General features: G+C 42.8%; 1 protein-coding gene across 1 annotated transcript; it reads right to left on the bottom strand.

Moving 5' to 3' along the window:
• Positions 1-38,280: 38,280 nt before the first annotated feature.
• Positions 38,281-69,071, bottom strand: EGLN3 (egl-9 family hypoxia inducible factor 3). Its single transcript, XM_049612914.1, has 5 exons — positions 68,385-69,071; positions 46,879-46,998; positions 44,920-45,056; positions 42,872-42,945; positions 38,281-41,419 (listed from the first exon to the last, which is right to left on the bottom strand). Exons 1-5 carry the CDS (start codon positions 68,739-68,741, stop codon positions 41,388-41,390), a joined length of 720 nt encoding a protein of 239 aa, XP_049468871.1. The 5' UTR covers positions 68,742-69,071; the 3' UTR covers positions 38,281-41,387.
• Positions 69,072-72,089: the final 3,018 nt, after the last annotated feature.

Here is a 72,089-nt window from a genome sequence, read left to right as displayed (position 1 = left end):
CCTTTCTGGCCCTGGAGCAAAACTGGCAGGAAGTGGGCCCAGGGACTTCATCCATCCAGGCGCGAACGTTATAGTAAGAAGTGGGAGAGGCTGAGCAGTTAGTCTGGAGGTTTTTGTAAAACACAAACCTTGGAGGACAAGACACACCTTCTGGGTCTTTCTCCACTTGTTTGAACGAGGTTGGAAACTGAACCCAGGCCGTCTGATTCCTAAGCCTAAATTCTTTTTTTTTTTTAAGTTTATTTATTTTGTGTGTATGTGTGAGAGAGAGATAGAGTGCAAACAGGGAAGGGGCAGAGAGAGAGAGAGAGAGGGAGAATCCCAGGCAGGCTCCACACTGTCAGCACAGAGCCCATGTGGGGCTCCAACCCACAAACTATGAGATCATGACCTGAGCTGAAATCAGGAGTCAGGCTGAGCCACCCAGGTGCCCCCTAAACCTAAATTCTAAGCCATCAAACCACACAAGGTTGCGTTTACTTAACAATCTAGACCTATTGTGTTGTTACATACACATGGAGCTCTACCAGGCATTAAGGCACTGCCTGATGGTGGTGGGGAGCTGGTGGTGGGGAGCTGGCGGTGGGGAGAAGGAAAGAAATGAAATGGGCCATTATCATCTAAAGACTAACATGCAGGAGCACATAAAAGTTAGGGCACATAATCCTGTCTTGGGGTCAGGGACGCTCCCTGTCAAGGGGCTGCAGGCAGATGAGAATGGGGCACTGACACCTGTGAGGAAGAGGGGACAGCAGAGTTGCAGGGAAGAGAGCACTCTGGGCCATCTATTCAGGATCCACAAGCAGCTGTAGGGGGCTGGAGTGAAGAGGGAAGAGAGCACTGCTGCAGCTCCAAGGCTGGGGGGGAGGGGGGGGTGGAGGGGGAGGGGAGCCAGAGCATGAGGGTTTGGGGCAGGGAGGACCACTGAAGAATGTTTAATAGAGTACCTTCAACAGATTTGTGCCTGAACGTGGCTTCTGTGAGACGAATGGACTGGAGGAAGATGAAAGGGGGATGCAGAAAAACCAATCAGGAGGCTACTGTCATCATCTAGTGAGAGATGAAGGAGTGAGGACTCTTCCCAGTTTCATATCCTCAATGCCTAGGTCACCAGGTCACTTAAATGCTAGATGAGCAGACACAGTGTATGAACAGATTGAAAGAGGAATCCCCGAGGAAAGGAAGGAGAAAAGGAATAAACACCAAAGCAACCACCAGGGGTCAAGAGGAAAAGGGAGGGGACAGTGAATCTAAAAACTGATTATAATAGTAATAAATTTGATAAGGTTTAGGAAAATAGGTCTTTTTCACAAAGTTTAGAAACTAGTAGCACCAAGCATGAATGGGATAAAGAGACATGATAATTGATAGTGTTGAAGTGGCACAGTTGTGTAACAAGAAAATATTTCTCTCACATATTTACTGAAAATGTGTCAGTAAGAACAAAGCTGGATCACTGGCAATGATGGAAATAGACTTTTTTTTTTCTTAATAGTTATCAGAGCTGAGACTAGCTGGCCTGTGTGCCTGAGGCACATTACCCGCCCCCTTAAGCTTCATTTGCCTATCAAATGCTGGCTCCCTTAAGGACTCATCTAGAATGTCTCAGCTCTGCAGGCTTTTGTTTGGAGTATTTCTGAAGCTACTTTCTAAAGGCCAATAATGTATTCATTCCACTCATGTTCAGAAACTTTGAAAGTGGTGGACTAAATCACAAGAAAGTTTCAGAAATAACACTTTGGGGGTGGGAAGAGATAGAGAAGTAAGGATGGGAAGCGTGAAGGAGATCCCAGGGGCACTGAGTAAGAAAGGGACCACCGCAAAGACATTTCATCTGGGATGGAGAAAGAGCACAAGATCCAGGTAATGGGCTCTAGGCACAGAGAATTTAAGGGTCAGTCTTGCTCCCTCATTTTTACTGAGGGGGAAATGAGAGCCCAAAAATCTCAACTTGTTATTCCTTCATGTAAAACTCTTCAAAGGGAATCCAGTGCGTCAGGGATCAGGTATAAAAGCTTTAACCTGGATGAAACCCCTGGTGCTTTCTTTGCCCACCCTGCCCCCCATGATTGGCTTCTTACTTCCGTTGCCTTATCCAATGATGAAACCAAAGCCAAGGCACTCTTGCTTTGGTGGGGAGGGAGGTGGCTTTGGGGACTGGACTAGTTTTGGATTACCATGTAGTTAATTACCACCATTTAGCAGCTTCAAACACCACACATTTATTGTCTCACAATTTCTGTGTATCAGGAGTAGCCTGAGGACAGCTTAGCTGGATCCTCTGCTTAGGATCTCCCAAGACTATATTCAAAGATGTCAGCCAAGATGAGGTCTCTTGTGGAGGCTCGACTGGGGAAGTACACGCTTCTTCATGCTCATGGTTGTTGAAAGTATTCAGTTCCTTGTGGCCATAGGATCCTTGCTAGTTTGCTTATTCAAAGCCAGTGACAGACACCCCAGCAAGATGGATGCTACTATTTTATATAATCATGTAAACATGATCATACACTTTCTATTGCCTTTGCCATATTCCATTGGTCAAAATCAAGTCACATGTGCTGCCCATGCTAAAGAGGAAGGGATTATACAAGGGAGTTAATCTTAGGAGGTGGGCATCACAGGGCCGGTTTGTGTCTGTCTACCCACAGGGCCTATGGTCTGCAGCCTACCTGCCACAATAAAGCTCTGCAAACTCTTCCCACAGCAAAGAAGTCTTCCCACATACTTGTGCTCAGTGCAGTCTTCCTCTCTTATGATGTTTGTAGACGCTCTGGTAACTGTTTTGCCCATCTCAAGCCTTGAATATAAGCATACTTCAGAATATAAGTGGTCTCCGAGATTTAATCTTTATATGTTAGATACCCCTACTTATGAAGCTATACTCTAGTTAACGTTTCCTTGATCACAAATAAACTTGTGTCAAGGGGCAACTTTTGCAAACACAATAATCCCCCCTTATCCTCAGTCAACGATAGTCCAGAAGCAAATGAACTGCCTCCTGACATATCACCAGAAGGTCAATAGTAGCCTAACACTAAGTCACAAAGCCTACACCATTCACCTCCCTTCTTTCATCATGTAGGAATTTCATCACCTCACAAGAAGGGTCAATACATTGAAAGGAGGTATTTTGAGGTAGAGATCACATTCACATTACTTTTATTACAGATTGTTATTATTCCATATTATTATTAGTTTAACTTATAGATTATGCACAATAAAAGACTATCACAGGTATGCGTGTACAGGAAAACACATACCATATTTAGGGTTTGGTACTATCTATGGTTTCTGGCATTCACTAAGGGTCTTGTAATTAAACCCCCATGGACAAGGGGAGAGCTACTGTACTACCTAGAAGGCTCTATACTATATAGGAAGGGAGACAGTTCATGGAGATACCACTGATTTGGTCAAATTGTAGGTCAGTTGGCGAGGGGAAGCGCAAAGGCAGGACTTTTACTCTAGTTTGCAAGCTTATTTACACTTTCTTTGGGGATATAACCCTTTCAACTATCACCTAACTTCCTAATGCGGAGACACATATGAAAGCCCTTGCATTATGAGGGTTAACAAGGAGGAATGAGAGCTAGGTCTACACAAATTCTGTTGAGCTATCTCATGTGCAAAATCGGTGGGGAGAAAACTCCTTGACTTAACCTTCCATGTTTGGTGTTTCATACATTCAGTATTCTACCCAAATGCTTCATTTGTTGTTTCCTTCCAGGCATGTGCCCAATCAAACATCTATTACATCTATCAGTGCTAATTTGTTCAGTCCCATTGCTACTTTACAAACCAATAGATGAATAAGGTTTGTAGCAATGTATGATGTCAACAGCGGCTAGTTGACGTTTCTTTAATTTCCTGGGAATCAAGCAAACTGGAAACTCAAATTCTCATGTGTCAAAAGTGTTCTTTAGTTTCAGGTAGGGCTTGGTACACACAAACACTTTCAGTTCTCTTCCCATGCCAGAGTCCTAGCAGAATAAAAAATTAAAGACATTTTTTTATATGTTGTTACGGTATACAAAACAAAACAAAAAAGTCCTGCTCATATGAATGTTACAACCTAGGAGAGACCTAAGACAAATAAATACTGAGCAGTCTCCACTGTTAAGTATTATGATAGGCTGAAAAATCCGACCCCCCAAACTATCCATATTCTAGTCTCTAGAACCTGTGAATATTATCTCATATGGCAAAAAAAAAAAAAAAAAAAAAAAAAAAAAAGACTGCAGATGTAATTAAATGAGGATCTTAGATCAGAGATTATCCTGGTTTTTCCAAGTGAGTTTTAATGCAATTGCACATATCCTTGTGAGAGGGAGATCTGACACTGGTACACAAACAGAAGGCTACCTGACCTTCGAAGAAGCAGAGATTGGAGTAACATGGCCACAAGCCAAGCATTGTGGACAGCCAGCAGAAGCTGCAAGAGGCCAGGAATGACTTCTTCCTAGAGCCCCAGGAGGGAGCACAACACTGCCAACACCTTGATTTCAGTCTGAAGAAACTGATTTTGGACCCCTGCACTCCAGAACGGTGAGAATAAATTTCCACTGTTTTATACTACTCAGTTTGTGATTTGTTACAGCTGCCACAGGGAAACTAATACAACTGCCATGAAAAAAATTATGCAGGAAGGTTAGAGGGAAGCGGCAGCTCTTTTGGATAGGACAGCCAGGGAGAGTCTGGGGACGGGACAGCCCGGGGCTAACACTAAGAAGACCAAGCAACACGGTTTCTTGGGCAAGAGGAGGTCATGGCTCTCCTGATAAGCACCACCTTAGTGGAAAGGTGACCCCTGTTTGGAGTGAGTTCAGGAAAGAATGGGAGGTAATGAACTGAGGACAGAAACACAACACTTTTGAATAGTTTTGCTGTGGGGCTACTGGTTGGCTTAGTCGGTAAAGCTTCTGACTCCAGCTGAGGTCATGACCTCACGGTTGGTGAGCTCGAGCCCCACATCAGGCTCTCTGCTGTGAGCACAGAGCCTGCTTCGGATCCTCTGTCCTCTTCTTTCTCCACCCTTCCCCAGCTCCTTCTCGGTCTCAAAATTTAAAAAATTTAAAAATTAAAAGAAAAAAGAAACCTTTAAAAAATATATGGTTTTGCTGTAAAAGGAAGGGAAAAAAGGGACAGTAACTATAAGGAAGCATGGGGCCAAAGGCCCATTTATACACCATGTTTAATACAATGATCCTAAAAGAAAGATCCACTTAAACTGACATTTATCAGAGGCTCTATGATTTGCTCATAGTCATATAGCAGGAAAATGAGCAAACCCTACAAAGAATTGTTTTTTAATTGAACCCTTAGTTACAAAATTCTGTAACACAGAAGGTAAAAATGGCTTAGACGTGGATAAAGGGGAGGTGCACCTGGGCAGACCAGCGTGTCCCCTGAGCCACCACACTCAACATAGAGCTTCCCGGCACCAGCTCTGCCGCTCCAAGTCCCAGTGGAAACCTGGGACGATCCAAACGTGTTCAGTGAATCCACGTCCAAGGAATGAATGGAAAAAATCAGACTTCTCATCCTCGTGTATTACATGAGCAACTCCAAAGATTCTTAGAGAACACTGTTGTCAACAATAAAAAGAAAATATTTTGATTATGAATGTTAACGGACTAGGCAGAATACACAAGCGGGAGATCTGTAGCATATGTTCTACCGTCAAAGAAGAGTGAAGATTCTCCGAGGACCACCAGGAAAGCTAGACTGAAGAGAAATGTAAGAATAATAACTTGACACGGTCAGTCCCAAGCAGCCAGTAGGTGTTTTGATCACATGGTGCATGAATTCAGCTGGGTTTGCCAGCGTTCTGCGGTCAACTTTAAAATGCTCCAGGAAGGGGTTGCTCCTTGGGGCTCTTGCAGTCCCTGCTTCCCAGAGACATTGGGAGGATTAAATGAGATAAGTATGTATCAACCTCTGGCCATCACACACGTAGGATCCCCCTCCCCTTGCTCTTCATCAGCCAAGAGCCACAGGCTCTCAGATCTCTCTGTGACCTCATTTCCACCCACTCTTCGTCCTGCTGATTATGTTCTAGCCACACTGACTTTCTTTCTTTCCCTTGAACACACTCTCATTTTTCTCACCTGAGGGCTTCTGCTCCAGTTACAAAGTTCTTCCTCCAGATCTTAGCATGAGGGATTCTCTCTCTTTATTCAGGTCTGAACTCAAAAATCTCCCAAGGACACATTCCACAACCACAGTATGAAACCCCCTCCCAGGAGTTCATCCTAAAGCACAGCACCGATTTCATTTTCTTCCTAACACTCTTTTTCTGGGATGACCTTATGGATCTATGTCCTATCTCTCCCCACTGATGGCAAAGACCTAGTCAGTCCTATTTCTTGCTTCTCACCCAGCACCTGGAACAGTACCTGGCACAGAGTAGTGGCAGTCAATCCACATCTGATGGAGTGTATCATTATCTACAAATGGAGTATGTACACACAGCTACTTTATATACAGATAATTTCTGTATGTGTTTGTAGATCTATATATAGGAGAGAGAGAGAGAGAGAGAGAGAGAGAGACAGAATGAAAATGAATTGGGGAGAACAGAGGAAGCATCAAATCAGATGGCAATGGTTTAAACCCAGCTTTGCAACTCAAGCTGTGTGATTGCAGGTAAGATACCTAGGCTGTCTGTCTTGTTTCCCTGGCTGTCAAGGCAAAGTGATCATGATCTCCCTGAGATCATGAGCATCAAAGGAAGTGCTCCAAGTCGAGCACGTAATATAATGCTCAATACACTATAGTAAGCTCTTAGTAACTGTTCACATGTATTTCCTGTCAAAATTGTTATCAGATGGCACCTACCGTAATACCCCACCTACTCGTAGAAAGCTATCATGACTACTCTAGCAAAATCTTTAAAAGTCAACCTATTCCAGGATACTCACTAGCAAAGATGAACAGTCATCAGGGCCCAGAAGTTTATCAAAGTTAAAGGTTATATCTAGTCTCATGCCAAAGATTATTTGGAATTATTTCTAATCTGGATTATAAAAGGAGGAGTAAAAAAAAAGACTCATTCAAAATATCGTGAAAACTTCCCCTGGAGAGCTATTTAATAGAAAAAGATCAGTGAACCCCAAGTTCCAGTGGCCTAACTGCCCACTTGGCTCTACTGTTCAGCGAGTTGCACAAAGTCAAGATTCTTTGTACAGCAGGGCTGTGGGTCAAGTCCCAGCCACTGATTTTCCCAAGTCAGAGAAAATACAAGTTACCAAGAAAGGAGATGAAACAGCCATTTTAGGAGAACTGAAACTGATTTCCAGTCCTCGGCACCTGGACACCCAGATGCAGACCAGACATGAAGAAAACACCCTGCTGGAAATGAATCAGAGGGCTAGGATATGTGGAGCTTCTCACAAATACAAAAGCCAGACAGAGCCGTGCCACTGAAGTGTTTACATGGAGCCAAACACAAACCTCTAAAGACAGATGAGTCTAAGTCTGTGAAGCTGCTTTCTCTACCTATTAAGTGTCTTTTGAAGTCTGGCTTTGAAATTAGGAAAACCTGCAGGAAAATGGAAAATTTCAGCAGCAGCTCATGTCCTTATAGACATGTGGATTCCCTCCATGCTGTGGTTCCTGCCCAGCACTCTATTAGATAGAAGGTGCCTCACAAACATCTCGTGGAATCTTGGGGCCTCAGAAGGAGCCAAGGCCTGGCAAAATGGTATGACTTGGCTCAAGGCAGAACCATAGGTACAAATCGGCTTCCTGTTTGTCGATGCAGCGGGAAGTTCACTTTAGTAACTAGCAATTAGGATGTGAACCATTCATGATCCACTGAACTAGGGGATGAAACACAAAAAAACCATCCAGTTCTTTGGCCTAAGTTTCTTGGCGTGTCTACACCGTCATTTGTAACAGGATAACTCAGCCCAAACTCAGGTGTGAAAACGCAGCACAAAATTCTATTTTCTTTAAATCCTTCTGAATCCTACTTAGCTGTTCTTCAGGCTCAATAAGTATCGGGGTTTCCTTCCCCTTATTCCCACCACATGATTGCACCAAGTTCTTGGGAGTTTTATACACCACCAAAGCTTTCCCAATGCCCTTCTACTAATCACTCCACTCTGGTTATCACCAAAGCAGGAGCTTGTCTGCCAAGACTAAAAACCCTCATGCCTGGGACCCAGGCTCCCTAAGCTGTGCATCTCCCTGGGGCAATGCCACAAAGCACTGCTCCTGGCCTTGCTGTTCACCCATCTACCCGCCAACTGTCTACTGTCTCCTGGCCTCTGGGACACCTCACCTCCCCAGCAGTCCCTCTTCTCCCCTCACCTCTGGGGTCCCCAGCATCATCTTTTCAAGAGGCGTGGCATGTTAAGAAAACGAGAGGCAGAGGCATGGACTTCAAGCGGCTTCGGCTTTTTGGTCTTGCAAAAATCCCTCAGGCAGAAAATACTAGGGGGTGTATCTACCTAATTAAAATTCAGGAGAGGAAAAAAATATTCAGCAAACAAAATCCAAGAGAGCATCTCAAAACATTACTCTGCTTCACCATCATAGGCCATGCTGACGCTGGCTCCCTGGTGTTAGCATATTAAAAAAATGTTTTTGTTTTTTTTTTAAGTTATGGGAAAGAGCTTTAGCTTTAGACACCCAAGACGGCTCGGCTTAAAGTATGCATGCTTTGACCGTGTGCGCACACACACGATTTTAGAATATTTGTATATGTACAAAATCTTGGAAGATCTGTCTCACGGCTCTTTAGAACAGTTTCCAAAATAATGGCAGTATAAAATTACGTTGAAAATACTGTCTATTAGAATAAACTCTGCACTGTGACTTTAAGTCTCACTCAGGGGCAGTTAGTTGCGCTCATCAGGAATATGCATCCCAGTTGCTGTCGGCTGAACATTTCATCAAAAATGTCTATCCCCAAAGTAGCTACTACAAGCTTTTCAGTTATTCCTTTCTTGTCAATATCAGACATTTTGCTAACACAATGGGTGTTCAAACTGGGTTCTCATTAGCGAACATAATAGTATGTGCAGTGGCTAAACTATTTTAGAGACATACCCAATCCTTAAAATGAACAGTGTTTAAGAATCTGGAACCGTGCTGTCCAATATGGTAGGCGCATGTGGCTATTGAGCAACTGAAATGTAGGTAGTTCCAATGTTAACATAATATTTTGGATACACTTAGTTACACAAAATTTATTATTCACATATTTTTTTAAGTATGGTTCGCATTATATTTCCATTGGATGCCACTGGTCTTCAAGGTCGTTTATTTTAAAGATGGTGTGCGCAGTTTGATCCTTAATTGATACTGGGTGCTGCCAGAGGTTTAGTAGATTCTAGGCCCCCCAGTAAAACTGACATAATTGGCTCAATCCTGATGCTGGACTAGGGATTCATTTAATTTAGGTATCAAGCGCCATTATAGGTACTGAGGCAGATAGAACAGAGCAAAATAATCAAAATATCAACTTTTGACACAGATGATAGATGAGGCGCTTTTGTTTCAATTTACTAAGAAGCGACCATCTGACACAATTTGATCAGAAAACTTGCTTTCATTATAACCTGTTGGTCAACTTGCAGAGGAATAACTGAATCTCTCCTGTTCCAGAACACTGCCATTAGACTGGAGATTCTGGCCCTGGGCCCAGCTCTTTGCAGGGTCCTCGTCTGGACTCTTCCAAAGACCCCGCACCCACACACACATACACAAGGCAGCCATATGTGCCAGAGCCCTGCAGCCTGGTGGGTAGTGCCACTGTAAGCTGATGGATGGGAGCAGTGATGTAATGTAGGGGCCAGAAAACGGAGGTGACCAAGCTAGATTACAGCCTGGTACAGACCATTGCCCTGGTGACTGATCGGCATGGCTGCAGAATTGTAAGTGGGCTGTGTCTTTTTACACTAAGCCAAACTATTCTCAGTGGGCTGGGTCTTGAAGGCCATATATCAGTCTTCCCCATCGTACTAAAATAAAGGTGCAGCAATTCCAGGAAATTGTATTTATATTACATATATTAGCTAGAAGATTTATAGTCATCTTTAGTGATACATAAATTATATTTATAATGCACATCTATTCTGTATCCTGTGGAAGATTCTTATACTAATGACCTCCAATGAATCACACCTCCTAGTGTTTATACCCTTGCCAGTCCCTTCCCACCTCGACTCTGGCCTTGGCCGTGTGACTTGATTTGGTCAACGTAACATCAGCAAATGTGACACAAGCAGGGGGTAGGTAAAGTTCGTGCACTCTTCAGTTTGTTGTCTTGCAACCCCAAGGCCACCATGCTGTGAAGTAGCCCAGATTTTTGGAAAGACAGACATAGATTGTCTCAAGTGCCTACCTCCCAGCTCACCCACCAGCTGAATGCAGCTGCATGAGTGTTAAACATTGTTGTTTAAATGTTTAAGGCCACTAGGTTTGGGGGGGTGTTGTTATGCATCAACAGATATCGGATACAATCCCCAAATTAGGTAAAGATACGTTCCCACACTCAGGGGCTTCTCTGTACCCCGATAACCTTGGCGTAGCATAGGTTAGTTTAAGCATTTATCAACAAAAATATTGTTGATGAAAATCTCTATTTGAATATAAAATGGGTTGATAATCTGCTTTATGTAAAGATTTTCCTCTGTTAAGATTAAAAATGTGATTCTAAGTGTAAAACATTCGATTTGTAGATTAGTTCTCATTACTACTGGATGAGGTAGCCATGAGCTGAGTTTAGAGCCTATGTGAATTGATACACCAATATATGAAATTTGTCAAATCCTAATTACTTTTAAAATTTGGTTACTTCTAAGAGACAAAAATCCTTACTTCATGAAAATCTTAAAGTCATTTAAGTCAACTTAATATTTTAGCATAAAACAGAAGATCTACATTTTAGTTAGGGAAGCAAGGCCTCCATGCACAAAACTGTAAGAAACCCTTAAGAGAGTATGAATAAATGCAAAATTAATGCACACAGTCAGTAAGTACTCAGAGTTTAGAAAAAGAAAAGATTCATCTGGAATGGAATCTCATAGAAAAGTCTTAGAGAAAAGAAGCTCCCAGTTAAATACGGCAAACTGAACACATTCATTCCTTTCTGATATTGCCTCAAATGGCACAAAATAATAAGGACAAAGAAGAGAAAAGGTAACAGCAACAAAAGTTTTGAACAAATAGTATCTGACTTAGCAGACTAGATAGTTAAAATGTGACCTGGAAATGAAAGGAACTCAGAAGCAAGCCAATTCTCTTTGTAGGACCACTGCCCTCAAAAATATACTCAGCAAAGTGGAGGCACGAAGTATCTCTCAAAGTGCGGTGTAGCATACAGAGTTGAAGGCAGGAATGCTTCGCAAGCTGAATGTTAACTGCAGCAGCCTGACCCCACCCTCAGTACTGACCACATGCGACTGTCCCTCCCTAATCCTGTAAGGTCTGAAGCACTGAACTCAGGTACACTAAGCACAGCTGAGGTAAGAGGTGGCATTATGACAACAAGTGTATTACATGAAAATCTTCTGTCAAATCAGATACCTCAAGTTCCCTTTTTCCACATCTCTAAGATCACTAGCAGCTAAATGCGTATTCTAAAGGCAAGAGATTAACCGTATCCTCCAGGGAAAAATGGCCACTCAATAGAAAAGACCTAAGAAAAAGAGTACAACCTGCAAATAAAGCTTCTGACAGATCTGAAGGACTTTACTCTTAGATAGGAAGAGAAAGCCCAAGAAACAGCAGATACTTCAGGATGACTTCTATCTGAAAGAAAGATAGTGACTCAATCAAGCAAGAAGAGACTGGGAAGAACAAGAGACCATGCAAGGAGCTAGGGGGGGGGGGGGGGAGTCTATAGTTGTACAGTTAAAATCCTCAGACAACCTCAGAAAACATTTCACATTCATTGAACTATTAAAAGATGCTGTAAAAAAAAAATCCAGAACCCTCAAAGAAAATGAAAATTATGTGATAGGAGAAATTTGTAAGTCCAACAGGAGCTTTGGAAGCCAAAGTGGACACAATGTCCCAGCAAACAGAACAAAATTAAATGAGATGAAAAGTGAGAAAAGTAGAACTTGAAATTAGTGTCAGAAGTCAGTCATCCAAATAAAAGGTATGGAAAGGGGGAGGCAATGATGAAAGGAATAAGAAAATGTTCAATAAAGAAGGAGTTTTCAAACAGTAAATGTACACCAAGTTTCAACAGAATGGATGAAAAAAGATACAATGTGAGATTTTAGAAAAACTTTGGACAAAATCACCTTGAAAAGCTTCTAGGGATGGAAAGATCAAAACAGACAATTAGAAATTAAAATGGCAGCTATTTAACATGCAAGTGAAAATAACAGGGAGTGATGCCTTTAAAATTCTGCGGAAGGAGGACTTCCAGCCTCAAATACCCAGATCAGAAATAAATTAACAAACAAACAAACAAACAAACAAATTTGGAGGGCTGAAGACAACTTTTTTCAGACAAGTGAGTTCTTCAAAAGTCAACCTAACCTCCCTTGTAATTTTTCTCAGGAAGTTACTAGAGTCTGTGCTTCAGCAAAACAAGGGAGCAAGCCAAAAAAGAAGTGTAGAATCCTGGAAGCAAAGGATCCAGCTCAGGGGAGAAGCACAGGGAATCCTCAGGTCAGAGGTAGAAGGAGATTGAGCATCCAAGGCTGTTCTCTGTGCCGCGGTCCCCAAGAGCAACCAGTCCAGGTCAGAGTCAAAGCACCACACCTTTCAGAAAGTCTGTCTCTAAGACAATAATGATCACTTCAGTATGTTCAGACACTTTGAGTGCAGAGTTATCCTTCTGGAGGATTGTTTAGAGGTTCATAGAAAAATAAAAGTAGCATATTAACCTTAAGGGAAAGCAGTTATACAAGCGTGAAAATGCAATCACAGAATACTGCACAGCTTGTCTCAAAAAACATTTCCATAGGCTTAATAATTAAAACATTGAACATTAGGCTAATCAAAAGGCATGGTATAAATTTATTCAGAGGATGGGGGAAGGGGTATAATGGCGACAGTTGGTAGTGGGGAAGGAGGAGGATATAAATCTTCAGGGTTTTTTTTAATTTTTTAATGTTTATTTTTGAGAGAGACAGTGAGAGAGTGCAGGGGAGGAGCAGAGAGAAAGGGAGACACAGAATCCAAAGCAGACTCCAGACTCTGTACTGTCAACACAGAACCCAATGTGGGGTTCGAACTCATGAACCCTGAGATCATGGCCTGAGCCCCAGTCGTATGCTCAACCAACTAAGCCCCTATATCTTCAGTTTTTGAAGTACGAAGGCAACAATATTCCAAACTTAAATCAGATAGGAAATGGCAGTATAAACATGCCATCTGGAAATATGAAAGTAAATATCCAAAGGAACAGCTTTAAAAGTCAAAAGAAAAAATGATTACCTGTTGTAATTGTGAATGGGGAAGGAGGATTCTTTGACCAAAAGCCACATCTATATAATCAATTAAATATTAGTTCTGTTTTAAAACAAAAAACAAAAAACCTAAGGGAAGCTGAGCAAGCTAGGATCTGGAGAGGGGGAAGGAAGACAGTTCTGCTCAACTCTGCTATGTTTCAAGTAACATGATGGACCACAGAGCTTACAACCCAGTGGGAGAGATGTAGCCCAGCTAGGAATGATGCTTTTGAAAAACCACAGAGAGATCCATTGTTTATAGCCTTAACAACATAGTTGTATTTCAGAAGACTGATAAGAGGAAGGGGGGGGGGGGGCGGAAATCAAGCAACTCTGAAAGAAAGAACAGCATGAGAAAAGGAATGGCTTAGCAATGCACATGGCAATTAGCCAGACCCTGAGGATTTCAGCCTGGCTGGAGGACTATGGAGTTGGGGGCTAACATTACACAGGGGGAGCCAGATTCTGCTTTGAGGAGTTTGCCAGCTCCAGGCCTTTCAGCCAACATCCAATCTGTGGCTCCTGTGGATGTTGCTATCTTGGAGCCATGCACTAACCAGAAACTTAATCATGAAGCCTCTGACTATTATAGACACCCCATCTGAACTTCCAAGACCCTTACTTTTTTCTGTGGTCTCTCTGCCCCCCAAATCTGGAATTAAGTCTAAGACCACCAAAAGATGGTAAGACCATCCAGCAGGATGAATTCTAGAGCCCTAGCAAGTTTAGATAATTGTATCGTATTAGTGTCAATTTTCTGGTTTTGATCATTGTACTATGGCTATATATGAGAATTCCTGGTTTTTAGAAAATACACACTGAAGCGTTTAGAAATAAAAGGGAATCATGGTGCTAGCCTTAATCAATTCAGAAAAAAATATGTGCATGTTTGTATATATACACATTTCTATGCATACACACGTGCGCACACACACACACACACACACACATCTATCTGTGTATATAGAAAAGGATATAGCAAATGTAGTAGAATGTTAACATATGGGGGATCTGGGTAAAAGATATCCAGAAATTTTTTGTTTTCTTCCAACTTTTCTGTAAGTTTTAAATAATGTAAAAATTATATTAAGAGGAAACAATGCTTCAATATCACAACAAAAGTATATAGTAGTGATTCCCAAAGTCCTTCCTAGAAGAGGCATATAATCATTTAGTCAGATAACCATTATTGGGAAGAAGTCAAGGACCCAGATCTTTAAAGGGCTGCTGTGCACAGGGTCCCTAATACCCAGAAAACTAAAGCACCTTTCTGATCTCCTGTTACAGCAGAGATATTTGGCATTAGGTAATAAATGGATTTCAGACCCAATCCTACTTATGTCACAATGGGTCTACTGAATCCATAGACCTACCTAGTGGTGATTACTGCAATTCTTAAATATGTAAATGGAATAGACATACTAATCCATGAAGCTCTCACAATAGACATTGATTTGTTCCTTAAACAGTAGAGTAAAAGAATTGTAATCAGAAAGGTCAAATGAGAGCCCCTGAAGGTATCCCTAGCTTTAGAAAAACTAATAAATTAAAAACCAAGATTGCTTCCCAGAGAAAATTAGATTAGGGCCACTCTTAGACTTAAATGATGCAGTGGTGATGATCCACATTCCCATTTTTATTCTAGTTTACCAGTATGCCCCCTATAAAAACCTGATGAATTATGGTGGATAGCAGCACACTACCACAAATCTAACCAAGCAGTAGCCCCAATTGCAGTTATTATGCCAGATGTGGTCAGCTTTTCCAGGTAAGATTAACACAGCCTACAGAACGTGGCATGCAGGTATTGATCTGGCTAATGCGGTCTTTCTCCTACCTATCAAGAGGAAAGGTCAGAATCTCATTGTATTCCCATATGATGGACAACAATGTATATTCATAGTCTTGTCCTAGATTATTAATTCTCCTGCTTTCACATCATATTCCCAAAGCAACCTAAAATATCTGGACATTCTGTAGAACATCACATTGATCTGGCGTATTGATGACATCATGTTAGCCATTCTTGATGAGCTACAAGTATCAAGGATTCTTGATGTCTTTGTAAGATATATGAGGTTTATGGGGTGAGATGTAAATCCTACCAACATTCAGAGTCTTGTTACCTCCAAAGTTTTGAGGTCTAATGCTCCAGAGCATTCTAGGATTCCACCCCCAAAGTAAAGGACAATATATTATATCTTGTGTCTCCTACATACAATGCTTGATAGCCCATTGGATTTTTGTGGGCAGTATGATCCATACTTGAGAATACTGCTCTCTTTTATCAAATGATTCTGAAGGCTTACAGTTTTGACTGGGGCCCAGAGTAGATCCAAACTACAATATAAGAACTCTGACACTTGGGTCATACTTTTGGGCAAATTTAATGTATTAGAGGTAGACAAAATTATCTTGGGGAGTCTAGGCAATCTCCAAGTAGAGAACACAGCACAGATCATTAGCATTCTATATGTACAAGGAGCAAAGGGAATCATGTACTATTTGAAAAATAGCTCCTGGCATGCTAGAGACGGAGCATCTCATCAGGGGACATCGAGTGACCATGTACCATGAATGCCCATCATGGCCCACATAGTCTCAGAAGCAATCCACCATACAATTAAAGTGAGACATCTGGGATCAGTCTCAAAGCAGGCCCAAAGGTCACAAAGAATCTGCAAAAATAGCCCAGATTTCCATGACACCTACCAGTCATGAACAGATACTTTCCCTTGGCTTATACCTGAGGACCTTATGGTGGCAGTTCCCTATGATCAGCTAACAAAACAAGGAAAACATGACTTTGATCCTTGGGCTCAGACCCTTCAGGGATGAGAGTTTGGGTCATCCCATCAAACAAGACATCTAAGCTAGCAAAAGTGATAGCTGAGGGTATGAACAATCTAGAACAAATGATTAAAAAAGAGAGATGATGAGTATTAGTTGTGACTTCAGGACTAGCTGACCAATGGAGCTGTACTATTTAGTGGTCCTAGAAACTGTGACCAACCAGAATCCTGGAGAATCTTCATTTTAGTGAAATGAATTAATGTGAGAAGCAGTGAATCTGAGTAGGGTGGGCTGTAGTTGATGCTGTCAGTGTCCCACACAAATCATTTTTACGGGGTTGTATACCCATTCTCTCAGCTGCTAGGAGTATGGCCTGATAATAGCTCATAGGCATGCCATTTATGCAAACTTGTCCTCAGCCCAAGGAAACTATCTTTCTCAGAAGGAGTGAGGAGTTGGGAATTGTATCCTATCAACATTGGCAAGGAATAACAGGGTGTTGGGTACAAAAGACAACGCCATTTACCCTCCAGACCTTCCCTCTCCCACCCCAGTGAGGGGTTACACTTTATCTGAAAGTATATTTCTTCCTCTGCCTCTTTCCCTTCCTTATCCCATGGGCCTCCTTTGCTCTTTCCTTTTTATGAAATATATGCACCTAAATCCTTGTTTCATGACCTCACACATCTGTGATACTGATATGACTCTTATTTGAAAATCTGTGGACTGACGGAACTTTTGCTACCAATTTTTACTAAGCTATACGTTACTTAAGAAGCTAGCTGTTAAAATAATGTTCCTTCAGTATTTCTCCCAGTGCTAATGCATATTTTTAATGAGCTTAAAAAAAAAGAACAAAGGTAGGGTTGAGCTCAAACAGCATACCAGGACGTTTATGAAAGTCATATTCGGTGTTATACGTTTGTGAGGTAATGGTGAAGAAGGGATTGGAGAACAGGAGGGGAAAGGTCTCCTGCTCCCCTAGATCATCGCTGTGCTCTCCGTCACTCCTGCCTGGAAGCTCCAGTGAGTGTGTTTATCTCCTTTTTTCCAGTGTTTCTAACACTATGACAAAAGCATCATTTTAGAGAGACTAATTTGGCAGTGGACCAGAATGGATTGGAGCTGGCTAGGCAACCCAGAGAGAACCTGTTACAGAGAGAAGAGTGTAGATATAAAATGGCAGAGGCCTGTGTTTTCATAGTGGCCACAGAAATGGAAAGGAAGGAGTGGAAATTAGATTTATTTTAACCCAAGTGTCCTCAGCCCCAACCACCCTGTGGACTCAACATTGAGGCAACATTAATACCCCAGATTCCCTGGATCATTATCCCCACCTGCTGGTGTCAACCTCATCTTCCCCATTCATTCGTGGTCTAGCCAAAGGGAGCCTTGTACTGCTCATGTCCTTCTGCCTCAGCCTCCCCCTGGATGTTCGCTGGAAGACAGTGAAGACTATCTGTCTCCCAACCCCAATTTGTTCTTTTCATGAAGACTTACAGCATAATGAGCACTGACCAAGAGTTTCTTTAGATAATATTGATTCATATCCCACCATCATGTATCATTGATTATTTCATATGGATATACATTGCCTCATCAATTAGATGGTACATTTCTTCGGGGAACATACTTTTTCTGTATAATCAATGGTGTGTTGTGTGTATGATGGTATAAGGCATATTGTTCACACACAAAGTAGACGATACTGCGGTGGAGCCCTTCCCTAAAGAATAGGTGAAAACCTCACAAGGGAAGGCAACTTGTATGTGTGTGCATGTGACCTTCCTCATGACTCTGTAACATACACTACCCATTCAGACTGGATGTTACCATATGTGGGAGACAAAGGAGCAAAAATTGTACAAAAGGCAACCACCCCCCGCCCCACCCCACACGGTGCTTGGGGCTCAGCCTTTTTGGTCTTAGCCCCCTGAGCCCATGCCGGCACAAATAAAGCTGATTTCTGGAAAGAAAAGCCTTGGTGTCCCTACTCTGTGTGTGCGACTCACGGCTACAGTACAAGTGAGTAACCTGGGCAAGGTTTCCAAGCCACTGCCTAAAGAGAAGAAAAACTTTCATTCTATATATGATAGTAGAAATGACTGTAAGTGAAAGGACCATCTATTAATGTGATATGATTATGTTATTAATCGGGGCTGTAGTACACTAGCAGCTAAGACCTTTGAGAGAGTTAAAGTAGAAATTAAAAATGGCTGAGACAGGTGGTCAGAGAAATATAATGGCTCTTGGGCCTGTAGGAAGGGATTACACACAGTCAGTAGGTACTTACAACTCAACATGCCACTAGTCCATCAAGAGAAGGGCAGCCACGGCAAAGAGAAAAGGAAGAGTGGCAGAGGCCAATATTGGCAGTACCTCCTCCCAAGCCCTCTGACACCAGGGAAAGGTACCCCAATCATGTTTAAAACAAAACAAAACGCAGTTTGCTACATGCACACACAAGCCGTATGAGGGAAGCTAATGGAAATACACTATTTTGCTCAATGGCTGCTTGGCTCGGGGGGGACACCACTTTACTAAACAGCAACAATACTTTAGATCTGATCACTGTAACCCTGTGATCTATAGTAAGAAATGTGTGTGTTCGCCCTTCTTCCTGTTCCTGGCACTGAGCTCCCAAAACCCTTGGAATTTCCTGTGATGAGAGCAATAAAGGTAGCTTGTGTTACATTAATGAAGCAACTCAGGGAAAGCACCTATGGAAGGGGGCTGGTCGCCAGTGGAGCCAACAAGCAGTTAAGAGTTAGAATTTTCACTCCCACTGCATCACCACCCCCTCCATCTCCTAGAAGGGGAGAGGCTGAAGATTGACCAATGGCAGAAGATTTAATCAACTATGCCTGAGTAATGAAGCCTCCATGAGAACCCAAAGGAGAGGATTTGGAGAGGATTTGCCCTGTACATCTCTCCCATCAGGCTGTTCCTGAGTTATACCCTTTTATAATAAACTGGCGATTTAATAAGTAAAATGATTCTCTGAATTCTAGGAGCTGTTCCAGCCAATCAATCAAACCCAAGGAAGCGATTGTTGCAACCCCTAACTCAACTGTTCAGAAGCCCAAGTGACAACATGGATTAATTGGTGACTGAAGTTGGGGCTTAGTGGGGACAGTCTTGTAGGACTGAGCCCTCAAACTGTGTGATCTGACACTATCTCCGGTAGTGTCAGAATTGAGTGCAATTCTAAGACACCCAACTGGTGTCAGAATAGCTCGGTGGTGTGTTAAGAAAACACAAACACATTAGAATTGGTGGCAGAACCATAGCTGGCAATCAGAGATGGAACCAGAATGAGAATGACTCAGTTATGCAACTGCTATTACGCAACTGCTTTCTGAAAGCTAATTCGGCCAGGTACTTCCCTTCCCCAAAGGCGTATACAGAACCAAATGAAATCAAACATGCTCATTAGGAGCTACAAACGCAGTTTGTGAGGAGTTCCTTGAAATTCATAGCATAGTGTAATGGGAAATTAAGACCAAGGATAAAAATGGAGTAGTATTTAATTTTGTCTTGAATAGCTAAGATTTTGGCAGGTAAAAAGACAGGCGAGTCAAGATTTTTCCTCCTATACTATAATTGTTTTTCAGATATACTCTAGTTCCGAGGTAAAAAGACAAACCCATCGCCACGATTGGATCAGCAGTTCAAAAACAAAACACAAATCCAGCTGACAGTGGACCAAGGAGGTCATCCTTGTGCAAAAAAAAAAAAAAAAAAAACAAAAAAAAACAAAAAAAAAACCCCAAACCAAACCAAAATAAAACAAAACAAAAAACAATGCCCACGTAGGAATAAAAGTTCAGAGCTGTGAAAGAGAAAGTCTGCCAGTAAAATCAACTCCTTTTCCTGGTTCAATACCAAACCCTGCACTGAGCAACCTTGAAAGTCCTTCGATTCAAGGGGAAGGCATTCAAGGCAGGAGGTTCGGCACGGGTAGTTAAATGCAGAGGTTGTGCTTCCTTGATTTTGTAGCCTTAGAAAACAGGGCCCTTCCATTACTGCTAATAATGGAGTCCGAGAAGCAGACAAGAATGCTTCGCTTTTGAAGCTAAATCCCCACAGGAGAGCTGCTTTGCTCTGTGTAGGTAGAAAGAGACAAAGAGTTGCAAGAAAACAGTCACATCCTCAGCACTTTTATCTCCTTGCTGCCTAGCTACTTTCATAGGTTAGAGTGTGGAGAGGGAAATTCTTACAGAAGCCCGAGAATAAGCAGGCGCCTCTCTCTCCTGAGCTTCAGGAACACAACCTGCGCAGAGGCACCCCATGAGACAGCGGGCTGCCCTTGACCAATAAGGTTTGGGAAAATGTTCTTACCTCTTCTTGTCTCTTCATGTAGAATCTTTTTTTTCCATTGGTTCTTTGGGCTTCCTCCTCAGGTTCCAAGAGGAAGAGAAAGATTGCTGTATTATTTCAAGCCAAAGATATAGTATGGTTTAAAAATAAGCAAGGGCGAGAAGCTTAAATAGCGTCCGTTTCCACCACCTTCTCACTTCAGTATCTCAACGTGGTAATGCCCGTTTCTGCTAACGACAAGCCAGTGAGTGCTTGCTCAGTCCATCATGGGCTCCTCTGGCTCCTATAAACAGCTTTCAAATCTTAAGCCCGAATTTGACTTTCAGGTATTCTGAGAGAACAGTAAGAAAGGGAAGAAAAGGGAAATAGGAAAATATTTCCCTGAGCAGAGGGGAGAAAAATCCACTAACTACAGAGCAGTATTTAAAAGAGACACAGACGGGGTGTCTGGGTGGGTGGCTCAGTTGGTTAAGCACCAACTTCGGCTCAGGTCATGATATCACAGTTTGTGGGTTCGAGCCCCACATTGAGCTCTGTGCTGACAGTGCAGAGCCTGGAGCTGTTTCAGATTCTGCATCTCCCTCTCTCTCTGCCCCTCCCCTGCGCATGCTCTGTCTCTCTCTCAAAAACAAATAAGCATTAAAAATACATAAAAATTTTAAAAAAGAAATAAAAGAGAGAGAAACAGAGACAGACCGAAACCCAAACTACATGTATCTAGAGATTTTGTGGGGAATTTGATTTTCGGATCTAGTAGACTAAAAAGTTTAAAAACTTAACATGAACAAAGAGGATTTAATAGAGATATGTATGTATACTACTAACTTTGTATTCTGAAAACAGACATTCTCAAATACTTCTGGAACAAAATTTGTTTGGGTAGTAGATTACTGAAAGCCTTTTAAGACTTCTAATATGCAATAAAACCGGAAATAAGCGAAAACAAAATATGCACTTATCAACCACGAGAAAATTTTAACAAAATTCTTGGTTAAGAACAAAAAAATAAGCCCTGAAGTTACAGACTGTTCAGAAATCATGAAACTATTAACTATTAGCATTTAATTGTTACTTGTGTGTCACTTTTTCTTAACACTACTTTATACTTAATCCTCATCACTCTATGAGGTAGATGCCTTTATCTCCATGTTTCAGGTGAGGAAACAAACACACAGAGCTCAAATAGCTTGCCCCAGGTCACAGAGGTATTTAGTGGGAGACTCAGAATTTGAACCCAGACATCCTAGTTCTAAGGCCCACATCTCTAACCACTAGACTGTAAAATTTCATAAAACCCCACAGGAATGGCCCAAGTCAAAGAGGAAAATTCATGGCCTCAAGAGCTTTTTATTTTTTAAAAAACAGATTGCATAACACAAGATTCCAGTATGATGGCACTCTTAGCAAATGAGCCTATTTCCTCCTTCTGCCCTAAATGCATAGGGAAACAAAGAACCAAAACCAAAGTAGAAATGGTGTTGCCCTGAAGATTGACCTGGTCTGAGTTACTGTGTTGAGGTGAGACCCACAGATCTGCGAACATTACATAGACTCAAGCTAAGGATTGAGAAGAATCGTGACTTTGACTAACAATGCCATCAACATTACAGGATCTATACATATGGAGTCAGAATTGTTTCTGTGTATACAAAGTCAAAATTGAGTTCTGTGATGACAATTGTAATGCTTTTGATTACAGTAACTTGCTAAATTGCTATAAATGGGGACCTTTCGGGATGAAGTGGTTAGGAGCCCAGGCTGTGGCATCAGACCTTGGCTTGAGGCTATGGCTTGGCCACCTGCTAGTTTGAGGACCTTGGTAAAGTTACTGAACCTAATTTTCCTCTTATATAAAGTGGGAAAAACAATAGCTACCACCACCACCCCATCTCCTGAAGTTGTTGTAAGAACTAATTATAAAGCACTCAGTAAGGTACCTGGCACAGAATAGCTTCATTCTCTCACTTTATATATGTTCTAGACACATGCAACACTGGAAAATAAAGTGCTACCAGAAGACCAAAAATTCAAGAATATCCACCCTTCAAAAGTCAGAGTAGACAAATAAATTGTCAAAGGAAACCGTAAGACTTCAGAGCCTCTGTAATAACAGGCTAGGGTATTTGGACAAGCCCTCTTGATAACAAAACAAACAAACACAAACCTAAAATCTCTGGGCAAAATGTTAAAAACAAACAAAAAAACAAAAAAAACCCCACACATGTTTCTTAAAAGAAAGAGGTGCTAACAACACAGTTAGAAATAACCAGAACAAAGGGAACTCCAGAGATGAATGAACACAGAAGCCACTTTTGTCCTGAAGAAAGCTTTGCTCTCATTAGACTTGAACTTGCATTGTTAAAGAATTTGGGTCACAAAAGGGCCATATGTCAAAGCTAAGACTCACACAAAATGGAATGTCTAATGGGAGACTGTCACCTCAATAAGCTAGGACCCAAACAGAAGGAAGAACCAGAGGAATCCAGGCCTTCTGTGAGATCTTATAACTGAGATAGACCCAGAACTCAAGGCTTGAAGTAGGATTAGAGTGGTCCTGGACTGCAATCACCCTCAGGTGCCAAGCAGAAGCCAACTCAAACGCTCTCTGGAAGACAGTAGCTTTGGTCTAGTTCTCCACCGGTTCCTAGAGATAGTTCCGAGTACAATAGTCTGGAATTGATGATGAGGATGTAGGCTAAAAACAAGTTATCTTCAGGGAGAAAAGCAGAATCAGTCATGTATGCATGCATGTGTGCACATGCACGCGTACACACACACACACACACACACACACACACACACACCCTGGGACACAAACCCACACAAGATTTGGCCTGACTATAAGAATTCTGATTATGTTTAACGAAACATGTAAGCTATGCATCTGCAGGGAACAGGAAATTTTTATCCAGTGATCTTGCAAATGAGAAAGAGAATCAAGTAGAACTTCTGGATTTAAAAAATGTGAGGGGCACCTGGGTGGCTCAGTCGGTTAAGCGGCCGACTTCGGCTCAGGTCATGATCTCTCAGTCAGTGAGTTCAAGCCCCGCGTCGGGCTCTGTGCTGACAGCTCAGAGCCTGGAGCCTGTTTCAGATTCTGTGTCTCCCTCTCTCTGACCCTCCCCCCGTTCATGCTCTGTCTCTCTGTCTCAAAAATAAATAAACGTTAAAAAAAAAAAATTTAAAAAAAATGTGATAACCAAAGTGAAGAATTCAGTGGATGAGTCAACAGAAGATCATGAATAGGGTTAAAAATCAAAACAAGTTATCCAGATTGTAGCCCAGGGAGACAAACAGGAAAACCAGGAAGAAGTAAAAGGTACAGATGTTAAAGTCAAGGGTATTCAGGGTCCCCAAAGAAAAGAGTAGCACAGGGACCACATTCGAAGTAAAAGGTACAGATGTTAAAGTCAAGGGTATTCAGGGCCCCCAAAGAAAAGAGTAGCACAGAGACCACATTCGAAGAGATATGGCTGAGAATTTTCCTTCACCAATCCAGACTCAAGAAGCTCAGTGAATTCTAATTGTGATAAATAAAAATCAGTCCATACCTAGATACAGCATAACCTTCTAAATACCAGAGACAAGGAGGATACTCTGATATCAAATCTGAGAAAAAACAACAGATTTTCTTAAAAAGAGTGTTGGACTGACAGCAACAAGACATAAAACAGAATAATCTTTTAGTATGTTGAAGATCATGATCAACCTAAAATTCAGAGTGAAAATATTTCTAGAACCAAGGTGAAATAAAGACATTTTCAGAAAACAAAAAGCTTATCACCCAAACAAAGGAAAATCTAACAAATGCCCATTGGGTAGCAGCAAATATGATCCAAAATTGATGATCAGAGAAGTGAAAAGGATTTGTGAAGTCATGTAAAAAAACCTTGAACACATAAACTAGGTCTCGTGGGTTCTAACTATAGAAAGGTCATTACTTTTCTGAAAGGAGGGTACAGTTACCAATTAACTTTAGACTTGTTATGTTGATACCACAACTTGATAGGTTGTGATTTTTAGGATAAGATGTAAAAGGAATAGAAAAAGTGTATAATGCCTAAACTAGTAGAGGAAAAATGGAATTTTAAAAAAATTAACAGATGCAGGAAACAGTTCCACAACACAGGAGAACAAAGCACAAAGTAAAGTTAGATTTAAGCCAGATGAAAAAGTGATCACACTTTATTTAATTGAAACATACAGAAGAATGAGGAAAATCTCTATCAGCTTAAAAATATATATCCTGAAAATCGGGGTGCCTGAGTGGCTCAGTCGGCTGAGCATCCAACTTTGGCTTAGGTCATGATCTCACAGCTTGTGAATTCAAGCCCCACGTCAGGCTCTGTGCTGATAGCTCAGAGCCTGGAGCCTGCTTTGGATTCTGTGTCTCCCTCTCTCTCTGCCCCTCCCCCACTTGTGCCACGTCTCTCTCTGTCCCTCAAAAATAAACATTAAAAAAATTATATATATATATATGTATATATACACATATACATATATACATATATACATATACGTGTATACACACACACACATATATATATAGTCACCTTATACATGAAAAAAAGCAAGAGGCAAAAAAATTACCTATCACCTTTTGTGGAAGAAAGAATAGAAATGAGCATGCTTATTTTTGAAAAACAAAGCATAAATGAGAAATAAAATCAGTGTCCTATGGGAGTACAGGGGGTTGGTATCTACAAAGTAGAAGGGATAGAGAAAGGAACGAGACTTGTAAGTATACCTTTTCATATAGTTTTGACTTTTGAACCATGTTAATATTTTATGCATTCAAAAAATAAATTTAAACATGAATGGGGAAAACATGAAAGTTGAATGCAAATAGAAACAAAAGAACCCAACCATCTATCACATTGGCCATATTCATAATTATACACCTAATTACACAGAAGGAAAAATACTAATCCAAACAATTTCTGAGCACAGTACTCTGACAATACACCCTCAATGGAATACAGTCTAGTCTAAGGACAAAAAGAAAGCTGCGAAGAAATTTTTTAAGTGACTTAGTTTGTTGTTGATGAAGCCATTTTGAAATATTCTGAATGAATCACAGGACTGAACAAATATATTGTTGGGAACCCAGGTTCTCATTGTGGGAGAAGACAGGTACAAGTATCAAAGGTGGACAGAAGAAAAAAAAAATCCTGTAGTATTAGGTAGAATTAGAAACCTCATTAGTATAGGGTCACCTGGGTGGCTTAGTAAGTTAAACGTCCAACTCTTGATTTCGGCTCAGGTCAGGATCTCGAGGTTTGTGAGATGGATCCCCCATCGGGCTCCATGTTGACAGCATGGAGCCTGTTTGGGATTCCTTCTCTCCCTCTCTCTGTGCCCCTCCCAACTTCATTCTCTCTCTCTCTCTCTCTCTCTCTCTCTCTCTCTCTCTAATAAATAAATGAAACATTTAAAAAAAAACAAACTGCATTAGTATAACTTGAGATTTCTTAGCTTTCCACAAAAGCAGCTGGAATCAACCTCATCTCTGTACCCAAAGTGCCTCTAGCATCCAGACCTCGGTTGAACATTATGACATCTTGGAGAAAAGAAGGATTTCAGGGCTGAGACAGGGTGAGTTAAAAGAGAAGCTCTGAAGATCTTGACCAGAGAGTAAAGAAGTGCTCTCACACCTGGTGGGTAATGTCACAGAATGGGCCCCCCTGATACTGGGAGCTTGAAAGAGCTCAAGATGGCCAGACCATGGGTAATTTAACTTCAAAATGAGTAATGACAGGAATTGATCACAATACTGAATCAACAACTCATCCACAAATCCACTCTGATCCTGAACCCTTTTTTTTGGTGGGGGGAGGACAGAGAGACAGGATGCATATGCACATGGGGGTGGGGCAGGGGAAGAGGGAGAGAATCTCAAGCAGACTCACCCAGGGTGGATCCCCACATGGGGCTCCAGCTCATGACCTCAGCTAAAATCAAGAATCGGGTGCTTTACCAACTGGGCCACCCAGGCACCTCCTAAAACTTTATTTTAAAAGGGATGGGGCAAGAGAAGAGAGAAAGGGAAAGCTTTTCTTTAGAATGCCAACAACCAGGTGGAGAAGGAAAGATAGAAATTGAAAACCATTGTTTTGCAACAGTAAAAATCACCAACGGAAGATGAAATATGGGGTAAGAGATTGCTGGGGACCACAATGTAGAGAAACCCGACAGACACCTACCTTAACCAAGGGATCAAACATATTATAACGGGATAAACTATACTATTTGCCCCTAACACACTCACTGATGAGAACACAGCATCATCTGTGTAGTATTCCTGCCAGAAATATTTACCCAGACCTAAAGAGAGAAGGAGTCAGACAAATACAAATAGAGCAATATCCTGCAAAACCACCACGCTGGATTCTTGAAAAAAGAGATCGACAACAGACAGACACACAGACACGGAGATGGAAAAACAAAACAAAACAAAAAAAGTCTGGGTCTCTGTTCTACATTAGCGAAAACTAAATGGAGTTCAAGACCCTTCGTTGGATCCTTAGTGGAGGAAAGTTTTTAAAAGACCTCGTTGGGACAATTGAGGATATCTAAATATGAACTATTAGATGATAATGTTGTATCAATGTTAAAATTCCAAAGTGGATCATTATATTGTGGTAGGAGAAGGTCCATGGTTCTTCAGAAATAAAGGCTCAGCTCTCAAGTTCAAAAAATACTTAAGTGTATGTACTTATGAATTTGCATACACAAAAATTCATACACACAAATTCATTTGCGTACACACAAATTCATACACACAAATTCATTTGCATACACACAAATTCATACACACAAATTCATTTGCATACACACAAATTCACACACAGAATTTAGCAGAGTACCAATGATTGGTGAATCTAATTGGTAGTTTTCCTTGCAAATTTTCTGTAGATTTGAAATTTTTCAAAATCAAAAGTTGGGGAAAAGTTAACTGAAATATACATTTAAAGCACATATGATTATATTAGATGTACACAAGGAAAATATCCAACTGTATGCAGTATATAAGAGAGCCATATTCAACATGAAGATTATTTTTAATGTTCATTTATTTTTTTTGAGAGATACAGAGCGTGAGTGGTGGAGGGGGCAGAGAGAGAGGGAGACACAGAATCCAAAGCAGGCTTCAGGCTCTGAGCTGTCAGCCCGGAGCCCTACGTGGGGCTCGAACTCACGGACTGCGAGACCATGACCTGAGCTGAAGTCAGACGCTCAACTGACCGAGCACACAGGCACCCCTGAAAATGAAAATTTTTTAAAAAGGTAGTTCTGGTGGCTCTATAAACACCAGACAAGATAAATTGTAAGCAAAAAGCATTACCAGAAAAATTAATCTCAATGATTTTTCAAAAAGTTCAATTCACAAATATATTTAAAAATTCCAAAACTGTATGTCTAATAAAATGGCTTCAATATATAAAGCCACAGCAACACAGTACAAGGAGAAATAGAAAAATCTACATTCTTAACGAGAGGTCTTAACCTAAATCTCAGTTGTTGATGGACCAAGCAGCCAAAGCAGAACTCAAATGAGTGGAAATACCCACATACACAAGAATCTAAAGTTTAGCATCCATAAACACCTTCTGTAATACTAGGAGATATTCTCTCACTAAAGAAAAAAATAAATCCAGAAAGAAGACCTCGAATATAGAAAGCAAGGGTAATCAAAGCAATTAAAAACCAAAATAAAAAAGCTCTAAAACTTCTTCTTTACAGAAAAAAAAAAAACCCTAGAACTATTGTCTTTATATATATATATATATATATATATATAATTTTACATATATATGTATATATGTGTGTATGTATATATGTGTGTATATATATATGTGTGTATATATATATATATTTTTTTTTTTTTTATTTGATGGGGGGAGGGGCAGAGAGAGAGGGAGACAGAATCTGAAGCAAGCCTCAGGCTCTGAGCTGTCAGCACAGAACCTAATACGGGGCTCAAACTCATGATTGGTGAGATCATGACCTGGGCCAAAGTCGAACACTTAACCAACTGAGCCACCCAGGTACCCCCAAGATTATCTTAATAGGATAAGTGGATGAAATTAAGAAGGAACTAAAAGCATGGAGACATGGTTATTTTGTACAAAAGGAAGCTATAGATTCTGATTAAGTCTGGAAGATAGAAAAATATTTAGATGCATATCAAAAATGTAAGATTAACTACTAGAAAAATACAGTGTATTGTTCCTAAATGACCTGAGTAAAAAAACAAACAAACAACAACAAAAAAAACCAGGAACAGGAACAAAAGCAAACAAATAAGAAGTTAATCAAAGACAGGAAAAGTAACAAATCAAGAAAATAAGAAGCATGGTAAAATATGGTATGTCAATCCAAACATGTCTGTGACTCCAACAGATGGCTTGTAGGAGGAGAAACAAAGCTAGGAGCTATTTACAAGAGATACCCCTAAAATAAAATGGCACCACAAAGTTGAAAATAAGGAGATCAAAAAAGTACATACCAGAAAAATACCAAGAGGAGCACAATAATAATGTCAGACAATACAGTTTGAGGCAGACATCACTAACAGAAGACAAAGAGGTGTATTTTTATTTTTAAAACATTATAATCCACAAAGATCATAATAGTCACACACAGATGTGCATTATCCCCAGAATTTCAAAATACAGAATGCAAAAAAGCCTCATAAAAATATAAAAAAGGAAAATTTATAACCACAGTAGGTCTAACACCCTTAGAATCCATTCCTATGCAATTTCTCCAAGTTTCTCCTGATTAGAAAAATCTTAATATTTGTGTAGTGTCTAGGTTACTTTTTCTCAGGTCTCAGTATATCTCCATCCCTAGAGCATGCTAAGAATTGACCCTAGTGATACAGCCAATGGTAACAAGGATGGCTGTGGTGGGTCTTGAGAATGACATCCCATTTCAAGACATCTGCCCTGGTTGAGGTGAGCACGTAGGTTTCAAGCAAAGGAAGGCACCTCTCTTCAGATTTTGGCAGACAAGATACTTCCACTGATGAGGGAAGCTTGGGGTGACTTGGGCTTCAAGATCGTTAGTTTTCTCAGTCTAACCAGACATTTCTATTCCAAGTTTTGGGATCCCATTCTTTCCTATTAATGCCCTAAACTTTAATGAAAGAAACTTGCCACACTGTGAATTTAGCACTCACAACTCTACAGTCCACACAATTAAATTTTGTACCTGATTTTTAGCAGTATCAGCCCCGTGACTACAAGAAGTAATCATTCTTGCAGGGCTCTAATAGAAGGTCTCTGACTTCCTATAGTCACATCGTGATTTGAGCTGAGAGCTAACGAGCCTGAACTTGTCCTTTCCTCTCTGTAAATATTCTAGTATATTCAGGGCAATCCACCTCCACAGTTCTGTTCTTTAGTCCTCATTACTGCTCTAACAGTCAAGTCCAGCACTTGCTTGAGATCTCAAGGCATTTGCATCCAGGGACATTGCATGACAATTAACCACAAGTGATAGCTTGATTAATTGGGATTCCATGGCATGCCAGATATTACCAGCATCCCATTTTCCATTAGCAAGGAGCGGAGCACTGCACTTAAGCCTAGACAAATCCCCAAATGCCATTTGTGTGTGTGTGTGTGTGTGTGTGTGTGTGTGTGTGTGGTATTTATCTTCTGGGACCACTTCCAGTGCCAATTCTATCACTCAGGGTCCAGGCAAGAGACAGAAACTACATAGGAATTTGATCAGGGAAGATTAATACGAGGAAATATCTACAAGAATATATACTAATAGAGAACAGGGCAGAGGGAGAGCAGCCAACGAAGGAACAAACTTGGAAGGGCAGCCCCTTCCCCATAGTGGGATTCAGATCTCCTAGAGGACAAGTCTCCAGCCTACTAGATAGTCAAGAAGCACTCTAGATGCCTAGGGCCGGACCTGGTCCAAAGTGGGTGAGCTGAGGCGGATCCACTGTGAGGCCTCCTGCTGGGTGCCCGCAAGCAAATCAGTCAGGCTGGGCACTGGCAACACAACTTGCTGGAGGGTAAGCGCCACTCTGTGTCCTACACATTCCAATGACAACCAAACGGGAGTTCACTTCAAACGGGAAGGTGCCCCTGCTTCCTGCCATGTCCCTCCAGCACCCTCTACTGGCAAAGGCTGGCATTGCGCCGGACGGCAAAGGAGAAAGGTTTACAGTGTGGCTCCGCTATCAAGGCAGTGAAGGGCCCATTTGGAGCTGAGAGGCAGTAAATTGGTAACTAACGTATTCACTCGCTATTGCACCCCCTTTTCCTTCACCCAGCCCATTAGCTGTCTGGGGCTCTTTACCTGGCTCAGTACCCTAAACCCTTATTCCCAATGGGGTTAGCCCTGGGTAATACTGCCTAGGGAGTGCCACTTGAGCACTTTGCTAACCTTGATTATGGACACAGTAGTCCCAGGACAGGACGGAACCCAAGGGAAGCCCTAGACATCTGCCATCCATATTTCTCTACATCCTCCTTGGGCAAGGAAACGTTCCCTTGATAGTTTCATCAATCACTCCGGTCTTACACGTGGGTTGTGTTGTTTTTCATTTTTGTCCATTTGCCTGGTAGTGACTCCTGCAGCTATGAGTGTCCAGGTGGCTCTGTCAATATCCACACTCAATAGACATATCACTGTGCCTCCTGGAGGAAGCATTTGTCCTTTGGGCACTAAAACCTCTAAGCTAGCCAAGCCCGGATTCACAGGGACAGGAAACACTTCGTAAGTGAGTTATGCTATAATCATCAGAGGGAATGGAGACAAGGTTTCAGAGGAGAAAGCTGAAGCACATAGAGGTTAGATACCTCACAGAGGTTGCACGGTTACAAACAGCTAATCTGGAATTCAAAATCATGCCTGACTCCAAAGTCCACATTGTTTCCAATCTACCATGTGGCCTCTCGACTATCTGCCAGGCAGCTGTGAAGTATTAATGATAAACACAACATCGGGCCCCAAACCTCCAGTGCTGTCTGAGCCTCTAAGAGAATCGCCTCCATCTCACAGACGCACAACGCCTCGAGCTGTGCTTACCTGCTTCCAGCTCTCCCTGCCTGTTTGTGCTGTGCATCACCCAAAACCCAGCATCGTTCACCCAAGAATGTTGAAACCAAGGGTCCTACCTTTGTGGGTAGAGTTTTCTTCCCTTATGTCAGAGCTGCTGCACTTTTTCCAAGCTCGAAAACATTACAGCAGCACTAGCTCATGGGTCCAGACCTTCGGCAGTTGTCCTACCACACTTTTTACCCTGCGCGCGGTGGACAGGTAGTCTGGCTCAAGGGCGGCCATAGTAGTTTTGCGGCGGGGCGGGGGGGAAACACAACTGACCATGAGTGGTGGAAATTTTAAGCTGCTGAGGGAGGAACAGCTGACCTTTAAGAATGCCTCCAAGCATGAGCGTGGCTGTTAGGAAAAGGAGCAGCAGCTGCAAAGGAACGAAGGCGCCCTTACAGGTGATTAACCACCACTAATGCCTCTCCTTCGAGATGGTGGGCGTGGCTGCCCCAGCCTCAAGATATATGTTTTATGATGAGCTCTCCCTTCATGGCACCCTAATGGGAACACGTGGCTCAGATTTGGGGAAAATATTAACTAAAACCTACATTAATACAGAGTCTAATAGAGTCCTTTTTTTTTTTTTTAAAGAAGCAGCTGGCCATAACCTAATAGGGAAAGAAATGATCATGATGTAGCTGTTCTCCTTGCAAATGAAACTTCATAATAATATAACTTTCATGCATATAGGTCACCCCCAAGACCAGGCTCCACTGTGGGTTTTAGAAACATGATCTAATTTGTGTAGCTCTAAGTGCTCAGTCAGGGTCAGGCATTATTCATCCACGTATCACATTTTACCACTGAGTCAGGTGAGGGATGAGGTAGAGCCCACCTTGGGAAATGGTGAGAAATGAGGAAAAGTATCTTCAGCTCTGTACCAGCAGGGCACCACCCTCCACCCCCCTACCCTCCTTCCTCCACGTTCCTGGAGCCTGGCCTCCCTCTGCTCTGCTCTCCACTAACCGAAACCTATTTCCTGTGTCTCATGCTCTCAGACCTCAGATGTCAAGCAGTGAATCTGATTCACAAATCAGTGCTCATGTGAAGAGACAAACAGGCAGTGTACCATCATTTAAGTAGATTTTTAGTAAAATCTAGCTTTCACCTCTTAAGGGACAAGTAACAGCAATCACTTTGCTTCTGCTTTTTAAAAAGATGAAAAGAGTGAGTGTGACCCTGTGCGATTTGGAAGGGCCTGCACTGCCCACATCCCCTTTCTGAAGAAACAGCCTTGTAGGGAACTATGTGATTCTACCCCATGCCCTCCATCCACAGCACTGGCAAATGCCTGACCATAGGGTGGTCAGTCTAGACTTCTGGTCTGGCCCCAAAAGATGAACTTTGCAACTCGTGTTTTTTTCTTCAGAATTGGAAAACCGAAAGCAGCTGGAATGGCACATAGCCAGGGTATCATGGTCCAGAAGAGACTCTCCAGCCAAGAGAAGGAGGAGCAGGAGAGAGACGGTGAGGGGTGTGGCTGCCTTGAGAGTTTCCTTAGTCCCTGGCTACTTTCTAGGCTTCCAGAGCTAGTCCAATGAGACTTCCACTCCTCTTAGCCTGTTCTTGGATGTCCATGACACTTGCTCTTGAATTTCAACACCAATGAGACTGCTACCTAGAGGGTGAACAATTGTCCACCAGTTAACAGCAGAATATAGAGCAAAATCCTGGCCTCCAAACCTGAACTGATGTATCTGTCCCCAAAAGTAGGAGTGATCATGAAAACACCCAACAGTTGTACGGCAGAGGCCCCACTCATCAGAATGGTCTGCCCTGTCAGATACCAGCTCATGTGCCCCGGCCTCTAGCTTCAGTCAGGATGGTCGTGGCAGTTGGAAGAAAGCCATCAGAAATGCCTTCACACCCCTTCTTCCCTGATATGACGCTGCAAGAGCTTACCATAAGTTATCTTCACATGTTTCCCACCCAGACTTGGTGCCTCCGGCCTCCCTGCGATTCCCATGGTGCCTGAAAGGGGTGGGGTGGGCCCTTCTGAAAGGAAAAGTCACCCTGGTCTGGCACACGTTCCAAATCCTTAGGTGGAACCAATCCTTGGTTGGTCTGTATCCACACGAGTTAGAATGAGTCAGGGCGTGGCCATCAGAGCAGGGGGAAAATCTCTCTGAAGCTCTTGGGGGAGATTTTATAGGTCCCTGTGGAGAAAGACACACAGCATTGGCGGCCATGGTAAAAAGCACAGGCATGCTGCCTCTGTATACAGGCAGAGGACCACTCACTCCTTCACACAACTCCCGTTGAGCCCTTGGGCACTACCAGTCCTGCCCACTTTTACACAGACTCAGATGGAATTTGTAAAACATAGGTACCCCGTGCAGATTTTTAAGCTAATATCTAAATTTTTCATTTTGAGTTTAAACAGTTACAAACAAGTGTCACAATGCAAATATTGACATTAAAAAAAAAAAAAACCTGTTCCATTATTCTCTTAAATGTAAAAATAGAAATGGCTAGTGAGATAGAATATGACTTGAGGGTGAGACAGGAGGGTGAGAAATCCTCTTTAAGCAGCTGAGATCATCAGTATCCAGGCAAAGCTGTAGGGCAAGAATGCTCTAAGCAGAGGAAACAAGTGCAAAGGCCCTGAGGCGGGAACAGACCTGACTTATTTGAAGAACAGGAGAATGTTAGTGTTGCAGAAACACAGAAAACAAAGAGTAGTAAGACATAGGCCATAAGAGAGAGGGGTAGGCAGGGGCTGGATCGTGCAGAACTCTGGAGGCCATTTGTGTTTACTTCTTTTTGCCCCTCCACACTCTCCACCCCTATGTCCCTGCCTGGGCCACAGGAGCCTGACCCGTGCCTCTGTCAGTAGGCTTTGTTGACTGCTGACTTCCAGATGTGCTTAGCCAAGGGTGTGCTCCAGCAGGTCTGAAGAGGAAAAAGCAGGATTGGGGGGCTTATTCCCCTGGCTCCCTTCTTGCAGAGTCTCACGAGCCAGCTGGGTTCCTCCAGTGAAGATCCCAGCCCCTGTCAGGGAGCCTCTCTACCCTGTCTCTGGTTCTGGTCACCACTTTCTTTCCCCGCCTCCCCACACCCCTTCATGCCTGGGGTGATCCCACTTGCTGTTATAGCAAAGGAAACTCTTCTGGTTTCCCTAACACCCTCTCCACCTTGGTAAAAAGTCCCTCCATTCAACTCTTCTCCAATTATCCTAACTTGTGTGGGTCATCTATTTCCTCCCGGACCCCGCTTGGCACGCCATGATAAAGTGCTTACATTTTATTAGCAGTATTCTTAAATCCTTTGGTAATCGTCTTCCATCCTGTGAAATTATAAAGTCGTATCACAGATCTTTTTTATTCTAGCTTTCATTTCCAGTGCTTCTATGGCGTTACAGGAAATGCAGTGACTCTATACGTGATGCATGACAGAGCTACGCGACACTTGAGAGACAACTGGTCCATTGAGAACAAAATGCAGTTGGAGGCCATGAAGTTCAAGTCTTGAGCGGCATTCCCATGCACAACCCTCTCTGGGGAATGCAGCCACAGTAACTGCAAAGTCCACTCCCCTCTCCAGGTTAAAAACTTCCTCTTCACCCTCGTGTTGTTATGTGGAAGACTTTCAGCCATAACCATATTTAGTCCTATTTGGGGAGGGGTGGGGAGTGGCGGGCCAAAAGCTAAAAAGAAAAATAAAGTCTGTGTATATGCTTCCATAGCTGAGATCGGTTTACTCCTAGCATACTTGCTTGGGAAAGCCTCCATCAGAGGCCGCGTGACCAACAAACCAGGACGAAAACCTTCCCTTTCAACCGGGTGGACCCTGCCTGCTTTCATTCATCTCAATCCAAGGACCATCATGTCAAGTCAGGGCTTCGTTACGCTGTGGGACCCATAAGTGGCTGCAAGGCCACTGCGGACGGAAGACGGTCCACGCTAATCACGGCAAGTCACAGCTGTCTTTTTTTGTTGTTTAAAGCATGTTTCCTTCATCAAGATAACATAAATGTACTGACAAAGGGAAACGTACAGACAGCCCAGAGAGGAAGCAGAAGGTAAGAGTGGATGGCCCAGTTAAAAACAGGAACATGTGCAGAGGAGACAGTTTCCCTCCCCTTGCAGGCTGAGCCAGGTCCCCAGCACCCTGAGCGGCTGCTCCAGGACGGAAAACCCCCGGTGCCGTATATTGTAACCAGACGTTCGGCTCACACCTTCTGAGAACACCAGGGAAGGCCAAGAAGCTTGGGGCTCCTGAAAATAAGAAGCGAAGAAGAAAGGATGTAGGGGTTGGTTAAAAATAAAACTTATCAGATGAGAATTAAGTCCGCAGAATGTTATCTCTCTTCGCAGGAGGGCTGGGGGGGGGGGGGGGGGAAGGTGGGAAATAGGCACGTCAAGGAGAACGCAGGCCACAGGATGAATAAGCATAAAAATAGGAGGAAATGACCAAGCAAAGGAGCCAACCCTGCTGGGGGAGGGCCTTTCTAGGACAGGCGATAGCCCTCAAGGGCCGCATGAGAAACCAGCCAATGCACTGTTTCTCCTGCAGGGATCTATTTTTTTTCCCCTCTGTACCTTTTTCAAATCGGTTATTCTTTGTCGCCTCCCAGGTGCATTTATTATACTTTCAGAAAAAAATAAAGGTCTGTGGAAGAGGTTCTTGGGGAATTCCTACTTCCCGGCATTTTTACGGCAGGTAACCTTGTCCCCAGTGAATTTTTCAAAATCCAGACTGTGGGCAAGTACTTAAGCCCTCGCCCCGCTGGGAACAGCTGCCCGCCTCCCTACCCCCACCCACCTATAGCTCATCTGAGATCTGGCAGGAATTTGGGCTATTCCCAAAGCTGCCTTCCCAACAGGCCTACCACACCCAGACCCTGTTCTCTTTTAACTTCCATTTCCCTGGAAGTTCACGAATGATAGATAAAATGCTTCTTCCACTTCTCAATCCCAAGTCACCTTCCTCCTGTACATCCGCCAGGCATCTGTCATGAGGGATATGCTGTTCTCCCTCAAAGAACAGGCACAAAACAATGTCTACTTGTTAAATTAATGTTTAATGACCCAGTGTTGATCTGCTCCTAAAATGATGAATTTCATTCCACAACTGCTCTTAAATCTGCAAGGCAAAACTGTGGCAATAAAACACAACAGCTGTTCTGAGATGTTGCTCTAATTTTAAAAAAAGAACCACAAAATCATCTTCATACATTTTCTGAAAAAAATCTCAGCACTCAGGAGCATGAGCAGCAACCACTTCCAAAAAAGCTGACTTTTCTAAGGGCTAAGTTTATCAAAGGTCAAACAAACAGGATTCAAGAAAGAAATCTGGTGCTTTTTCAGCGCGCACAGCATTTAAGTAAGCAAAAGAGCTGGGTTAAGGAAATTAAAATGACATCCTTTTAGAGGCCACCTTAAAAAGACTCGGCAGAGACTGTCCAAGGGCCTTTGAGAATTAAAAATGTTTATAAATTTCTACTCAATGTCACTCAGAGGTGATGAAAGCATTCCTAAGATGACAGAGCCTTGCTCAGTCTCTTCCCTTAGTTTCTATTTCTCAGATGGAGAATTGTCAGGAACAGAACTACACTGACATCTCAGCTCTACCTCAACCCCAGAGTGGGAAGCTAGGTGTGTGAAAAAGAAAACTCGGCTTTCCTCCCCCAGAGTGCATCAAAACAGGGACAGGAGGGTAGCAGTTTACACGCTGCCCAAATGTCACGATGATGCACTGTGGCCCGCTGGGAAGCCTCCACATGGCAACCCAGGAAATCCATTCTGTTTTCTCTCCCAGTGGCCCACCCTGCATAACTCTGCTATGTGGGTGATGGTACGCCCATCCTGCCCACGCCCAGCGTGAGCCCGAGGGGCCAACATTGGACATATACCTAAAGTTCCTCCACGATCCTGAGAGGCAGGCAGGAAAGAACCCATTACAAAGTCAAGGGAGAATTCAACTATGAAGTTGGCGATTTCTGTTCCTGTGGTTTACACTGAGTAACTGACATTCCTTTGGGAGGCTGGGCACTAGACCCCTGTGGATAACCAAATACTTAGGTAAATATGCAAGCAGCTAGCATTGAAAGCTCCCCTTCTCCCTACTCCACTCATTCCTCTCTTGTTTTACCATCTCCTCTGTGGGAAGGAGATACCAAAGACAACAAATACTGAGGAGCTGGAAGTCCCAAGTCAAACCCAGCCATGTTGTGCTACTCCATTACCCTGTGACCTTGGACAAGCCACCTAACTGTTCTGAGAACATTTTCTCACGTGTAGAGAAGAGCTGTATCCCACTGGCTGCAAAGAAGAAACACATGAGAGCGTGTAGCATAGGCCTGGCATATAGGTATTCTCTGAGTATGTAGTCATTTTACCGATTGTTCTGTGTCAAGACTTGTTAACCGCTGACCGTGGCCTTGCAAATAAATGTAAAGGAGAGAGGCCATGGTAAATGCAGCCTCTCAAAGGACCTATCAACATGAAGGATCAGCAATATAGTAAAAAATCACATTCGGAGAGGAGTGGAGTGGGTCTGAAAGTTGATTGGTTCTTTAATATAAGGCAGCACATACGATCCAACAGAGCTCCACGATACCCAGCTTCATTTTGAGAAGAACTATTTACTCTGTTTTGGCAAGTCTCTAACCACTTTGTTAACCAGTAGTATTCTCTTCATGTCATTCAAAGGATTTAAGACTGAAGCTAAGTCGATCTGGGATGATTTTTATTTAAAATAACTTGACCAAGAACATCCTTTGGGCCAGTCCTCATAGTTAATCAAATAGAAAAGCACCTGACATGTCCAAACTCCTATTTCATACAAACTGCTGACCCAGCATGGCATTTCCCATCATGGCTTTCTAAAACACAGGAAATTTCAGGACTGAATGACAGAAAGAAAGTAGGATGACCCAACCTCTAAAAAACCGGAGTTATTTAAAGAAGAAAAACAAAATCATGTCTGAGTGGATAATTCATGATTCGGACAGCCTAGCATTTAATTGGTATTAACTACTCTACTAAAGATCTATTTAATGCACTTAGGTAAGACTTTTTATTTCCATGAAGTCAGATCTTTGGTTCAAAATTTAATCTCCTGCCAAGGGCTCTGTACTATATAGGTGACGTAACACTGAGGTAGGCTCTTAACATTTCATTGCCAGGAATATAAAGGAAATTGATCAAATTATTTGCCAAATAATGTTTCTTCAGCAGGGTTAAGTCTTCCCCTAAGTGGGCTGTCAAAGACAGGAGCAAAAAGCAGACCCTATTAAAGTTTTATTTTCCAGGTTAAATCTTCCAGGGCTCAAATTCAACCACGAAAAAAATCAGTGCATTAAAAATTGATTTCATTTATAGTTTATTAGTTTATAGGACCTTTGCCTGAAGGAAATAAGCAAGGCCTAAGGGGTCAGATCTTCTGGCAAGTCAAAATATTGACTAAAATGAAAGATACAAGACATACTATTGGAATGACAGGATATTCCTTCAGAATCTTGTCACTAGCATCCTCATGACATTAGCAACCATGGAAAAAAGTTACAATTTTATAGAATATAAAATTCCTAGCAGATGATGTTCTTTCTTTTCTCCTACTGATGTATTTCACCAGAAGTGTTGAAGGATGCACCCTGTCCTATCTGAAGTTATTATTTTTAATTTTTTTTTAACGTTTATTTATTTTTGAGACAGAGAGAGACAGAGCATGAATGGGGGAAGGGCAGAGAGAGAGGGAGACATGGAATCCGAAGCAGGCTCCAGGCTCTGAGCCATCAGCCCAGAGTCCAACGCGGGGCTCGAATTCACGGACCGCAAGATCGTGACCTGAGTCAAACTCGGACGCTTAACCGACTGAGCCACCCAGGCGCCCCTGAAGTTATTCTTATGTTACTCCCATAGTCCCAGGCTATTAAAGGGCAGAATTCTTCTTTGTTCAATTTTCAGATTCAGAGTGTTCAACGACCTATTCCAACAGGTAAACAAATATAGAATGACACTATGACCAAAGCTTTCTAAAACTCTTAGCCTCGATTTGTAGGTCAACGAGAGAAAGATATGCACAAAAAAACTCCAGCGAGCCCTTTCTGCCAAAGGTGGAGGAAATAAATCAAACCATTAAGACACTAAAGTAGGAGACCAAGTTTATTCAACAAGTATTTACTGAGCCCTTAATGTGTCAGGCACTATTTTAGGTTCTGGGAATACATTCCATTGATTAAAAACATACAAAAATCCCTGTCTTCATTGTGCTTACACCCTAGAGAAAAGATATAAGACAGTAAACATAATAAATAAGTAAATTACATAGTAAGTTAGAAGATGATAAGTACTATGAAAAAAAAATAGAGCAGTTGTGAGAATGAAGACAAGCCTTATCTGGAAATTTTCCAAAACCAGAAACGGAAAAAAAAAAAAATAAGCTTCTTTCTTGGAAAGTGTATATATCTGTAAATGACAAAAGAAGATATTTCTGGCTCTTTAATGTTCATGAGATTTGCAAGCAAGAAACGAAAGGGATTTTAAAATATGAAAATGGAATTGAAAACCAGGAAGAGTAACTTTCGTAAAATAGGTGTACAATACAGGGTTCTTGAGACGGTAGAATCTGTGGCTCTGCTGTAGTGGAATCTTCCACATTTCTAGCAAATTCCATGATTCTGGACATACCGCCAACCACAGTGGATCTGAAGAGTCAATTCTGTTGAAGAAAGGCTACTAGGAACAGAAAATGTGGACAAACTCAAATAGCTTTTCAGGATTTTTTTGTTTTATTTCCATTTCAATTTTAAAATACAATGCCCATTTTTTGTTATTTTCTCATTCTGTTAAAGAAGAAGGGTGAGCTCATTAAAAAGGAAAACTGAAACATGGGAAGGCCTACATTTCTAACACCATTGCCATTCTCAAATTGTTCACGATGCATACTTGAGGATTATTGTGTATCGGCAGACGCACGTCTTTTGATACCGTTTTTAGAGGTTGTGGTCTCCGAACTACCTTCCAGGTAGGTTCTTTTCCCCTTTGATGTAAATTCAAAATCCACTTCAACAAAGTAACCCGAACAATTTATGCCTGGTTTTTGCCTCTGGGGAATTAGGTCCTCCACGTAAGAAGTGAAAATAAAAAATAAATGGTGTATCATCTTTGATCAGAAAGTCCTAATGTCAGAAAAATGGGGCAGAGGCAGAAAAGTCCAGGTTGCAGGACCAGGAAAAAAAGAATGTCCACCCACAGGATACTTACAAATTGATGACTATGACAGCAGCCCTTTCTAGAGGTAATAATGTCATTAGATTGTGATAATTCTCCAGAAACCCCAAAAGCCCTGGATTAAGAACATCTGGAAATTGTTCTGATGACACAAATTTCTGCTTCCTGCTGTTAAGGCTTCAATGATGCCTCTCTGTGGCATCTGTCACCGTTGCTTTTTCTTGGCAAACCTCCTCCTTTCAAATCAGGAAGTGTACATAAAGTGCAAGTAAGATTCACTCCCTTGCCCATGCTTCCATGATCTTGTTTTGATAGCTAGTTATTACCAAATCTATCAGTTAAACCGCTGGCCAGCTAGGTCGTCTGCAGGCATTTCTGGCGTTAGCAAATGAGTTCATCTTGCAAGGAGAGTGTCTGAAGGTGGATGCCATCTCGGCAAGAAAACACAAAGTACCATACGTCAGACAGGGATGTGAATGATGCAAGCAGGAGGGGGATTTCTTGTCACTGAGTCACCGAAGAGGCCTTCTTTGGATCTCAACTCTTAAAGAGAATTCGGGAACCATTACTAAAATGAATGAGGCCAGTGGATTTCAGAGCACAGTCAGTCTTCGGTGAGGGCCGATTCAGTTTTCCCTGGGTTGGGGACAGGAAAGAAAATAAAGAGGGGAAGGAGCCAAATCTGATGAGTTTAATGTCCCAAGTGTCATCAAAATAGCTTCCAGTGAAAACTTCCCATCTTATAATACAAAGTTGAACACAGTGCCCCATGACAGCACTTAGCAAAATGTGTTTTCTTTGGTTTTTGATAGAACTACAGTCCAAATGGGTCATGGGTTAGGCAATGTTACATATATCTTTATTTTAATCTTAGATTAGCTTGTCTTGATTAATATGCCAATGACCACTGTGACTCTTCAAGAGAGGAATATAGTATGTAATACATTTAAGGGGCCAGAGATTTACCTTTCGAAAACCAACTTGGCCAGACTAGCAGGATGTACAACAGATTTTGCGAAATGCTGGCCTACAACTGGAGGCAGGACAGGAATGGTGCTAAGTCACATTCGGTTTGTATTACATGAGCCCAGTGTCTGTAGACAGAGTCACAGTCCCACACCAATAGAATAAATCAACCATTCTAACTGGCCTCCACAGGATCCCCTATGAAATGTGCCAAAATCAGGGGCCAAATTGAATGTTATGTTTGATGGGTGAACATTAACGAAAAAAGTTAACTATTTCCCATGTATTATAACCTGTCACACAATCAGTGGACATTCACAGGGGATGAATGCCATTTGCATTTTTTCTGATTTTTTCCAGCAGAGCCCAGGCCAGGGGTTCAGGATTAAGCCCATCAAGATGTCATTACATCTGAAGCTAAGCCAAGGCTGAGACAGAACAGAGTACAGCTGACCCTTGAACAATATGGGTTCAAGGTTTGTTGAACCCATACACAGATTTGTTTCAACGAATACAGCACCGTACTGTAAATGCATTTTCTCTTCCTTAGGATTTTTCTTTTCTTTTTTTTTTTTTTAATTTAATTTTTAAATTTATTTTTGAGAGAGAGAGAGACAGAGCACAAGCAGGGGAGGGGCAGAGAGAGAGGGAAACACAGAATCTGAAGCAGCCTGTAGGCTGGGAGCTGCCAACACAGAGCCCGACACGGGGCTCAAACTCACAAAGGGTGAGCTCATGACCTGAACTGAAGTCAGAGGCTCAACGGACTGAGCCACCCGGCGCCCCCCTTAGGATTTTTCTTAATGGCATTTTCTTTCCCCTAGCTTTTCCTTTGTTGTAAGAATACAGCACATAAGTACACAGAGCATACAAAATATGTGTTGACTTTATGTTTAATGCTTCCTGTCAACAGTAGGCAATTAGTAGCTAAGTTCTGGAGAGTCAAAAGGTATATGCAGATTTTCAACTGCAGGGGGGTCGGCACCCCTAACACCCTCCCCCACCCCCACCCCTGCCCCGTTGTTCAAGGGTCAACTGTATATTAGAATATATACAAAAAATCTTAAATAAAAGTCAAAGACTGACTTGATGAAAAGTCACAGAAAATTTTCGCACACGTACTGGTTAAATTCCTGAATTTCTTTTTGGCTTCTGCCCTTTCTTCAGCATCAAAGTACCATACAGTCATAGCGTATCTGTGAAAGATAAGCAAATATAATAAGAAAAGAAGCTTAAAAACACTACCAAAAAATTAAAATGCTATGAATCTCACATCAGAGTCATTTATAAAGCCAGCATTTAAAGTTGTCCCTATTATTAGAAGTCCATCCCAATTTTAATTTAAAATAAACTTCTCTGGTTTCAATTCTATTTAAATGTAATAAAGCACGTAAGGAATTCCAAGTATGCACCAGGCATTATCCTGAGCAATGGGAATTCAAATGATCATGAGAATACATCTGCCCCTTTCTCAAGGAGCGCAGGCTTTCACAGGGGAGGCAGGCCACTTCACAATGTATCCGGTCAAGATGATCTACACAGAAAAGGACTAGAAGGGTGTCATTCTGCTAAAGACTGGGAGACCCAAGATGTTGGAGACAGCGCAAAGAGGAGGTGACAGTTGAGTAAACCTTTGAAGAGCAATTTATTTAAATGACAGAACACTTAAAGCTCTTGGCTGGCTTTCTCTAGTTTTGGATACTAAGGCAAAGATACAAGGGAATAATGATGCCCTCAAGCTTTCTACTGTGTTCCCATTAATTTGCTTTATCCCATCTATGGGTTAGACTGTAATAGGAGTCATTTCATGCACGAGTTTTCAAAAAGTTTCACTTTATAATTATTATTAGCTACTGGAATTTCTAGAATAGCATTCAAATTTTTTTCAGGTGCTTCCCATCAACGTCTAATGTTTCTCCTGTGACTTTGGTCATCCAGGGATTGGGGAATGACGAGGGAATTCTGGCAGCAATGACAGGGTCCAATTATCATACCCCATTAAACAAGCCACAAGCAGGCTCTGGTGGTAGAATTAGTTACCTGCTCACCTAGGGCACATTCCAATTTGACATTTAATATGCAACTCTGTGTGAGGCTCAGATCGGTGATTTCTGGAGGGGAACAGCTATAAATCTTAAATACTTTACACATGTGATTCTAATTTAATTAGGCTTGTTAGGGTTCAGTCATTACCCTACCCAAGTTCTCTCCCCCTGCCCCCAACTGCGATTCCCCCTGCAAACTGCACCCCCACAGCACTCCAGCTGCACCTGGTTAACAGCTCTGGCCACAAGACAAAGGTAATAAGAGGCAGAATCCGAAGTTAGGGTTATGTCAAGAGTTTTAGATTAATACTAAACAATACAAGTTTATTTACTTATTTATTTATTTTAGAATTTTTTTTTTCCATGCTTGTTTTGAAAGAGAAAAGAGAGCACAAGCCAGGGAGGGGCAGAGACAGAGGAGAACAGAGGATCTGAAGCAGGCTCTGCGCTGACAGCAGAGAGCCCAAGGTGGGGTGCGAACCTGCAAACCGTGAGACCTGAGCCTAAGTCAGACGCTTAACCGACTGAGCCACCCAGGCGCCCCTAAATGATACAAGTTCAGTTATTCAGTTACTCTGAAAATCTCATGCTTGATCTAAAGATGGGGTTTTTAAAAATCCAATTATTGGGACAGGATGGGTATAGTGGGCCCACACCAATTTTAAGCAAAGGAAAGGGTAAAAAGGAAAAGAAGTAGGAACAAATTCCTCTTTCTTCTTCAAGGTTCCTTCTCTGTTTGCGATTGGCAACGTGTCAATTCACCCCAAGTTAACCATGAGAATTTCTGATATGGGATAGCCAGCATTCTCCAGGGACAGTTCAATGTTAAATTTGTTTAAGGTAGAAGTGGCAAAGAAAGAAGAGAAAAGCACTGTGGGAAATCTGGAATCCACAATGCTCACCTAATGGAAAACAATTTGTTAACAGTTCAAATTGACATTAGCTTTTGTAAAGAACCTAAGGAATCCAGTTTCTCCTTTAACTGTTATTGCCTCCAAAGAGGTATGCTGTCAGCTTTGGGGTGTGCTTGGTCCCTCAAATGCACAGGACACAAGTTTAGGGAATTCTGTGGGAACCGAGTTGTACAAAAAGCTTCTAAGGAGGAATCATGGCCTTGGCTGTTACCTGGTCGCATAGGAAGGCTGGACTTCATGTGGGTTCCTGCGGTCTGACCAGAAGAACAAGAGTCTGTCAAAAATGGGCTCCACATCCGCTATGAATGATTTCCCTTCTGGAAATATCCGCAGGACCCCACCGTGTAGCTGAAGGCCACAAAGGAGATGGATTATTTCCTAGCCTCACACATAATTAACTAACAATGGTATTTCAGCCTCATCTAGAAACAATGCCATCTTCCAACCTCCACTCCAGGTGTATATTACTCCCCAGATTCTCTTCAACCTTCTACCTTGTACTAAATTTTACTTCAGACTTATCTGGTCATACCTCTCGCACCACCTCATACCAAATGAAGCCTTCCTACCCCCATCACAAAACCCACGGATACAAAGTGGGAGTACGGTCAGGTCCAATCACACAAAATTGCCAACATTTGACAGGTTTTGACCTACAAAAACCCACCAGCAATTTCATACGGTTCAACTTAATATTACGAACTTCCTAGGAGAGTCATCACACAGAACATCTCATTCAGTTAGAATTTATAGTTTTCGGGGCGCCTGGGTGGCTCAGTCGGTTGAGGTCCGACTTCGGCTCAGGTCATGATCTCATGGTCTGTGAGTTCGAGTGTCGGGCTCTGTGCTGACAGCTTGGAGCCTGGAGCCTGCTTCGGATTCTGTGTCTCCCTCTCTCTCTGCCCCTCCCCCACTCACGCTCTGTCTCTCTCTGTCAAAAATAAATAAACATTAAAAAATAAAAAAAAAAAGAATTTATAGTTTTCTTTTGAAATCCTCCAACTCCTAGGTGATCTCATCAGTTGGAACTTCCATGCTCTTTTTTCTGAACGCAAACCGCCTCGTCCGCACCTTGTATTACATGTATCGCTCTCTTCCTCGGACTACTTTTTAAAAATACGTACACCCCAATCTCCTGTTAGGATAACCATATCAAAGTAGAATTCAGGTCTCACACATCAATGTCTCCGCACAGCACAATGCCTGGCATTAACAGGCACTCAAATATTTGTTGAATGATTTCATACTTTGTGATTTATTATCACTGACGTGATTACTCTCTTGCCTGTAACACTACCTTTCACGATTTTAAAAGACAACTAAGGGACATATTCCAGTCATGTTACCAAATAGGGAGAAGAGATGAGCCTTGTCTCTTCTGATTCAGTGGTTTCCCAGGTTTTGTTTTCCTGAAGCCAGATAAAATATCTTTGCTTTAGGACAACCAATATCTGCCCTAATGAACAGGAAACAGAGATGCAGAAGGTTCAAAAGCCAAATGAGCTTGAAAAGTTCTCTGACTTCTCAGACTCCTAAATCATCCTTAGCTTTCAGAAAGCATACAAATTCCAGACAAATGTTTGTAAGCGTGGAACCAGATTTCATATCTCTATCTATCTATATGTTCAAAAAAAAAAAAAAAAAAATAAGCCAGAAAGCCTTTGGCATTCACAAACCAAGGAGAGCCATGGCAAGCGGCCACCAACGAAACATATCACCCTAAGAGGACTGTGTGGGAAACCTCGCTTGGGGACGGTTTTATATCCTACAGTTAGTTCTATTTTTGTGGAATTCTCTCAATGTTGCTGCTGGAAGGGAAAAGTATATATCTTACTGTGTGCACTGAAAATCCTATCAGCTCTGGAGTAGATGAAAAAAAAGAACTGATCCCCATTCTTAAAATACTAAATTACCTTCTCTTTATCAACCACCCTTCCCATAACCTAGTAATGACCCTCCCCTACGCCCTTTCCCATCAAATTAATTTGATATCTGTTATTTTCATCTCGTCAACTTAAGTACGAATACCACAGTAGGAGAAAAAAGGGAAATGGTGATGTAGAAAAGATTCATTCATGGAAATTATGAATTCCAAACCCTTCTCTAAGTCATCTGAATTAGTTTCCTATAGTTTCTAACCCCACACTCTACTCCCTTTAGTCCAAAGTACCTTGGCGTCCCAATTCTTGTTCAGATAGTAGATACAGGTGATGCAGCGACCGTCACCGTTGGGGTTGTCTACGTGTCGAACATAACCCGTTCCATTTCCTGGGTAGCAAGCCACCATTGCCTATGGAGAAATCCCAAGAAAGCTGGTTAACAAAGCTGAGACAATCCACTCCTATTGGGGAACAGCTGAGTAACAGAAGTCTCCTTGGGTGCTATGTGACATTTACAAGCGGCTGCTGGCTCCCTAACTGCATGCACAGTACGTACATCTAGACTCTTCATCATATAAGATTAACAGCCAAGTCATACCTTAGGCTCAGCCCAAGTGGAAAGTGGTTCAGCTATATTCCCACAGTTCTGGAACGTTTCAGACCGTAATCCAGCTACATCATCAGGATGCCCTGCTTTTCTCCAATCTTTCTTTTGGCAAAAGTAGGTTCTGGGCTCCCACCCTAGACCCACAAAATCAGGATCGCTAGGTAATGGAGTTTAGGGATTATGCCTGGTGTAATAAGTGCTCCTGAATCACCAAATCACCCACTGTCTTAGAACAATGGTGATGGTTGCATTGACAAAGAGACAGGAACCAACCACAAAGGGTGAAAAGATCAGGCTTGCTCAATAAAATGCTTAGGACAGAAAGAACAGGAAAGGAAGGGTCAATCAGAAGGAAGCTATGCCCCAATTTGTTAGGACAGGCAGTGTGATCAGGCACAATTCACAAAAAAGCCACAGACACGTCTCAGTGTGTTTCTCAATACTCTCCTACTGTCTTCTCTCCTACTGATAATTATCACATCAGATGATATCCTGAAGTTTTCTTCCTTTGTCCAAGCACTACCTGTATCAGCCAGGTGGAGGGATAAAGTAGAAAGCCATACAGACAAATCCTACTGAAAATTACTATTAAAGAATTACTATTACTAGGGTACCAAACCTCTAATTATGGGAAAATTATAGCAAGGAGTAGAAAAAAATGGGCAAAGTGCAAAAGCTAGTTCTTTCCACAGGACACTGCCTTATTTCTAAAATACTTTCATAGGGATGGAAACAGATAAATAAGTAAAACATTTTCATAGGGATGAGATATATGCAGGGAAGATATGGGAACTGGCAACATAAAATGAAGAAAGGGATATTTCTCCTGTTTTGTTGGCCAATGCATCTTAGTGCCCAGAACAGTGCCTGACACATGGAAGGTGTCTGTTTAAAATTTGATAAGGGGTGTGTGTGTGTGTGTGTGTGTGCGCACGCACGCATGCAGTGCATGGGCGGCTCAGTCAGTTAAGCATCCTACTTCAGCTCAGGTCATGATCTCACAGTTTGTGGGTTCGAGCCCTACATCAGGCTCTGTGCTCAGAGCTCAGAGCCTGGAGCCTGCTTCAGATTCTGTGTCTCCCTCTCTTTCTCTGCCTCTCCCCCACTCATTCTCTCTCTCTCTCTCTCTCTCAAGTGAATAAATATTTTAAAAATTAAAAAATTAAAAAATAATAAAATTTGATAAGTGAATTAGCAAGTGGCTCTCTCCTCTGAAGAGTAAGTTTACATTCTACCTAGATCAATAGAGATTTCTGTCATTTTATTTTTCTTAAAGTTTATTTATTTTCAGAGACAGAGAGAGAGAGAGAGAGAGAGAGAATCCAAGCAGGCTCCATGCTCACAGCACAGAGCCCGATGCAGGACTTGATCCCACAAACCGTGAAATCATGACCTGAGCCTAAATCAAGAGTTGGATGCTTCACTGACAGCCACCCAGGCGTCCTGAGATTTTTGTCATTTTAAAAACCTATCTCCAAACATACATGTAGTGATCCAGTTGGTATTTTTCCTCATAAAGGGCAGGGTTGTTTCACTGGTAAAATGATCAGTCACGTAGAGAGGCCCAAACTAATGCACTAGTGGCTCAAAGGATCAGCTTCAGTGCTGTGGGGCCAAGTCACTCCCAGCTATAGCACGAAAACATGAACGAAGCGTGTAGCTTCAAAGGCTTCACGCACACTACATACTAGAATAACGATAAGGCTGAAGAGTAACTCAGCTTTACAATGATCTTAACGCTTAAATCACCGTCCCCCGCGTGCAGCTATCAATCCCCACATCCTGCCTCTGAACATCTAAAATGTCAACGCAATGTCATCTTGGAGCTGAAGTTAGGCTGTTAGCCCTAACCTCGTTCAGAAAGTGGAATTCTGAGGCTCCTGCAATCAAGATTTAACAAATGTGGTACCATCAGGCAAAGGATGGCTTGGAGAAAGCTAACTGGCAGCAGGCAGAAATGATGGGCCTGGCTGGGCAGAAGAGATAAATGAAGTCCCCCATAATGACTAGGGAATTACTCATCCCTGGAAGCAGCTATTAGGATTATAAGAGCCACCACTGAGCCAATAATGAAAGTCACTTAAGCCACAAACAATTATAGGCTAGATTCCCCACCATCTCAGCCTCTCCCCACTGTGAAGTCTTGAAAGGAAGAAGCGCTCCATCAATGCTATATAATCTTATATTCTTAAACAGCTCTACTCTAAGGAAAAGGTCAGTGGTCTGGATGCCTGCCATCTGGTTCACTCAGCAACTAATTGTGTGATCCCAGGCTCAGTGTCTTTTCTATAAACAGGGGCTTGGGTTGGAGGGCCTCTGAAGGTCTAAGACTCTATCTAAGCAGCAACCCCAGAAGGAGCCACAGGGTTCTTCAGGGCATAATGAAGCACTCATCTGCCTCAGAATTCAGTTTGTATTAAACACTGGAAAAAAATAGACACAAACGCACAGAAGTACATCCTTTACGAATTGCTGCATCTATAAAACATATACACCGAAAAAGAGCTAGCACATCCCAGGGACTTGGGACACCAGGAATAATCCCTAAACTCCATTAGGCACAAAACCCCTAAGTCCCAGAAAAGTATCTGATTGCTTAAGGAAGGGGAATGGAGGACATTTTTCTGGCCAGGGTGAATCTTCACCCTCTCTCCTGGTTTCTGAAGCCAGAGCATCAAGTTTGAAACAATGGAAGGAAATTATTGCGGGCCTCAGTGGGCCTGTCGAAACTACATAGGCCAATTTTATCAGTGTTTTCTGGACAAGAGCCATTGGAGATACGTCTTGGCTTGGGCACATTCCCAACTATTTGCTGGTCTCTGATACAGTCTAGAACCAGGAGGCTGAGGATATGCTGAGAAGCAAGGCTCACTTCAACAACTAGTCGTGCATTTCTGTGCCAATTTGTGCACGGGGCAGAAACAAACCCCGGAAACTGACCGGTTCAACTGCATTGCTATCTAAACCTCATCAAGCCTGGGAAGGGATTTATAATGTAAAAAGGAGGAGAATGCTTCCGAACAGTGAAGAACAGGGCCAGAGTACTTGAATTATTGTGTGACCAACATGCCAAGCAATAACACGGACACTGATCAGGAGGATGACTCATTTATTGTGGACCTTTTATTTGCCAACACTTCCTGACTGGATTAATATTTGAAATTTATAGAAGTTTAATAACATATTAGTGCGGTCCACAATAGCATGTACAAGATAGCCCTAGAGTTGTATTCTTGGATGTGTAAATAAACCCACATGTCCCCTTATGCACTTACCATTCCTTCCTCTGACCCCACTGTGCCCCCCCCCCAGCCCCCAACCACTCCAGGAGGCCTTTCCAGAGCTCTGTAGCAAAAGGAAATGAGCAGAGGGGTGAACCCCACCCAAGCTGGCTCTAGACCAGAGATAAGTGCTCTAGCCATCTAGGTGGCCATGTTCAGGCAGGAACTGTGTATGCATTCTTTGAAGATGCACACAGATACACAGAACTTTAATAGCCAAATCCAAGTAACAAAATCTGTTCCCCGAATGCCACGGGCAGAAAAGAGAACAGTGGTTCTCTTGGGAGTTATCGTTGAGCTGGCTTCATAAAAAGCCATATCTCATCAATCCAAAAGGCAAGGTTGAAAACTGAAAGTCAAAGATTTCCATTCTGATGCCTACACAGAACACTCTTGACTGAAATCAGCTTGATTGTATGTATAAACCATTTTCAAAAAGTGCCATCATCAACACCCACTGTCCACTCAGCAATGATGATCATTTTAGACCCACAGGTGGGAAGGGGGTGCGTCTGCCCCATCTAGTCTCCAGTAAGACTCATCACTTTTCTAATAACAACCAACGGCCTACATTTTTATGGAAACATATTTCACATTGCTCATGACTTTGAAGTCCGATTCGCCAGTCTGACTTGATCTTAAGTAATAAAGGGGACTTTTATGTAATTTTAACTTCACAAATTAAAATATTAATCAGCTCATTTTATTTGTAAAATTTGCAATAGATGTGAATCCGTTTTTTAAAAAAATTGGCAAGAATAGCATAAATTCAAAGCTACCTGGCTGAGTGACCTTTATATTGGTATTTTGGTCCACTGCTAGACCCCCCCTAACTAGCAGGCAGAAATACCAGTCAGTCTTTGTAAGGATTTGTTTTGAATTATGAATGGTCTTAAGCACAGCATACTTCGAATAAAATGCCACCTAAGTACAGGATAACCTGTGCTTAACCTCTTCATGCCTCAGTTTTCTCATCTGTCAAATTGGCTTATGAGGATTAAAGGAGTTAATCCATGTAAAATGCTAGCACAAGGCCTGGCATACACTAAACGCTGCTTCTTCAGCTATTTTTAATTCTTTTAATGTTTATTTATTTTTGAGAGAGAGAGAGAGAGACAGAGACAGAGACAGAGACAGAGACAGAGCATGTGCAGGAGAGGGGCAGAGAGAGGCGGAGACATAGAATCTGAAGCAGGTTCCAGGCTCTGAGCTGTCAGCACAGAGCCTGATGCAGGGCTCGAACCCATGAACCATGAGATCATGACCTGAGCAGAAGTCAGATGCTTAAACGACTGAGTCACCCAGGCTCCCCTTTAGCTATTTTTAAAGTTGATGGTGTGCACAGTTGTCTTCCCCTCAACTGGGGCTTCTGAGTATCTACCTCTTCTTCAGGGATCCAATTCTACTTAAGCGTTTTGTAGCTTCAAATCCAGGACTGGCTAACTCAAATAGCTTCTGGCGCTTCCAAGTAACATAAATGATTGAAGCCAATCAGGCATATATGTGTCAGAACTCCGGAGCGTGTGCTATGCTGCCTACAGCCAGGGAATCTGCTGTCCTTTGCAATGAAGGCTCCCTCTTCCAAATCTTCAGATTTTCAGAGGGATGCAAGCAACTGAACCAGATTTGCACATAAACTCTCCTGAATACCTTTTATCCCAATTGTAAAATCGGGGCCACAAAAAACTACATCAGGCTGTACTATGAGGTCACTGTCTGCGGTCTCCTAAGAGGTCAAGCTACTCGGGGCACCTGGGTGGCTCAGTTGGTTGAGTATCCAACTTTTGACCTTGGCTCAGGTTATGATCTCACAGTACAACATGGACTCAATGTGTAAAGACTTAAGAAGAAATACACAAGACCATGCACCTTCTTCAGCTTGGAAAAACAGCCAAGCAGCTCACCACAGTAGAGAACACAACAGCTCAAACCTTCTGGCTAGAAATGCGTCCAGTTTATAGTTGGGTGACAACAACCGAGGCAATAAACTTGCCCATTTTTCTAGTCAGCCATGGGTAGAGGAGTTGAAGGCTATACCTACTCCCAGGGTTATTTTTCTGGGTGGTTTGTGTTCAGCACATATTTTAACATACACATGTGATGAGGAAAGAGAGCAGAGGAGCCCCGTATCTGTACACTTTATGTCCTGTATTCACTAACACACCCTCTGAGAAAGGGGACCCATCTGGTAATTTGGGGGGTGGTGAGGGGATTGTTAACCACTGCAACAAAGGCACTAGCCCTAAAACTGAACTCCTATTTAAATTGAACTCCTCCTTTAAAGCAAGGCCACCTGGGTGGCTCCGTCGGTTAAGCGTCTGACTCTCGATTTCAGTTCAGGTCATGATCTCACGGTCCTGAGACTGAGTCCGGCATCAGGCTCTGCGCTGACAGTGTGGAGCCTGCTTGGGATTCTCTCTCCTTCTCTCTCTGCCTGTCCCCCAGCTCAAGCAGACTCATGTACCCCCTCTCTCTCTCAAAAATAAATAAACTTTAAAAAGAAAAGCAAAAATTAAAAAAAAAGTCTTCAAACTGCTCTATGCAGGTATACCATAAGGAAGGCTAGAGAGAAAAACTGGGAGAGGCATGATCTTTGCAAGTTTTGTTCCAAAAGAAAGAAAGAAAGAAAGAAAGAAAGAAAAACTAAGGATAAATTAAGCCAAAATGTCATTTTCCATTTGGCTCTGACAAGGACTGGAGGAGAGAACCACAAAAATCCTTTTCAAGGGCAAGTCACTTAAATCCGGAGGAAGAAAGCAAACTGGGATTATTGCTTTAGACTTTCTCAGTCTTCCTGGTTCAGGGGTAAGTAATCTTTAAGGGTACCTTGTAGGACCCACTCTTGTCACTTAATTTCCCACTGTGCACTATTCGTAAAACATCTTGACAAGATAAAGGCAACTGTGCAAAGCTTTCTGCAAGAGTTTCCAACAAATGACACTGCCAAGTTCACACTATTGGCCAGTCCCATCCTGTACCTGAAACTGAACAAAAGCTCTCCAGGTGATGATGAGTAGCTCATAAACATAAAAAGTGCTTTAGAATCTTTATACATTCATTCCAACTTCATCCAGATTGACCTAAAGAAATTAGTTGTAGATAATGAAGGTACTTTAGAGAAAAAAGTAGGAAACTCTGTGCAAACTGTCACTAGTTATCTTGGTATCTTGCCTGTTATCTATCTCATTGGTTAAGAGCAAACCTAGCTACCTCCTTCCTCCTAGTGCCTCTAGTTAAAGAGCGATGTAACAAAACAAGGGGAAAATAGGAAATATGTTTTTGGTGGGCAATAACGTGAGCTGTGGCCAAGCTACCATGTTCCCCTTCCCAAAGTTGTCTGAGCAGACAAATCAGAAGAAGCAAAACACCAGACAGTCCAGACAAATACATCTGTAAGGCAAGTAAGCCTTTCAACAAACCTCAAGTTATTCATTAAAATGTTTTCTGCTATTCCACTTGTACACGGAGAACCACTTCTGCCTTCCTCATTTGTTCTAAACCCACACTAAAAATGCCTCTACCTGAACCTATGTACCCAGAACACTGCTACACAAAACCTCCCCTTCAGTTTAGAGCAATAATCATCACGCCCCTCGTGCATTAATTTTTTTGAAATGTGACAGCTTCAGTAATTCTGAAAATGAAAAGTAAGAAGGTATAGCCAACTCTTGGTTGCTCTGGTGATGTGGATCTACCCAGCCCTTCAGGTCAGGTGAGAACATCATGCCTGTAACGGCTGAAATTTACCATCTTCACTTGAAAACCCAGGCAGACCTTTCCATCAGTGTCCTTGTTCTGCTCTACGAGGAATTCGGTTCTAGTTTGGGGATCATTCAAACCATCAACAACTACCCAGACTTTAGAACCTTCGATTTAGTTCTCCTGGCTCAGCGATGACAGTTTTACCGGATGGCAAAACCCCTTGAGATTCTTACATTAAAGAGTTAGGCTCCCACCCCGACCCCAGAAATATGCACACGTATACACACACACAAGTGTATATAAAATCACAGGGGATTCACAGCCTTGTAAAGTCTAACTGCACTAGATCGAGATTCTATTACAGGGAATCCTGCACTTCGTGCATGAACTTGAGTGAATCATCTTCCCCAGAGAAGCTATTGAAACTCTGCAAGGCCAAGAATTTAAGAAACTATTGTCATTCCTTTCTGAATTGTGGTTAATTCCTCTCCTTGGAGAGGATTCAGCCAGAGCTCTGCAATTAAGCACAGTAAACAGGCCGGGGAACATCGACATATCAATACAGGCTGTTTGGGTTTGGAAAGGCGGCCCTTCCCCCCCCGGAGGCCTGGCTCTTGGCCAGCAGGGTGACGGCTGAGTGACAGGGCTACGTGCACTGCGTGAGGGTGGCAGCCAGCCCACACCCGAGCACACCGCAGGGCAGACTGCGGAGGGAACCGGCACAGGACAGCCCTCCCCCAGCACTACTCCAGTCACCAGAGAAATGTTTTGAATAAGGGCTTCCTTGCACTTATGAAATTGGCAAAAGTCAGCCAGACTCAGGGTGAAGGACATTAAGACGGGCGTTTAACCATATCCTTTCTGATACCTTTCCCCATATTGTAACAGCTGCCATTTCCCCGAGGACCTATGTAGCTAGGTGGCACTTTGGGGTGGTGCTTTACACATACCATCCCATTTAGTTTCCTGATTACGGGGAAGGTAAGCAGCAGCTGTCTGTCCTGAGTCACGCTGCTCACAAGTTCTCAGTAGAAGTCATTAACCCTGAAAGTTATCAGGTGAACCTACAAGTTATCTTTGTTGTCTAGAAAAACAAATTCATGAGTGATCCCTGAGGCGATCTGGGGGTAGGGACTCACAATATTTAACTTCTTTTGATGTGAGAAATAGCCTTATCAGAAAAACAAAACTTTACCTGCAGCTTTCTAAAGTCTCTGAAAACATCTGTGATTGCAGGATTGTCAGAAAATTAAATGCGGCTGTCCTTAAAGTCTTATCTGTAATGAATCCTAACATATTTCAGGGAATCTATGATAACTCAAATGTAACTGGTAAGACAAGATTTTATAAATGGGTAATATACAAAAAAAAAAAGTTACCAGTCAAAACACATCATGAAAAATGCCTTGGAACAATATTGTTAAGCCAAGAAAAACCGGGAAAACACTTCACCTGCAATTCCCACTGGATTTTCAGAGTATTGACTAGGAACACTGCAAATATGCTGGAAAAAATAAAGTCAAAGAACTTTCTAGGAAACCAGATCTTATATTTGCGTGTGCATTTCAGCACCTAGGAAGATATATCTGCTCAATGAAAGAAATGACACACGGCAAATCAGTTAGAATTAGAACGCACGAAATTCAGTAGACACATCTGTTTACCGAACAAACATTTGTATAGTGCTTACAACGTGCCTGGCACTGTTGTATGAGCTCCACAAGTAATCTCTCGTTCAATATTCATAATAACCCATAAGGCAGGAACCATCATTACCTCCGTTTTACAGATGAGGAAACTGAGGCACGAGGAGGTTAGGTAACTTTCCTTTTTGAACCCAGTTAGTCTGGCCGCAGAGCATGAGGCCATCATCACCAAGTCATTCTTTATCTGTACAGCTTACTTAATGTCCAACATTAACCAGTTCATCCATTTTTGAGGGAACAGAGATCTTCAGCTCTACCTGAGGCACTTGAAGGCCTTCTCACCCTTGCCTATAACTCTTTCCACAATCATAGAAAATTGTAAAATGCAAAAAAAGAAAAAAATCACCAACTATGAAAAAGCAGCATGCTTGGCATGGAGTCTGGGAACCAAGGCTCCAAGGTGGTGGAGGGTGGGCAGCGGTTAACAAAAAGCACAGAGCCGAGGAAACTGACTCTGAATCTTGCCTCAAAGTACCAGCGGTCCACATGGTCTTCACTTCAGTTACTCCCACTGGAGGACAAATTCACTCCCATTCTAAACACTTAGCAGCCCTGGCAGGGCCCACATCTACTTAGGATGCAACTGCTCAACAACTAGCCCAAGTCATCCCAGGCTGCTCTTTCCAGGCCCAGGTTCTACGGGAGGAAATCAGCCTCTCAGGACCTTTCCTTGTTAGCTCCGGTCAGCACCAGTCAAGGTTTTCAGACTTGTTCCAAAGTCAGAAGATAAATGACCAATTAAGCAAAAATTTTAGGTGGAGCCTGGGTGGCTCAGTCAGTTAAACGTCCAACTTGGGCTCAAGTCATGATCTCATGGTTCGTGAGTTCAAGCCCCGTGTCGGGCTCTGTGCTGACAGCTCAGACCCCGGAGCCTGCTTCAGATTCTGTGTCTCCCTCTCACTCTGCGCCCCCTTCCCCTGCGCTCGTGCTCTCTCTCTCTCAAAAATAAGTAAACATTAAAAAAAAATTTTTTTTAAGAAAAAATGTTAGGGGTTCCTGGGTGGTTCAGTTGGTTGAACATCAACTCGATTTTAGCTCAGGTCATGATCCCAGGGCCGTGACAGACAGGCTCTGTGCTGAACCCCACATTAGGCTCTGTGCTAAGCATGGAGCCTACTTAAGAGACTCTCTCCCTCTCTCTCTCTCCCTCTCCCCAGCCTCACTTGCACGAGCTCTCTTTCTCAAAAATGCAAATAAAAAAATTAAAAATATCTTTATAAAAATTTTAACGTAAATACAAAAATGTATTTGCAAAAGGAGCAGCACCTGGTAAACTCAGAGGAATCCCAGGGATGAGATGAATTTTCCTTCCTCATGGCCAAAGCCTGTTTAGGAGACAAATCCACTGCTTCCATGTGAACTGGAACTCACTGAATACAGAACTTCTTAAAATCACGTTAATTAGAATACACTGGACACAGACCTGAGGCTTAGAGGAGGGGTAAGATCTAGAAGGAGGAACTTAGAGGAGTAGAAAGTAAAAGGCTCCTCTGAGAATAAAGTATAAACTATTTTAGGAGCGGCAAGGGGACTAGAAATAAAGGAGTGCCTGGCTCTGAATTCAGGGGACAGGGGTCATTAATTTAATTCTCCCCATGTTCTCCTGATATATATACAAGCCCCATTTTACAAACATAGAAACCGAATCAGAAACCAAAAGTAACTCATGGAACATTATAGAACTAAGCGTGACCTTTCCACCACTAAACTCTGCTTCTAAAATATCAGGAAACATTTGTTAACTGAAAACAGGTGCTCTTATTTCCAGAGCGCCTGCTTCCACTCCACGATAAAGCAGCAAGGGTGAGCCTCGGATGACTCCCGTGACTTACCAAACGCAGGCTCGAACTTTGAACGGGGAAATCGAAGGCCTCCAAGGCAAGGCATCAGAAGAGGCAAAGAGCTGCTAGTCCCCAACCTCCTCCCGGTGGCACCTTTGATTCCCATCAAGCTGGATTCAGTTGTCCGTGTTCCCCTCCCCTACCCCCTTCACCACCCCCAAAGGGCTCCTCACCGCAGCCTTCCCAGGTCTCCCACTGGACAAGGGCCAGGGACCACCTCAGACTTCTGTGTGGTGTCCACGGGGAGCACAGAAGATTGAGCACGAAATCAAGGCAATCTGTGCTTCCAGTCTGTGCTCATCCCAGATCACTAGTATTCTTCTCCCTTCCTCCTGGTGCCTTCAGCTCCCACTTCTCGCAAGACTGTTGGACACAGGAGGGAAAGCAACACCCTGCAGTTCATTCCCAAAGACTCTTCCTTCCGCCTCCGTTCACCGTGAACAGGAGGGAATCAGTTCCCAATTTCGCTCCAATTCTGGCTCTAGAAAATTTAAGTTAACTGATACAAATACAAAAACAATGTGTGAACATGTTAATAACATGTGGTGGCTTTTTCTCAAAAATTTCCCAAATAAACTACACATGCTTGTATGTTTTAGTTCTAGCAATGAATTAGCTTACATCTGATCAAATGACTGAACTTTGATTTTCTTACTAAGAAAGTATAAGGATATAGCACCACCCCTATTTGGCCTCCTTTTATTTTACTCAGCGCTTCTCAAACTTTAGCATGTGTGAAAAGCACCTGGAAGTTTCTGACTCACTAGGTTCCGGGGGGAGGCCCCAAAACTCATATTTATGTAGCAGATTTCCAGGTAATCGTGATGCGGCCGGTCCAACAAGCACACTTGGAGAACCATGGCTGTTCTGTGGCAAAACCAAGAGATTTTGTGCAACACCTCGCCCTGGATGATAAAAGGTAAAGCGTAAGGAGGCGACTGTCACTAGTGAATCTGGGGAGGGTGGTCGTTGGTGGAGGGGGCGGTGCATAGAGCAGGAAGTGAGAGAATTCCTCAGGCAGTTTTTGGCACAGGCTTTGCAGTGTGATTCCTAAAGCTGGCAGGAAACATTCCAATTGTAACTCTGTAGCATTGTTGAGGATTACTGTCATGTCAGCGCTGGAGTGTGACTGCTGGTAGGAGTCTCTTCGGGAATCAAATAAGAGGCACTGAGAGCACCTATTTGCCCTCTCAGATGGAAATTTAGTCTCACTTTTCATTTAACTCCCTATCATCTTGGAGGTAGTTAAATATTGTATCCATGTTCTAGAGGAGGAAAGTAAGGTTCGGAAAACTGATTGGCCCAAGATCACAAAACCAGCCAAGGTTTTCAGACTTGTTTCAAAGTCAGAAGATAAATGACCAATTAAGAAAAAAAATTAGGGGCGCCCGGGTGGCTCAGGCAGTTGAGCGTCTGACTCTTGATTTCGGCTCAGGTCACTGAAATAAAATGTAAAGTACCCATCCTAGGGTCTAGTGGTAGCTCCCAATTAAATTAAATTAAAATATAAAAATAAAAAATCCATCTCGTTCATGAAGAAGTGGAAACTGAGGTCCCGAGACAACCACTTGCCAGAGCCAGGATCAGAAGCCAGGGCTCGAACCTCACAGTCCTGGGTGTTCTTGCTTCTCTGAGCCAGACCCCTACGGTATGAGCTGCCAGGATCTGGGTATGACCTGGAGACCTTACCCCCTGGGGCCAAGAAAAAAATTTCAGAACAGAGAAAAAAAAAAAAAAACAAACAACCTTATAAAGCCAAAGTCCTTTCTTTGAGATGCTCCTTCGCAGCACATTAACGTAATAAAATATTTAAACACTTTGACATGAAATTAGGGGCCACACTGCAAAATCTTTTTTTTCACCTAACAAAATATTCATAGCTTTTTTGACACCCTGACAGCCTTTGAAATCAAAGTTCCTTTTGAAGATGAAATTAAGTCAAACACCTATGAACTGTAAGAGACTATATATATATATATATATATATATATATATATATATCAAGTTTACCAGTGTCTGCCGTTGAGGAATTTATAAGTAAATGGACGGCAGGGTAAGCAAGTAAGTAGGTAAATAAATACATTCATGTATGCGTGCATGTAGTGGGGAGGCTTAGCCTGAGCTACCCACAGAGTTCTAGGCTGCAGAAGGGAAGACTTCATGGAAAAGGCACCTAAGATGCATTCTGAAGAGCACAAGACAATAGGGAGGCTCCGTGGGCCTGGCAAATCAGCTTCTAGTATTTCAGGGACTGGGACGGAAGGTAGTGGGTCAGCAGGAGATTAAGCAGATGGGGTCAGATGAGGTCACATGGAGGGCCTTAAATGACAGGGTAAGAAGTTCACAGCATGTACAGTGGACAATGGGGTGAGAGCATGGTTGTTGTTGTTTTTTTTAACGCATGGAGACTACATGATTAGTGTTGAGTTTTACACTACTTACATTCAGGCAAAATCACATTAAAGTGGATCACAGGGAGAATGAGAAACAAAGGCAGGTGATCTATGGTTAAAATAAGTCTCTTGAAAATAATTCCCTCCTCAGGGATTTCTACTATGAAAGCAAAAAAAATTTTGTTAAGAGAGAAAAAAAAAGGACAAACCTTGAGGTTCCACAGCGAACCTAAAACAAAACAAAGACAAAAAGCCAAAACAGTACAAAATAGGCCAAATTTTGACCAATAATACTTACTGCATGTTCCTGCCTGTGTTGAATATTTTGTTTTAAAATTTAAAAAAAATTTTTTTAATGTTTATTTTTGAGACACACACACACACACACACACACACACACGTGTGAGCAGGGGCAGGGGAGGGGCAGAGAGAGAGGGAGACACAGAATCCGAAGCAGGCTCCAGGCTCTGAGCTGTCAGCACAGAGCCCGACGCGGGGCTCGAACTCACGGACCGCGAGATCATGACCTGGGCCGAAGTCGGATGCTTAACCGACTGCGCCACAGAGGCAGCACCGCCAATATTTTGTGTTTTAAAAAGATTCTATTTAGGGGTGCCTGGCTGGCTGGCTCCATCCACAGAGCATGTGACTCTTGGTCTCGGGGTTGAGTGTGAGCCCCCAAAATAGGTGTAAAGATGTAAAAACAAAATCTTAGAAAAAAATAAAATAAATAAAATAAAAGGTTTTGTTTATCCACTCCCATCATTCAAATTAACCTGCAAAACAGTATGAGGCGGAACGAAGCCATCCCAAACACACACAGATACACAAAAGACTCACTGTCAATTCTGTGTGGGGCATGAAACTCTGAGTAATAGTCCCTCAGGTTTAACTAGAACGATGAGGTAGAAATAGGAGGGAACGTCGAGGGAGGGGCCCAGGCAGAATCTATGTTCGATGTGTTGCGTCCCGAGAACACAGAGCACGCTCCAAGAGATGCTCAGTCTGTTTCAAACAGCCATGTCCTTACTACTCCCAAACAATGCTCAGAAGAGTAGTACCCTGAATACTTCAAAACAACTTCACGTCCCCCCTCGTAGAACCAAAAAGAGATGTCACTGACAGCTGGAATTGAGTTTTTCATTTTGTTTTCTTCCCAGTGAAGAACTAATCGGGACGACTATCCTATTCTTTGAGTCTTTGTATCTTGGAACTGTTTTTACATGGGAATAGTATTTTGGCCTCATTTTGGAAGGAAAAATAATATCTACTAGGAAACAGGCACTTTTATTCCAGAACTTGAGAAACAGTGATCACTATTATCTCCCCTACAGAATAAAAAGCTGGCTTGGCCTAATAAGGAGGTATATATAATAATATGACACTGATCATGAGGGATGCTCAGTAAGTAGGTACCGAATGAGGGAATCCAGTACAAGATCTGAAAGCCTGCATTATACGACTATAAACCCACATGTCTGGAAGGCTGGGATTGAGTTGGGGGAGGGAGTGAAAAATATAACCCTCAATCACTACCAGCACACCAAAACCAAGAATAGGAATGTAACCCACAAATCATTATCAAAAGAAGACACAAAATTAAGGCAAGTCCCATGTTGGTTTAAGATTGAAATAATCGCTGGAAACGGGGTATAAATTGTATGTATAATGAACCAAGCTAACTAATCTTGCTTGGTAAACAGACACATGGCTCTGAATCAGAGCCAAATCAACGGCTCCTGGCAATCTGCCAAAACCGAATTCCTTAGTCTGGCAACATAAAATGATCTGTCTGTCGCATTTACAATTCCAGTGCCTCTGGATTCCACTACCCGCTGGGCACCCCTGGCAGCTGCCCAGCAGAAGACATCCAAGCTATCATTACAGTCAGAACGGCAGCATTTGACAAACACTAGAGAAAAATGACACCCATTTCTTAGAGCAATATTAGTTAACAACTACAAAGTGATACTACAAAGGAATTAGCAAATCTGTTGCTGTAATAATTAACAAAGAATTAATAACTTCCTCTATAGTGCTAACCTGTAAGCTGCTCCTTGGTGCTCAGTAGACTTGGGTCAATATGTCACTTACTGTACCTAAGACCACAAAGGTGATTCAGAAGCAGAGGTCTTGCCAAACTGAGCAAACGTGGCCCACAGGCAAGGTCCTCCAAGTTTTATCCTGGAGTGCACGATGCTGGAAGTGCCTGGAGATGCTTCTCAGATGTGCTCTGCTCATTATGGGTTAACTCCACCCCACTTTGAAGCTTCAGCGGAGAAATCTTCCATACATGGTGTGTTTTCAGAATGCAGTTGTAATATGCAAGACTGCGTGCTACTTACAAATTTGAGATGTTTCTAGCCAGAGTCAGGATACAGGGAGGAATTTACAAATTTGGCTTGAGCTGAGCAAGGTCAGAAAGGGAAATCATTCATGACACCCAAAAGTCAAATGCACATAATTCCACCTAAGGGTGGATGCACATAATTCCACTTAAGGATGTTTATTAACTTAAAGTCGTAATTATATTAAAATCCCCAAATCATGTGCTGGTGCAGGTGAATTAACTTAACGACCCTGTCTCTTGGTCTACCTGACTCATGGAGCAAGCCTAACCAGGAGAGCCCCTCTCTAAGGCACCTTTGCTCAGGCCCAAGACACGCCCCAATCCCTCCTTCCAGGGCTTGTATAAGGCTTCATCTTTCCAAATATAAAAACACCTTACCTGCAGAACGACTGACCGCACAGGTGTGATTTCTCATACCTCGTTAGCTCAAAAACCTGTATTATTAAAGTTCTGTGTATTTGGGGCCACTTACTTTAAGTGTATTTTGGTCACTTCTCATTTTAAGTAAATAGAGAAGTTGCTGAAAGCCCAAAGAAGAGAAACAAAAATGACAAATCACTGCATGAGTGGACTATTTAACCAGAAAAAGAGAAAGCAAAGTTAGTGACAACTATCTCGCCCCATTCTCGGGGCACCTGGGTGGCTCAGTCGGTTGAGCATCCGGCTTCGGCTCAGGTCATGATCTCATGGTTTGTGGGTTCGAGCCCCATGTCAGGCTCTGTGCTGACAGCTCAGAGCCTGGAGCCTGCTTCGGATTCTGTGTCTCCCTCTCTCTCTGCCCCTCCCCAACTAGCGCTCTGTCTGTCTCTATCCCTCAAAAAATAAAAACATTAAAAAAAAAAACCCACAAAACTATCTCACCCCACTTTCTATTTTCAGCATACTTCTTCAGGTAGTTCTGTAATCACTTTCTACCTCCCTGTGTCAATCCATGCACAGGTCTACCTCAGCACAAGGCATTTAATGATTTGTGAATAAATAAACTGATACCCGCTGATTTGCCACTTCACCACAAAGCAGGTAAGGTTGTGGTGGAGAGGCCAGTGGCCCAAAATTGAGCCAAAGAAATTATAAGGTAAACACACACACACGCACCCCTATTGTCTTTTCTTTGCTCCTAAGTGTCATTCAACAAAATGGACCAGGAACATTATAAAAATTCACCCAATGGGGAAACCTGCTTCACTGTCAACTGAGGCTGTATTTTATAAATTATTTCCTTGAATTAATACCCTGCCTCCAGGAGCTAAGTTATTTTTAAATACAAAACCTTTTATAGAAATTCCTCACATCCTTAACAAGAAGATATTCCAGTGCTTCAAACTCCATGCCTCCTCCCCCCCCGCCCCAAAGTACCTTATTCACAGGCAGACTTTTAAGATCTTACTTACAGAGACACCAGGCATCGTGTCTGGTCCTCAAACACCATATTCTGAGAACGGGACCTTTCATGGGCCCTGATAACCACTGTTTCACATGATTCTACATGCCCCACTACCACCCTCAAGCCAGGCTGTTAGGTCCCCAGGGCCAAGGTGAAACCATCAAACTTTACTCCAGAGAATGAAAACAGGGATTCCAGAATGTTAGTCAAGCCTCTGTTGATCTCAGACTGAGGCTGAGGTGGCCTCCAAGATGGCTGTGGGGCCGCCATCTTGAGCCATATGCATGGAGAAGCAGCCAAAGCGAGATGGTAAGTAGATTGGGGAAGAAATCCAGAGTGGAGCAAAGACAAAGGCCATAAAGCTCCAGAGAAAAAAAACTAATACACCAGCTGGCCTTAGGACTTTCTGGTTCCAAGTTGGTGATTCTGGTCTTCTGTGAACCCTGATGGTGTTTCCTACGCTAGGGTCCTGAGACATATCCTGATTTGTGAAGTATTTTATCCCCTTTTTATTTAAAGCAGCTTTCAACCATGATAATAAGCCCCCTTGAGGAAAAGACATTCCTGATATCACAAGAAGGGTGGGCCACAACTGCTACTGCTCAGCAGCAGACGAACAAACCTACCACCTTGCAACAAGTTTTCTTTTATTCGTAACTTATTGCTGAATTACCATTTGTCTGGACCCGCTCGGGACTGATCTATCTGTTCACAGTACAACTTCCTCCCATGACCCCATCGTCCAGTACTCCAGTCAGGGATCCTAACAACCAACTTTGTTAACAAATACATGAGCACAGCACTCCACACTTTCTTCTTCAGTCTTTGGGTTTTGTCTTTTTGCTGTTTTCAGCTTGCAAATTAATCAGGTGTGAACTAGGGAATCCTATCGTTCACAAGCACATGGGCATAGAAGCTCCATGAGGCAGCATCTATGCCTGTTTACCTCTGTATCCCCACCCCCTGCAAAGTACCCCACACAGAGTGTACACAGGCCAGATAAATGAAAGGACAAAAAGCAGAAGCATTATAGTCAAGAACACAAACTCTGGAAGATCCAGGTATGAATTCTCAATCTCAAAAAAAAAAAAAAAAGGAAAGAATTCTAAATCTTCCGCTTACAGCTTCGTAACATTTATGGGGGCACGCAATTCTAAGAATTTTATGTACATTATCTTGTTTAATGCTCCTTCCCCCCGAAAAGCTTTAAGGTATTATTATCCCCATTTCACACTTGGCGAAAACTAAGCAACTTACCTAAGGCCACAAAGTTACTGAACTCAAGCCTAAACCCCTAACACCTATAATAAATGGTTTCTTCTGGCTCCCTTTGCGACCTTGGGGAAATGATTTAATCACTCAGTGTGCTGAAGATTGTGGTTCCGAAGACTAAGTCAGATAGACCGTGTTTATAAAGTGCTGAGCACAGTGCCAGACAGGGCAAACTGCTCAATAAAAAGCAGTTCTTATTCTTAAAGTTACTAACTAGTGAGTCTGCAGTGAGATGCTTCAAGCAGGAGAACATTTGGTTCCATAAATTACACGTTCTCTGGAAAACAGCCATTTTCAAGATCTAGGCAGCCAAAGCAAAAGGAGCAAATTATGACCAATATTTATCTTGGATATGGTCTAAATTCTCCAAAAGGGAGTAATAGATAAGAAATCTCGATAGCCTGAAAGCAATGACCATGCTTGAAGTTAGGGGGCGCCATGCTGCTGCACATTTTAGGAAACCCGCTTCCCCAGAGGGTCTCCAGCACCCTTGGATTTTTCTCCAACAAACTGGAGGAAGAAAAACTCTGACTGGTGACAACTTTTTTGGCAGGGAGGGGGAACCTTTCAGTATTTCTTTCCATACTCTTCCACAATTCCAATTTTAGGTCCAATATATATACCTCTATTTTACTCCCAATGCCTTTGCTTTTGCTTCATTGAGATAAAGGGCATTCTTGCATTATTCAATGACCTTTAAAAGTCCAGGGGAAAAAAAGTATTTAATTAGGATGAATGGGTTAACAGACAAGCCCCAAGAAATATCTAAAAGAAATTGGTGTAAAATAAATGTATAAATTGGCAATTGTTGAAAATGGGTCCTAGGAGCATAATTCATTATACTAACCTCTCCACATTATACACATGTTTGAAATTTTCCTTAATAAAAAGTTACAAATAAATGTTGAAAATAACTGTACAAACTGTGCCTTTAAAAAATTTAGTTTCTACTGAAAACCTGCTTGGAGGATGCAGCAGGAAACTGGGTCTGTATCGCTAATCTGGGAAATGGCACAGAGTAAGGCACTCGGTTGAGGGAAGAGAAGAAAGTTAAACTAACTTGAAACTAATATAAATCATGTATTAATGGACTGTTTTTCTACCATGCTTTAATAATGGACATCAAACAAGAGACCCAAGGCCACAAAGCTAAGGAGAATTCTTTATACAAGCAAATCAAACTTTTTTATTTTTGACTCTAATAAAATTTGCTCAAGCCTGGTTTATATTGGGCTCCAGTTGACCAGGGAGTATCCCAGTCTAGAGGTGATTTTTCTAAAGGACAGGAATGAAGAGTTTTGTGCCACGACAACCAAAGAAAAGCTGGAAATCTAGGTATGGACAAAAGATGAATTTCTCCTTTCAATTCACAGTCACCTTCTGAAAGGGTTAACTGAGGAGTAACTTTTTCTACCCAGAAGATAATCTATAACTAAAGAATCTTATCTCGAGATCTTTCTTTTTCCTTATCCAGATGTACAGAGTGGTTTTCCTTCAGTTTGCCTGAAATCTAGCCTAAAACCCAACCACTGTCCTTCAAATCAAAGCCAAATACAAATACTTAACTCTGAAATATGTTAGTGATGTCTTTCTACCAATTAATTCTGACCTCCCTCAGAACACAGTATGTTCCTAGAATGCTGGAGGTAAAACTCTTAGCACCTGAGTTTAAATGAAACTTTAAAACAGATAAGAAGCCATCTGCTCTTCCAGATTAAAGCAACAAGCACTTCTGTGACATTGAGGCTAGCCCTTCCCCCCTCCCCATTCCCAGCCCGGTAAGCAAGGTCAGTCACTGCAAAAACAAAGCTAACCAAGACAAACAGCTTTCTAACACACACCCAAACGACAGATGAAGAGTAAAGAAAACACTTGAACGTCAATCTTCTATACAGTCCAGGTAACTCTGGATTTTCCCCAAATCAAAATAAAATTTAGAAAGCAGCATTTTCTCCTAACATTTACTTTATTTGCGTCCGATTAACAACTGTGGGTTCACACATCCTATTCATGTCCTCCTGGCTTGACAGGCATACAGCAATCTGCTTCTCCCCTACTCTGTTCCCCCCCACTCCAACCCCTTCGTTTCTACACATTTCCAGTCTTCACCACTTGCCCTATATTAGCAGTGTCCCCGACACCTATGAGACAAATGTGACAATAAGGGTATGTTTCATCAAAAGGTTAACCTTAAACTGAGATTATACTGCATATATTGTTAAAGAATGGTGCACCTTCCTTCCGGTGCTAGCATGCTTTGCCTCTCTGTGTTATAGTGAAGTTTTCCACAGTTCTGAGTGCCCCTTGACCAGTCCGCAAATTCAAGTGCAAATCACTCAGAACTGCCACCGGAAAATGGCCGCATTATCATTTGTAGAAAAGACTGAGTAGATGGGACTACCCCAAAGTTATGTGCATGGACCAATATCATGGTGCTACACGTTCCCTATTTCTGCCAATCTACCTGCAAATGTTTCCAAGATAAATTACCACCCAGGGAGTCACTTTGGGTGGTGTGAACAAAAACATGGTTTCTTTCCAGAGGTACTTGACTACCTCTCCCCATCTCTTAATTAGTTCTGAGTGGATTTCTCCATCGATTGATAGTTGGGAAAGGGAAGGTGGTGGTGTAGGGCTCAGGACCAAGAGACTTTTCCCAGCCAACGAGATGATCCAATAGTGTCCTGGGTGCAATAAGCCAAGGGCAGCACTCAAAAGTGAAGAGGAGCTTTCCTCTTTCCCAGGTCAGACTTTTATCACACCTGCCAAACTCCACAAACGAAAGGCTACATTGCAAAATCACAACCGGCTCCAGAATTCTTTAAGAGAGCTTTTGCAGAATACCCTCTAAACGGGGTGAAGTACAATACTAGGTGACTTTGGAGTGGACATAGAATATCAGTAACTCACACCTGTCTCAGATCATACACAATGTTCCTAATATCCTGACCCCCATCTGGACCTTTGAGAACCCCCATGTATTAAAATCAGACCAAAATCCCACAGCTTATCCGGTTTGTACGACCCACCAGACCCATTATTTCAGTGAACAGCAGGTCATCGGAATTATACACCTGAGTCCTCAGCATAGATTTTTCGCTCCGAGGAGGTGTGGGGGAGGGGGAACCAGACAGACTTCTCGCTTCTCGGTTAAAAACTAAAGTTCACTTGAAGCCTCGCGAAGGCAACAGACAACGGGCTCCGAATGTCCCGGGTCCCCGCGGGCTACAGCGGTGGCGGGGAGCCCGCGCGCGTCCTACCTTGGACCTTTCCTTGACGTAGTATTTGCCCAGCCGGCTCCCGCAGTACAGGACAAGCCTGTCAATGAGGGACAGGAGGAAGCTGATGGCCTCGCAGCCCTCCTCATTGCCCCCGATCCACGTGATTTGGTCTCCCCGCAGGTGCCGCTTGGAGACGCCGGCGCGGGGCCCCGCCAACTGGCCGTCCCGCAGGGCCCCGTTGCAGTGCAGCTGCTTGACGCGCTCCAAGACGCAGTCGCCCACCACTTCGCCCAGGAAGTTGTCCAGGTAACAGAAGCCGACCTCGTGCAGACAGGGCACGATGTACTCCAGTGCGATCTTCTCCAGGTCCAGCCTCATGATGTGTCCCAGGGGCATCTCGCCCGCAGAACAGAGCTCGGGGATCCCCAGCGTGCACTGAGACCCGGAGCGACCTAAGCGCCCGCGCAGCCGAGGCTCGGGGAGCGTGGCTCGGGGTTCAGCTACCTGCGGCGGCCACGGTCCCCGAGCCACCGCCGCGCCAGGCAGAGGGGAAAGTTGCTCGAAACTCTGGAGGAGAGATCCCTTCAAAAACCAGCGGGAGTTGCGCGGGGTTCCACGACCCAGCGCCGGACTGGCCCAGCGAAGAGTCGGAGGGCCCCTTTTGGAGATGCGAAGCCACCCCCGGTGCGGCCGCGGCCCCAGGCGGGGAGAGGCTGAGGTCCAGCCCCCAAGCCGGCCGACTAGGCGCGTCACCGGCCCCGCCCAGGCCCCGCCCCGGGACCGCCTCTGGGACAGCCCTTCCCCGGGCCAGTCACCCACTCCTCGTCTACCACTGCCCGGCGCCAGCCTCACTTGTTTGTGACTCAGGGAGGGGCTGGAGAACACAGGGAATTTTTAGAATGCTATCGATTTGCATATGTTTTGCATAAAATCCCATAACAAACTTAGATCCCAACTCTTAAAATGTAAATGAAATTAGCACAGTTTACTGCCACGTTCTGGGCTAGTCACCCCTTGAACAGAACAACAAACCCACGAACAAATATGTATATTAAACAGTGACCTCCTTACAGCTTTGCTGGTGCCTTTCCTAATTCCCCTTTCCTCTGCTGTTTGGCCGACGTCAGGAGGCTCCAGCCACTGAGAGACTGGGAGAAATCCAGTTTTAACTAAAATTAACAAACGTTTCCCTAACCCCTACTATGTGCAAAGCCCTGTGCTCTCTCAACGGGGAGGGGGGCGGGGAGGAGTGGATGTGCACAATGAAAAAATGCTGGGTATTATCTGATTGAACCCTGAAAATGCTGTGTTTTGCTTTGCTGGATGTTTCCATCAACTTCTCTTTAAAGCTTCTTACTGAAATAGGATGCTCTGAAAGCCCGCCTTCAGAATCAATCACATGCTCATGTAACAGCCCTATAGGTAAATCCCCTCAAAAATAGACTAAATTTTAGGTTTCCAATCTCACTTTTTTTTTTTTAATTTTTTTTAACGTTTATTTATTTATTTTTTTTTTAATTTTTTTTTATTTGACGTTTATTTATTTTTGAGACATAGAGAGACAGAGCATGAACGGGGGGAGGGTCAGAGAGAGAGGGAGACACAGAATCTGAAACAGGCTCCAGGCTCCGAGCTATCAGCACAGAGCCCGACGCGGGGCTCGAACTCACGGACTGTGAGATCATGACCTGAGCTGAAGTCGGTCGCCCAACCAACTGAGCCACCCAGGCGCCCCAACGTTTTATTTTTGAGACAGAGAGAGACAGAGCATGAACGTGGTAGGGTCAGAGAGAGGGAGACACAGCATCTGAAACAGGCTCCAGGCTCTAAGCTGTCAGCACAGAGCCCGACGCGGGGCTGGAACTCACGGACCGCGAGATCATGACCTGAGCCGAAGTCGGCCGCTTTACCGACTGAGCCACCCAGGCGCCCCCAATCTCACTTTTTCTACAAGAATCTACACCTACACAGGAGGGACAGACACCACCTGGAAGACTTTTTAGTTACCCAAAGGTAAGCTGACTGCTTTATGGATTTTTCATTCTGTTTCCTGCCAAACACCAGAGATCAGAATCAGGGGAAAGAGATCCATAAATTGCATGCAAAGTCATTTCCATATTTTAAATTTTACATTGGATTGCATTCAGTTTCTTCATTTAAGTTGAACAAAAGAATGTACAGGCTTTACAGGTATTGTGTATTTTGTACACAATCCTCTGCATCTTTTTTGTACACCCCTCTCCTCTCTGCATGCTAGAGGTAAGATATGCAAGGGAGCAACAGAGGGAAATCCAGGCCAAGAACAAAGAGTAGGATAGGAAAAGACACCGCTGCTACATGGTGGAAAGAAGCAGACAGAGCGCCTGGTGGCCTAAGAACCGGAGGAATGTTCAGGAGGAGCGGTCCATAAGAAACCTTGGTAAAACTTCTGTTTTACTGAGAGGAGGTTCCCTGCCAGGATAGTTACTGTTGGCACTGTCAGCATGACCTTTCAACAGGAGCTGCACCAACTGGGGTAAAGGCTTGACTTGGCCAGCCTTAAGGAGCTGTTGTGCAAATTTCCACAGCAGCTCCATAATGACAGGAGCCCATCATCCTGGACCCCAGCCCCTAGCACCTAAAGGTGCCTAATAACAGTGACTGGGAATCTGGTGTGCAACCCTTAGCCATGGCAACCTCCACGAGGGTCCAGGGCACGTCTGGACTTGTCTGAAAGGCTGCAGGAGGGGTCTATTGGCTTGAGGACCTGGGGGAACCTGCCCAAAGAAAAGTCACTGTAATGGGAATGCAAGCTGGTGCAGGCACTCTGGAAAACAGTATGGAGGTTCCTCAAAAAACTAAAAATAGAACTAGCCTACACCCAGCAATTGCACTACTAGGCATTTATCCAAGGGATACAGGCGTGCTGTTTCGAAGGGACACATGCACCCCCATGTTTATAGCAGCACTGTCCACAATAGCCAAAGTATGGGAAGAGCCCAAGTGTCCATCGATGGATGAATGGATAAAGAAGATGTGGTATATATATACAATGGAGTATTATCGGCAATCAAAAAAAAAAATGAAATCTTGACATTTCCAACTACGTGGATGGAACTGGAGGGTATTATGCTAAATGAAATTAGTCAGCCTAAGACAAATTTCATATGACTTCACTCATATGAGGACTTTAAGAGACAAAATAGATAAACATAAGGGAACGGAAACAAAAATAATATAAAAAGAGGGAGGGGGACAAAACAGAAGAGACTCATAAATATGGAGAACAGAGGGTTACTGGAGGGGTTGTGGGTGGGGGTGGGATAAATGGGTAAGGGGCACTAAGGAATCTACTCCTGAAATCATTGTTGTACTATATGCTAACTAATTTGGGTGTAAATTTAAAAAAATAAAAAATAAAATAAAATAAAGTCACTGTAAGAGTGTCAGGCAGATCTGCCGGGTCCAGAACAAAAACCTCTGAGGCCAGTGAAGGAAGGAGACAGGCATTCTGCAGGGTATCTGTCTCTTGGCTTTGTCTCCCCATCCAGCCATCGTAAATGTTCAAATCCTGGGAGCAGGAAACCTAAAGTCAAAGCTGAAGGACTGTTCATTTGTGGCAAGGAGTGAAATGGAGATGCGATACCAAAAGGGAGGAAAGCCCTTCTCCCACTTCTGCTTGAACCCCCACTTAGCCAGGAACTGCTTTGGCCCATTCAGTGATCTCCTCCGGGGGCGTTACAGATAATGGGGAAACCAGGAGAA

Source organism: Panthera uncia (genome assembly GCF_023721935.1).
Source record: "Panthera uncia isolate 11264 chromosome B3 unlocalized genomic scaffold, Puncia_PCG_1.0 HiC_scaffold_1, whole genome shotgun sequence".
NCBI lineage: Eukaryota > Metazoa > Chordata > Mammalia > Carnivora > Felidae > Panthera > Panthera uncia.
This window is presented reverse-complemented; position numbering and strand designations above follow the sequence as displayed.

Excerpts from the sequence above, each read along its gene's own strand:
- EGLN3 (XM_049612914.1), bottom strand. The coding sequence starts at position 68,741 with ATGCCCCTGGGACACATCATGAGGCTGGACCTGGAGAAGATCGCACTG. Across the intron at positions 46,999-68,384 it reads ACGTCAAGGAAAGGTCCAAG|GCAATGGTGGCTTGCTACCC; the intron begins GTAGGACGCGCG and ends ATTTCTCCATAG. Across the intron at positions 45,057-46,878 it reads ACAAGAATTGGGACGCCAAG|CTACACGGTGGGGTCCTGCG; the intron begins GTACTTTGGACT and ends TGTGGCCTTCAG.